Source organism: Lacerta agilis, chromosome 6 (assembly GCF_009819535.1).
Source record: "Lacerta agilis isolate rLacAgi1 chromosome 6, rLacAgi1.pri, whole genome shotgun sequence".
NCBI lineage: Eukaryota > Metazoa > Chordata > Lepidosauria > Squamata > Lacertidae > Lacerta > Lacerta agilis.
Window position 1 is genome coordinate 33,350,540 of NC_046317.1, and position 71,444 is coordinate 33,421,983.

Genomic DNA, 71,444 nt, shown 5'->3' on the forward strand with positions numbered 1-71,444 from the left:
GAAGTGTGCATGCACACGAAAGCTCATACCAAGAACAAACTTAGTTGGTCTCTAAAGTGCTACTGGAAGGAATTTTTTTATTTTTTATTTTCCTAAGGGTTTAGGAAAAGAATACAGTATTTATTTAAAATGACTATTTTTCTTGAGGTATCAGTTATCATTTTATTTATGTATTTCATTTCATTTACGAATCCCATCCCCTGAAACATCTGGAAGCAATTAACAATTAAAAAAATTTATAAAAATAATTTCAAACCCAGTATATACAGGGGATGGAAAAATAATGACAAAAACAACATAAGCAACACAAACAGTAAACATACAGTGAAAATTGGAGTATCAAGTACATCAATATCCTTTGACTTCTTGGATAGGTATAAAAGGTGTCAATGCAGAATAGAATCCTTCAAATGAACCAGAAAAAGTCACTAAAAATGTTAGGTGTGTATAGCTTAGTTTCCAAAGTGTTCTGCTAGCGCAATCCTATTAAAAATCTGAGATCTATGAAGAGGCGAGCTTTAGCCAGTAACTTAATAGCACAGGGTTTATCAGTCAAGAGATACTGGTTTTTTACTGTGTTAGTGCTATATGTGTGCAAACTGTTCTCATGGTTGATGTTGCATCACTTAGGCCTTTGGGCAATATTGAAGTCAAGTTAACTGCATTGTTCTTATTATCTCCTGTATTGCCATAAGTACTTCTAAACTCCTGATTTTATCTAATGTTCAGTGGCTAATGGTTTTATGGATTGTTGTGGGCATCTGTCTGTCTTGAGAGACAATGGAGTGTGCCTCCGAGGTGAAGTCAAACTGTTGCATTAGCAGCACTGAAGTGACCTCCCTGAAGCAAGCAAGGACAGTGTGTACTGAGGTCCTGGGCTGCCCAGACAACAAGACCTCCTCTTAGTCTTGCTGATGTGGGACCAAAGAAAAGCAGAGTACCGGTAAATCCGCTCCACCTCCTCGTGGGGAGGAGTTGCGGTGGACCGCAGAGCCGCTCTCCACACTTCCTGTGGGCGGGGGACTTCGTCCCTCGCTGCTCGGAGGAGTCCCCGGCCGCGTCAGCAGGCAACCGGCCAATCAGCCGGCTGGGGGCGTGGCCGGGGGCTCCCTTTCAAAAGGAGAGGCGCGAGCCGAGAGACCTCCTTTCGGCTCGCTTCCTCGGATCTCCCACCCTCCCTCCCTTCCCTGTAGGCAGGTTTCACCCTATGGCCTTGCTTTGGACTTCGGTTGGTCGCCTGCCCTTGTCGGGGGCCTGGTAGGAATTTTTCCACTTGGCAGATTGGCTGGGCCATTTGGTTTTCGCCTACCACTTAGCAATCGTCACAACTTTGTAAGGTGGCGGTTAGGCATTGAGTGACCTAATGTTGGGGGAGGGGAGGCCGGGCCATCGCCTGCCCCTCCAAGCTTAAGGGTAGTCCGTTAAAGGAATCCGGGGGTGTGGGATCTTGTCCGAAGCCCGGGGCGGGGCTAGGGCCATGCCACGACCCCATTGGAACCCAAGGGGAACTCGAGTTGGTCTGAATCGACGGGGCTCCCCTTATCAGTGGTTTACCCTTACTGGACTTCCTGCTCTGCGGGCAGGAGTCAGATATAGTCAGGTCCACTCAATGCCTAAGCCAATACCGCTCACATGCTGTAACCAATAAAGTCGTGGCCAAATTTTTACCCAATCACATTAACCTTATATTCTGTGTCCTGGTGTTTTTATTTCATTCCCGGGAGGGCGGCTTTGGGGTCTCGACACGCAATACATTTGGCACCAGCTTGGCTGCAGAAGTTGCCAGAAGGAGGCGTACAAGATGCCCTCCAACTCTCTTAAGAGACTTCACTCTGGATATGTGATGGGGTTTTTCTTAGCCCTTTCTTCTCCTGATGATATCTCACAAGGCAGTGGAGGTCATTACTAGTAGGTCACTGGACGTCTGTGGTAGATCACTAGTAGATCACTGCCTCCCCTTCAAAGAAGCTCAAGAATCTTGGCTCCCCTAAAAAAAATTAAACTTTTTTGCCCTGCACCCCTTAAAAAAGGCTCAACAACTTTGACAAACAACTTTGACTTGAACCTATAAAAATGGGGTTTTCCTCCCCAAAAAAAGCTCAACAACTTTGACCTGAACTTCCAAAAAGGGTGTAGATCACTGCCAGTCTTTGTGAGTAGATCGCAGTCTGTTGGGAGTTGGCCTCCCCTGCTCTACAGCATGGGCAGAAATCGCCTTCTTGACCCTTGGACCCACTATTGGTTTCATCTGCTCAATCTGCCAGAGCCTGTCTTCACATGCAGGGGAAGTCCTGAGGGTTTGAGACCCATCAGCTACCCTCATGTAGCAGGCCAATGGAAACTGCTCCTGGGGTGTTGCTGCTGATGCATGCTGACAGCTTCTTGGAGCCATAGATGAGTGTGGAGTGCTGGGTGGGGACCAAAGGTAGACAAACTACTCCAGAAGGAGCACAACATGTCTCCCACCCCTCCCCTTAACACCCCATATTTTTATTGTTTTCCTGTTGTATTGTGAACCATGCTGTGATCCCAATTAGAGTTGGTTTACAAATGAATCATATAAATGCATGACCAAATAAAATTGTCTGACCAACATTGCCCCACACTTTTGCCCTTTTTAAAATAATTGGGAAATGTGTAAAATGGAAATATTGATTAATTTTTGCCTTCATTTTGAGCAGCTTTCGGAAAGGTCTACAAGAGTGGAAATTTTCTTCTTCTGTTTGGAAATCTTTTACAAATTTTAAGCTGCAATCCTATCCACACATACTTGGGGACCACTCTTAATGAAAAAAGATAGACGTACACCTAAAAAAAACAAGGAAAGTGTAAGGCTACAGTCTTGTGTACATTTCCCTGGGAGTAAGTGCCACTGAATTTAGAAGGAAATGAACCAATTTGAGTGGAAAAGAATAGGGCATATAGAAAGGTAGGAGTGGAAGACTTGCTGCTGATTTAATCCACCTTTTTTATTTAGTGATGTTTTGACAGAGGGTTGTGTCTCAGATATCCTTCCTCCTGAAGTGACTACTTTTCTCCATTGCTGCCCAAATGGAAACTCCACAGCAGGAAAAAGAAGAAATCCTCTTTAATATTTGTCTAGGACCAAAACTTCTGTGAAAGATGTAATATTATTCTCGAGTGCTTGCTGTTCTCCCTGTATTCAGTAATCCCTTTTAACAGCATTGTTTTCTAACAATATTTTTTTTAACGTACAATCCTATGCATGTATACTCAAAAGTAAGCTCTACTGTGCTCAATCCTAGATAATTGTGCATGGCATTGAGCTAGCTAGAACAGTAAGATTATTTTGCATTGCCCGTCCTCTGCCGACTGCCTTAAAAACATTCTATGGAACAAGAAACCAAAAAATAATGGCATCTCCTTAGCATAAATAATGGCATCTCCTTAGCATAAAGTCTGGTGTAGCAGATGGAATCTTAGACTAGGGATACCAGCTCTGAAGTCTAGTGGGGGAGCTTTGGCGAATCATTTGCTGCCTCAGTTTCTTAGCTGTAAGAATTTTGATTCTTCTAATCTACTACACACAGCAGTGATTGTGACTAAGATAGTGTGTTTGACATTTTAAAAACATATACACCACCCTACATCCATACATGGATCACAGGGTGGTGTACAAAAAAGTAAAATTATAGAACATAATCAACAATAAATTTAAGAGAAATAATACCATTCAACCCTCTAAAACCACAAGTATCTAGAATAAAAGCAGGTCTTCTTCTTCGTCAATCACTTGTAGCCGAGTAAGATTGTCTTCCATAAACACGGTTTTAACAATGAGTCCGTAAGTGACTGTGGAGGCCAATTCTGGATCCACACATCCTTCCACAGTGGAGACATTGGTTTCCAGGCGGGAGTTGATCACAGTGTGGATCTGCCAGGCATGCCCTCCTCTTAGCATTTTTCTCGCTTGCATCCTGAGTTCAAGTGTCTTCAAAGCCCATGACACCTTTGGTAAAGGCTGTTCTCCAACTGGAGCGCTCGCAAGCTAGTGTTTCCCAGCTGTCAGTGTTTATACTACATTTTTTTAGATTTGCCTTGAGACAGTCTTTAAACCTCTTTTGTTGACCACCAGCATTACACTTTCCATTTTTAAGTTCGAAATAGAGTAGTTGCTTTGGAAGACGATAATCAGGCATCCACACAAAATGACCAGTCCTATGAAGTTGATGTTGAAGAATTATTGCTTCAACACTGATGATCTTTGCTACTTCCAGTACATTGATATTAGTTTGCCTGTCTTCCCAAGTGATGTGTAAAATTTTTCGGAGACACCGTTGATGGAATCTTTTGAGGAGTTGGAGATGGCGTTTATAAGTGGTCCATGTTTCACAAGCATATAGTAAGGTTGGTAGTACAAAGCTGTGTAAACAAGCATTTTGGTTTCCCTGTGAGTGTCCCGGTACTCAAACAGTCTGCACTTCAATCGGGAGAAAGCTAACTGCCTAGGTAGGAGAAGTGATCAACATTTTCCAACATTACACCATTGAGTTGGATCTGTGGCACTACAGAGGGGTTATTTTGTTCTTGTTGGTGCAGCACTTTGGTTTTTTGGATGCTGAGTTATTGGCCAAGCTTTTCGTAAGCTTCTGCAAATATTTAGGATGGTTTGGAGGTCATCCTTTGAGCGTGCGCACACTACGTTGTTGTCAGCATACTGAAGTTCTATGACGGAAGTTATGGTAACCTTACTCTTTGCTTTCAGCCTGCTGAGGAGGAGGAGCTTTCCATTTGTTTGATATATGCTTTCTACTCTGGTGGGGAGTTTCCCTTCGACAATGGCAGGTAAAATGGTTTTAACCTAGTAAAATGGTTTTAACATATCAGCATCAGATGTACCTCCTTCTAGAGGCCACCACAGAGGGGGCCCTTTATTAAGTTTGTATATAATGCAATTCTAAAGATAAAATAAGGAACTTTTTGCAATTAGTGAACTTGTTACAGGTGGTGGTGGTGAACATTTGGAAATGTAACCACAGCATTTGAAATTTGATGATGTCACTTATTAAACCAAGTTCATGACAGATTATTTTTGGATATTATTGTGATGTCTAGAGTGGATATCCTTTTCCACCACTACCATTTCCTGTGCTGTCACCTGTAGTGACTATTGTTGCTGGATTGTACCTCACTGTGGTTATGTGGCAAAAGAATATGACAATGTTGTGGTTTTTCTGCCTTTCAACCAGCTTCGGAGGTAAGACAGCAGTCACCAAACCACACAAAACGGAGGGGTAGCTAATTCTGAAACAGAAAGAGCAAAGTTTTCTCCCCGCCCCCGCTGAACCTGTAATAAAATCGTTTTAAAGGACACACATCTTAATAGCATCTTCGTGTTATCCTTCCTTAACATCCATCCCCAAGTCTGGTGAACTTTCTGGGGGCTTTTTGTTCTCGCCGGGCTAGGCCCCGGGAGAGACCCAGAGAACCCTTTCTGGATTTGGGGGGAGGAATCCGCCTGGTCCTTTCTCCACTTGTTAATTCAAAGCCCCCTTCCTCCGCCTTGCCCCCCACTGCTCTGCGAGACTTGACACCAATTGCTGCTGAATAGCACAGGAAGGCGGGAGGAGGAGGCGGCGACGGAGGGAGGTGGGTATCATGTGATCCGCTTTCCTGCTCCTTTAAAGCAGCCACATGCAGCCGAGCGCCGGGCACAATCACAGCTCGCGGCAGAGCGGGATTCGGATCCGGACTTGCCCGGGCAATCAGTGCCGAGGCGGCCGCCGCTCTTCCTCCCCATCCCTGACAGCCTTAACTTTTGCCGCAGTAGCTTGTGCAAAGGGAGCAAGCTGCAAAAAATGGCAGGGGCAATTATCGAGAACATGAGCACTAAGAAGCTGTGCATTGTTGGCGTGATCTTGCTGATTTTCCAAATCATCGCCTTTCTGGTGGGAGGTCTGATCGGTAAGTTCGTTGCAGGGGCAAACTTTATCCTTTTTTGCCTTCGCCTTTCTCTCTCTCTCCCTCTCCCTCTCTTTCTCTTTCTGGCTTCTCTCTTCCCTGTTTTCGAGACTTCGCTTCTGTGATCTAATTAGCCCGGCTATTGTAGTTAAGAAAACACCGCGCCACGGGCCTCTTTGTGCCCCCTGCACTCGAGTGGCTGCAAAGGAAGGAGAAAGAAGGGAGGGAAGGAAGGAGGGAGGGGCGCGCGCACAGGCTCGGGGCAGAAAAAAGTTTGTTCGGTGTGTGTGTGTTTCGGCCTCGCTTCCAGGATCTGCTTCAAGGAAGCGAGTGGAAGGGCGAAACCTCTTAAGCATGGCGACTTGGTTTCTTCAAGAAAGCCGGCGCGCGGGGGAGGGGGGGGATTGTGTGAAACGCGAAGTTGATATTCCTTATTACAGTACTTCAGCCTCGTCCCGACTATCTGCCTCCCTCCCTCCCTTCCCCTTCCTCTCCGACTGGGCTGCAGGGAGAGAGCTAATCTCTTTCAATTGCAATGAGAAGAGGAGCTGCTCGAGCCCACGAAAGGAATGTTTGCGCATTGTGCCTCCTTGACGGGGATCTGCCTTTCTCTTGTGTGTCTTTCGAGCGAGGCTTACATTTGCTTAGGCAGTCTCTATAAGTCTGGATTTAAGGCTGTAAGGGGGTAAGGACGCTCCCTCGGGGGAAGAAGGAAGTGACACCCCCCCACACTCAAACACGGAGGGTGAAGGGTTATAATTATTATTTGATCCCTTCGATTCTTTGCTCCTGTCTCGATGGAGGCAAGTTACCACTTACCTGAGATCTTTTTTTGCGGGGGGGGGCGCACCTTTCTTTAAACATAATGGGTGGACAAAAGGTATTTTTGTTCCCCCCTCCTCGCGCCCTCCTTCCGGGCGAAGTAAAAGTTGTGCTGCACGGATGCACAGTTCGGCTGTCTCCCTCGTAACCCTCCCATTCCTGGGATATAGGAAGATTGGCTTCAGCCAGGGATTCCCCAAAAAAGCGTCCCTCTGTTGTCTTTGACTGTCTGAAACTTGTGGGGTTGCTGCTCTCCCAAGTCGAAATTCCTACGTTTACAGATAACTAAATGGTAGGAACTGAGGAAATGCTTAATTCAACAAGCTGTGTTAACAACTTGGGGGCATGAAATGGCAAACAAAAGTGGAAAGCATGTTCTATTCTACGTATTTGAGGGCTTTTTCTTTTCAGACCCCCAACTTGGGTGCTAATCCTTGTTTCTAGCTCAGACAGGTACTCACTATTTTTTATTACGCATCTATGCCCCAAAACTGGCACCTTTTTTCTGACATCTGTCGCACGGTACAGGGAAATGATATGGCGAATAGTCTAGTAACCCAGTGCCCTTGCTTTGCTTCACAAATAAATAGTTCTGTTTAGGGCTTGCTTGCTTTTCTTTTCTTTTTTGTTTTAAATTAAGAAGCACAATCCAAATTGCTAGTTACCTGCACACACCGTATCTGTCTTAAGATGTAGAAGAAGAAAACCCCTTTCTGGGCAAATCTGCTTATGTCTAAGAAAACTGAATATGGAGCGACCTTTATAGGAAATGTTAGTGGAGCAAAGAGGGAGAGAGACTACTTAAAATCTTGCTCTCCTTAGAGTGTGCTCAGCACTCTGAAAACTCTTGCTCCAGGCAGTTTCTTAAGCAGTGACGTTACCTTTAATTGTTCTGGCTCCGGAGCAAGCATACCCCAAATCCTTTGTTTTATTTCTCAATTTCAAGGTTCATCTCATAGCACGAAGGCTTTCCCCAGTGTGAGTCTGCAAGACACCATTAATGGGTTGTTACAGGCAACTCTGAGGCATGTTGCAACAAACTTAACAAAGGTTTTTATTTTGAGAATCGTGCCAGTTGGCTATCCCACCTCATCTTAACCACGTCATGTGCTGGGCTTTTCACCTAATGTATTTTTATTTTTGCAAGTTGATTTAGTGTGTTCTAATGCACAGTGCTTGCTTAAAATGCCTTCCACCTTCATGTTCTGAAAGCCTGGAAATAGATGAGGGTAAGAAACCTGCAGTCCTCCAGAAGTTGCTGGACTCCAGATGTTGAACGCCCATCAGTCCCAACAACCATGGTCAATAGCCAGGGGTGATGGGAGCTGTAGTCAAGTAGCATCTGGCGGGCACAAATTCCTTTAGATCAGGCATAGCCAAACTTGGCCCTCCAGCTGTTTTGGGACTACAATTCCCATCATCCCTGACACTGGTCCTGTTAGCTAGGGGTGATGGGAGTTGTAGTCTCAAAACAGCTGGAGGGACAAGTTTGGCCATGCCTGCCTTAGATCAAATTGTAGAATAGTGGCTACATGATTTTGCTGTTGTATGCTATTACGTAACTCAGGTTTTCTGAACAACAACAACAAAAAATTCCTTCCAGTAGCACCTTAGAGACCAACTAAGTTTGTTCTTGGTATGAGCTTTCGTGTGCATGTACACTTCTTCAGATACACAGGTTTTCTGGTTCGGTATGTTTCAGCCATGAATACAGCTTTCAGAAGCATAGCTTCCAATTCAAATACAAGACTATGGAATGCTTTTGAATACTAAATTTCCAGATAAATTTCTGCACGCTGTTACGTTGGAGGTTTGGGGTTGTTGTTGTTGTTTTACTACTGAGTCATGCTTGTGTTCAGGGAGGTTTCAAACCACAAGTTACTGGTTTGGACATCATGGCAAACAGTGGTTTTGCAAACTTGGAAGTTTTGTATTACAGAGGGTATATAATGCACATTCTGATCCCAGTCTATGTGAGGATACTTAAGATTGTGATTTAATGAATTCATAGTGGTAGCCTTGCACTTACATTCAGTCCCCTAATAGTAATTTCCATTCATCAACTCCAAGGGTCATTTTTTCAATCAACTGGTAGTGGTTTATAGTGTGTTAGTAATCTCCCATGGAAGATCCATGTTCGTAAGAAAGACCTAGATAGCTCAATTGGTTACAGCATCATGTTGAGAATGCCAAGGTTGCAGGTTCGATCCCCATATGGAACAGCTGCATATTCCTGTATTTTGGGGTTGGACTGGATGATCCTCAGGATCCCTTTCCATTCTACAATTCTATGATTCTCATGGCCAAGGGTGAACTCTTGGCTGAGGTGGGACTGGCTTGTTCTTTGATCCTTAAAAGAAAGTCCCTAGAAGTTAACACGGTGGTGTTTACCTTGGTCAACACTTAAGTTCTGTGCTTCACGGATGACCCTATATCAGATTGCCTATCTTTATTAGTTTTGCTTATTTTATTCCGTCATACAGTTTTAAACACTGGGATCCCTTGCCGCATCTGTGGCTAGGGCTGCTCTGCTGAATAGGTACATGCTGTACTCAGGGTATGAATGCTGCATGGGGGCTCTTCTGTTTGGAAATATTCTGCCTGCAGTCTTAGCATAGATTCTTGAGATAGGAAATAGACAAGAAAGGTCATGTCTATTCCCTTCTTCAGTGAATATCTGTTCATTGCAGCTGAATGGGAAAATGCACTGGAAAATGAAACTACCCGGTACTTGGCAGAAATCTATTTGTTTGTTTTTAAGAGCGGTGAAGAATAGATAATAAGGACTTGTGGTGGAATACTTTAGATCCTACCAAAACTGCATTGCCTTGCCTTTTATCTCTTGTAATGGCATAACTTAAAGTAAACTGCTTTATAGCTATAATAGTGTCTGCTTAGTTTTATGCGGTACAACACTCCGCTGTAGTCCTCTCCAGATACTAATAAGGATTGTCAGAGCTATTACTAGACACCAAAGTAAAATGTTGCTGCTGGTTTCTTTCTCAATAATCCCCTTCACCTTCTGAAGCTGTTAATGAATCTGTCTTGGAAGTCTGATGGGTTTGGTATACTGTATAGAAGATCCCTTCACATAGTCGCTCTTTTGTAGCCTAACCTCTATCATGGGAGTGGTTGAGAAGATAAAACAAGACTAAAAGTGCTATGATAGTGTCAGAAACCCTAATCTCATTTTAAAAAAGAAGATTTCCCCCTGCTTTAAGGATCTTGGCGTGTTTGGGAAGGGAAATGGTTTCTCCTCCAGCGAAGAAGGCTTCTGTTTTGCCTGAAGCTAAAATTCAAACTCTTTCTGTAAGCTAGGAATGCTTCCCTTGAGATGAAAAGGCTCTGTGCACATACCAAGGATACTTTAGTATTCCTTCAGGCATGTATGTGGTAGATGCAGACTTATGTCTAGGGGGGACAGGCTAGTCTAAATAAACTGTTTTATGAGGTACCAGTAGTTAGTTACCTGCGGATTAGACACTGTAGAATTGAAATGTTTCGGCTTGAAAGACACTGTTTTTCCTCTCACAGCTGTGCTGTCGCCTCTTCTGTGAATAATGTTGGGTCATCACTGCTATTTAGACTTGTGTTGTGAGAGATTTAATAGTCTGGCTGAAGGAGCAGGAAATGTGTTTTTATCCAGAGTAAAAATCAACAAAAGGAGGGCTTGGACAAGGCCCAAGTATGTGATGCTGCAATTAGCAAATGTTGTGTGTGTTTGTGTGTGTGTGTGTGTGTGTGTGTGTGTTGAATTGGCTTGGAGGGTCACAGTGAAAATATGCATGCTACAGAATTCAAACTGCTGTAAGAAGTAGGCCTATATACTGTAGTAGTAAACTTGCTATCTAATCCGACTTAATGCTCTCCTCATAGAGATTTGTTTGGCACCTTCATTATACACCTTTAGGTGCCAGGCAAAAACTGTTCCTTTTCAACCAGGCCTTTGGCTGATTGACATCTAATGCCCTTTTAAATGTATTGTGGGAGGGGGGATTATTGGTTTGTTGTTGTTTTTATTCTTGTTATGTATTTTGTGGTTTTTATATTGTAACTTTATGTTGTGAACGGCCCTGAGATCTAAGGATGAAGGGCAGTATACAAATGTAATTCTTAGCAGCAACAGCAGCAGCAACAACAATTAATGGCATCATTCATGGTCAACAGTGCTTCTTTGGAAAATTTTCAAAATCAACTTGGTCATAATGATTTCTCTGGAGAAACAACCTTGCCTTGTGCTTCTGGTTGGGGGCAGCATGTTCCAGGAGAAAAGGGTGTAGAAAATTGCTGCCTTTTGATACTTTTATAGGAAAGGCACAAACATGGGGAAATAACTGAACTATGGCAGCACTGGTTGAGAATTGGGTGAGAGAGGCAGCAGAAAAAATCCTATTGCTGAATCCAGTAAAATGTACCGTAAGTAGGCTGCTCTCCCTTAAGTTCAGTGTTCCTTATACTGTACTGATAAGTCGCACTCATAAAAAAACACAACATACATAAGCACAATCCTAAACCTCTTTACTGGGAAGTAAGATCTTCCGATTTCAATGGGACAGTCTCACATGTAAGGATGTGTAGAAGTGTAGCCAAACTATGCAAAAAAAGGGAAGAGCTTCTGCTAAAAGTCTGACATGGTTGTAAAGTGGTATGAGCTGAGCGAGTTGCAAGTTAGTTTTTTTAAAAAAAAATTATTATTCTTTCCACAGAAACAGATTTGCGATGTAGGCTAGTGATGTGAGAGTTGAGGATGATAAATTAGCTTGTTTATTCCTGCCCTCCTGTTGGTTAGTGTAATGAAGCAGAAGCCCATTGTATGCACTCATTTGGTAGCGATAGCTCTGCACAGAAGGGGGTAATTGAACAGAAAAGCAGAGAGCTCTTGGAGCATGGGAGTAGTTAACATCACACGAGGTCACTAGGCTTCAAGTTTTAATCAGTGTGGACACCCTGCGATTCAGATTGGGGTGTGAAACAAAGATCGGTAAATAATCTGAAACGCAGAAAGGAGCTGTAAAAAAATAAAAGAAGGGCAAAATTCCAGCTGCAGATAATTTTAAATGTTGATCTGGGAGCCTGTGGTGTATTTAGATTAAACAGTACAATACTTATACAGGCCATAGCGGTTTGTGTTTCACTATTATAGCAAACATCCCCCCCCCATGGCTGAAAGTTTCCAAAAATGTGTCTTGAGGTAAAACGGCATCAAGAAATTGGCTGTAGACATGTGGTGGGACTCTAGCAAAGGTTCAAGAGGCCTAGTCAGAAGAATCTTCCTGAGCTTCCATCTTGGGAGGCTATGGACTTCTGGTTGCAAGAACTGTCCCCTCCTCTTGCTATCACAACCCACATTTAAAGATGAAACTAGGGTGGAGTAGGGCCTGAATCACATATAGTTCATTGTAAACTGTCTGCATAATGCTGTTGGGAGTAGGTGTGGAATGCTAAACACTTCACTCCCAGTCAGACCTCATAAAAACATAGATTTGGAAAGGAGTTGAGAAGCCGCTGTTCTTAGCACAGCTTTCTCAAGGAAAGCTTCCTTCAAGAGCTGTGGACTGCGGACCAGGAATCACTGCAGCAAAGACTTGTTGGGGGGGCTAAAGCAGGGGCCTCCAAACTAAGGCCTGGGGGCCAGATGCAACCCAATCGCCTTCTAAATCCGGCCCGCGGACGGTCTGGGAATCAGCGTGTTTTTACATGAGTAGAATATGTCCTTTTATTTAAAATGCATCTCTGGGTTATTTGTGGGGCCTGCCTGGTGTTTTTACATGAGTAGAATGTGTGTTTTTATTTAAAATGCATCTCTGGGTTAATTGTGGGGCCTGCCTGGTGTTTTTACATGAGTAGAATGTGTGTTTTTATTTAAAATGCATCTCTGGGTTATTTGTGTGGCATAGGAATTCATTCATTTTTTCCCCCAAAATATAGTCCGGCCCCCCACAAGCTCTGAGGGACAGTGGACCGGCCCCCTGCTGAAATAGTTTGCTGACCCCTGGGCTAAAGTGTTAAGAGTTAGTGCTGTGGAACAACTGTCTGCAGTACCCTAAATGCATTTTTGCATGCCAGGGCATGTGTGTGTTTAATTTGGAGCCCTTCTAACTTCCATTTCAGGAAAGCACATGATAAATGCCATTATTAGGGGGGGAAAGAATTTTGTTGCACATGTCTACAAACATTCAGACTGTGTCTCTGGTGAGCTGCTAGCAAACACTTGTTAGGACTTTGTGGGTACCATCATCACCAGAGTGTTACTGACCAAAAAAGGTCAGTAACACAGAAGTACTTCAAGGACCAAAGCCCTGGGTTCCTTCTCCAGAAAGTGTACAACGTGGGCAGCCTATTGTGTAGAATAGCCAAACCCTGAAATAAAACCACATTTGTTCTGACCCATCAAATACACTCACAACTTGACACTGGGCATATCTGATAGTACAATACCCATCTAACGAAGACTAACAAGGGTGAATTGATGTCTAGGAATAGCCTCCTATAGGACAGACCCAGAAGATAAGGTGGCAGGATGCCACTTGTTGCCAGCTACTGCTCTCAACTAAAACTACCCCCAATGTATCATAGATCTAAAACCAGTTTTGTAGAATTATACTTTCCTCTCTCAGGCCTTGGGTTGTAGGCTTGTACTTGCTTAACAAACAGCTCCGTAACCTAAACCAGTGGTTTTCAACTGGTGTGTCGTGGCACCCTGGGGTGCCTTGCATGATGGTCAGGGGTGCCAAGGGCAACACTGGCCTCTGTTCCTCTTCCCCCCCTCCTCTGATGCCCTCTCGCGTCTCTGCCTCCCAAAAGCTTGTGTGCAGCCCTGGCTACAAGCTCTGCAGGCGAGTGGTGCCTGTGGGGCTGGCCAGGGAGTGCTGGTTGCCACGAGCTGAGATGGCCTCGGAGTAAATACTGTAAGCAAGCAAGCAGGCGAGGAAGCCCAGCCAGTCAGTCTGCCAGCCCTTGCTGTTGGGAATGGACAGACGAGTCCCAGGCCCCTGTGGGGCTGTGTGAGGAGACACCTCTCTTTGGGGTGGGTGGGGGGCAGCTCCGAGACCTGGGGTGGCAGCAACGGCTGCACAGAGGACTCCCAAGGAGAACGGAGAGGAGAAGCAGCTGAGGGAACACTCCACAATGGAAGGTGTTCGAAAAAGGGTGAGAGGTTGCCAGCTCTGCAGGAAAGGGGTGACATGACTGGGCTCCTGAGCCCCACAGGGGTGCCGCAAAAAGAATGCAGTTGGTCAAGGGAGCCGTGGACTCAAAAAGGTTGAAAACCTTTGACCTAAACCATCCTTCCAGCTGCACATCAGCACAATAATAAGGCCCTGCAAAATCCATGCGGCAAATTTGTCCCCACATTTTCTCAGCCTTGACATCAGTGTTTTATTCCCCCTTGCTCATCTTCCATGTATGCCATCATCTGCATACAATGCCCTTCTGCATTCTGCTTAGATCCATCAGGCCAATCCCTAAGCAATTGTGTCGGTGGACACAAATCCCATATGAGAAATGGCAGTATTCATAAACCAGTGAATACTCTCTCAGGTCTCAGTAGGGACAATGGCTTCCCTTTCCTCTACAGGTGCATTGTAAGTTAATGGGTAATAAAGCAATCACTGGGGTTACTTTGCATACATTCTGCTTCTGATTGAGTTGTCACTATCTGTACTTTCCCTCTGACCTCAGGCTTCCAACTTCCTCTTCCCCACCACCTTATCTGAAGAGGATGTCTGGAAAAACTTGTGCCATAGTAACATTTCTTAGTCTTTAAGAGGCCACACAAGAGTATTGCTAACACTAACACTGCTATCCCTCTAGAAATTATAACACTTTGTGTTCTGGAAACGCAAACTATTCAATTCAGATTGATAATTCCAGCGAGGAAAGGCAGACCCCAGGTCAGAGGATCTGCTTGAGGAAAAGGGGTAGCTATGCTTCTCATTCCTTCCCAAGTGGAGGGGGTGGGGTGGGGAGCAGCACATGTGATGAATACTTGTTTGCTAACTGCTGAACAGAATGGATGGGAATATTATTGAACTGGAGAGGCTGTATTGTTTAGTGCTTTCTGACATTGTAGCTTCTCACTTGTAAGTTTTCGTTCTTAAGTATTTATTTACAAAAGTACCCAAGTTAATAATTTTGTAAACAAATTAAGTACTTCAGTAAATGTTACGTTTTGTTCAACCAATAGTGCCAGACATATAAAATGCCAGAAACTAGGTTGAACTAAACAGAGCATCTCTCCGAGTTGGATGCTCAAGTTGACTGTCACCCAGATTTTATCTGTCATCTTGCTGTGTTTTAAAGGACATCTGGTCCAAACTTCAACAGGCACTTTTTTTTCGCCCCGAGGTCTTTTGTTCCACCCACTTTGCTTTTGCTTTTTGATTTTTTTTGTATTGCCCAACAAATCCCCCAACATCTAAAGGGGAACATTACAGCCACCATTCTGCATGAATGGCTTGAATTCAAGCAATACTCTTTGAGAAGAGCCAGACATTCCAGACACAGCTCTTCAGATAAAAAAAAAACTCTGTGAGGTCTTTGTATTTGAAGTAGACAGTTCTCAATTAAACAAATGCTGTTCTGCAAAAAAAAAAAAAAAAACACCTCCTCCTGCCTCCCCTCTTTCTTACCCATGAACTCAGCAGGACTTTAGATGCCTTGCCGTAACTTTAACACTGTTTTTAAACTTGTGGCCCATAGCAGTGGTTTTCAACCAGTAGGCTGTGACACCATGGGGTGCCTTGAATGATAGGGGTGCCATGGGCAACACTGGCCTCTGTCGCTCTTTCCTTCCCTCCCTCCTCTGATCCCCTCTTCCGTCTCTGCCTCCCAAAGGCTTCCACTGCTGTTGGTTGCAGCAGTCCTGGCTACTCCCCAAGTGAATGGTGCCTCTGGGGCTGGCCAGGGGCGCTTCCCAGGCCACTGTGGGGCTGTGTGAGGAGGCACCTCTCTTTGGGGTAGGGGGCAGCTAAGCTGCGGCTGCTGCCCAGAGGACTCCCAAGGAGAGGGAAGAGGAGAGGAGGCTGAGGGAACACTCCACAAAGTGTTTGAAAAAGGGTGAAACACTGCCAGCTTTGCAGGAAAGGGGTGACATAACTGGGCTCCTGAGCCTCAGGGGTGCTGCAGAAAGAATGTAGTTGGTCAAGGGAGCCGTGGACTCAAAAAGGTTGAAAACCTCTGGCCCATAGTGCCTTTCCAAATAAAGTCAAACAACTGTGAAGAGGTAACTTGCATATTTTCTTGACTTGTTGGGGGTGGTACAGTAGACAAGCATCATCACCATTTGGCATGCATGACGGAGCTGGCTTCAGCGCCGTTCAATAGGAAAGAAGTGTTGAGCCAAAAGGTGGTGGTGGATGTCTTTGGAATGGCAGCAGAGTCAGTGAGCGGGATTGCAAAGCATGATGTGGAACAAAGCTCGGGAGAAGAGAGTGTGCTGTGCTTAGATTTTGTGCCAGGCAGGACACAAACATTTCTTTACACAACATTTTTTTGCATTGTAGTTGCATGCTAGGTATTTGCTGCAGTTGGCCATATAGCAAGGAAAGCAGGAACGTAAGGAAACCCATTGCAACTAATCAGACCGGTGCTTTAATGGACTGATTTCATTGCAGGGGATGGACGGGTGAGGACTGGAATCTGGTTTTGTTTCACTTTTCTAGTCCTTTGTTCTTTAAAAAGCAATTACTGGGCATTCTCTCCCCCGCCCCCAGCCTGAGAGGATGCTTTTGGGGGAAAGTGCGGGGGGGGGGGGAGAGAATGTGCTTTTAATCCCCCATCCCTGCATATTAAAAATTAAGCCTGGAGATTCATACACACAGTAATAGGAACCTTACCGGAATACTCTTGTGCTATGGTTTAATTTGCTTGTGACATTTAGCATAGTCTGCAATGCCATGTGTGTGGCTTTAGGAATGGTCGGCTAGCAGCCTGCAGACTTCCTTTGCTTCTGAAGTAGTTGCATGACCTATAGGCTTGTGGCTTAAATACTGGGAGACTTTGCTATCCTTTTCCTTTCTGCCATTTATCTTTATGAACAAAATAAAATGTATTTTAAAGAAAAGGCAGCAACCTTGTACAGGTGTCCACAAATCTGTTTCCAGCATGCTCAGTGGCAGATTCCCTCCCCGGAGTCTTCTCCCGATTGCAGATGACTCTGGGGAGGTCTCACACATTGCGCTGCCCTCTGGGGTTTTGGCCTCATCCCTCTACTGTCTGCTGAGCAGCTCTGCACGACACAGGATCCTGGCTTATTCCCTGAGTCCCCTGCATGCCAGAGGCTTGGTAGACAGTAAGGATCGGTGGGAGCCACTAATAAGGGCTGACTACAGAGCCAAGCCAAAATCGATGGACCCTTGACCATGGAAACGTGTCTGTATTACAGCATATCTGATCCAATGAAGCATCAGCTGCTCAGTGGTTTGCACATCCTGCTTTGGAAAGAATTATATGTGATCCAGCATCAAAAGGGAATAGCCCTCTCTCTGGTGGGCCAGAAGCACAAGAATATGCTCTGGTCTGGTTCATTGGAGCAAGTCATTGCTTGATGCGCAGGATTAGGAAGCTCATATGACCAGCTAATTGACCAGAGTTACTGATACAAGTATGTGCTCCGTGGGGCCAAACAAAAGGCAGGATGTGTGGAGCCATTCACTGCCGCCGACTTTTTGAGAGCTATGCAGCTATCTTCTGTACACAACTATAGCAGAATCCCTCTAATCCCATCCTGAAAGGTCTATTACTGGCATAGATTCAGCAGTATTTTGAGTTTCTTTTTATGGCCATTCTTTCACCATGGCCTATTGGGAGCATGGCATGGCCTAGAGACTGCGATCTACTCCCACTATACTGTAAATAAACTGGCAGTGATCTACCCATTGGATTGACCAGAGTTGTTTGTTGAGCTTTTGGGGGGGGAGCACACTGGTTGAAAACCACTGGTTTAGGAAAAGGAGCTGTTTGTTAAGCAAGAGTTGTTGATCTTTTTTTTGAGGAGACTGACCAAAAGCATTGACGCTGGCTACTCCGTGCATGGGTTCCAAGATACAACATATTTAACATATACAGTCGTAAGACAGTTTCAACTTTTCTCTTATTTTTGTTGATTTCCCGCTGCTTTTCCCATTTTGCATGCGTTCCGAGAATGTGTGCCCTTTCACGTGCGTATTACCATAACCCAGATGTGGCTGGAAAAGGGAGTAGGATTATGCATGCTCCACCAATGTGCACGGGGGTCAGGAACACAACCCCTGCACAAAACGGTCATTGCCTGTATAAAACTACAATAAAACGCCAATATTCTTTTCTTGGTCAAGGTGACTGAAAGAGTACTGTGCCAGCACAACTACAGATATTGTTGGAAGATGCAGGTTATGTTGACTAACTTGGTTCTGGCTTCAGAACTGGTTTTGGGATGGAATTGGCCTTGGTTGATCTGATGGATGGTCTTCATTGGGGCAGGAGGAGTTGCAACCCTGCTACTTTTTCTCTTAGTAGCTTTTGATACCATCAACCACCGTATCCTCCTAGACCAGCTCTGTCAGGTGGAATTTGCTGGCATTGTCCTTCAGTGGTTCTGTTCCTACCTGCAGGACCATTTGCAGAGTGGCCTCAAGGTCCCATATTGTCCCAAATTCTTTTAAAAACTCACTTAAAGCTGTTACATGTGACTGAATGGATCTTGCGTGTGTGTCAGACACTCCTTAACACCATTGGGAGTGGCATTAGGCAATTTGGAGCAAGGTGTCACCAGTTCACTGATGGTGTTCACTTCTCTATAACATCTGAACCAGGTGAGGCCATGCAATTCCCGGACTGATTTGTGGAGTAGATGAAGGGCTGGGCGAGGACTAGTAAACTGAAGCTGAATCCTGGCAAGGCAACAGAAGCTTTGTGAGTGAGCGATTGCTAAGTTTGGTAAATTGACCAGTTGACTGTTCTTGATGGGGTTGCATTCTCCCAGAAGGAGTACTGTTAGTGCCATCACCCAGTAGCTAGGAGTACTGCTTTCCAGCTTCAGTCTATACCACATAGCTGGGACACAAGCTACAGCCATGGAAGGGCACATGCTTTGCATGCAGAAGGTTCCAGGCTAGTCTTTGGAATCTCAAAGTAGGGCTAGGAAATATTCTCTTGAGAGGTGTTATCAGTGTAGACAGTACAGATCTAGATGAACCAACGGTCTGATTTGCTATAAGGCAGTTTCCTGCATTCCCGTGTTCCATATCAGTCTAGGTCAGGGTTTCCCAAGCTTGGGTCTCCAGCTGTTTTTGGACTACAACCCCCATCATCCCTAGCTAGTAGGACAAGTGGTCAGGGGTGATGGGAATTGTAATCCAAAAACAGCTGGAGACCCAAGTTTGGAAAGACCCTGCTCTAGACCATTGTTCTCCTTGAAACTGGCACCATCCAAATGAAACAACCCAAATGGCAGTGTCGAAGTGACACAGTATTGCTATTTGTGTATGTGTGTTTTTTGCTTTGCTATCTTGATTTAAGGCAGGGGTGGGAACCCTCTTTGAGCCCAAGGGCCACACTCATCTGAGAAGGGGCCAGAGGCAAAAATGGGCAAAGTAATGGGTGTAAACCTTTCCTTTGTATAGCAGGCTGGTTTCAACACGCCCCGCTCTGGATTTTCCATTCAGGCAAGACACATCACAGTTCAAGAAGGCATTCCAGCCAAGCAAAACACTTGAGGGGCAAAGCAGAGCCAGTAAGAAGTGTGGGCTGGGGAAAGTTTTGGGGGCCAGATAGAGGCCTGGAGGGCCACATGCGCCATAATTTAATGAGAGGGAAAACAAGAATGGGGTTCAATATTGTCTTCATTCCTCTGGCACATAATTGCATCCTCACCTTTCATGCCTCTAGATCTGCTGCAGGTGTTCACATGAGATTGAGTAACTAAATTTTCAGCTTCAGATGCTGATAGCCACTATTTAGTAACACAGTTTATGAACTGTTCTTTTGTGTTTCTTTTTCTTCTCCTCCTCCTCAGCTCCAGGTCCCACTGCAGCTGTGCCCTATGTGGCAATAAAGTGCATAGATGTCCGGAAGAACCACCACAGGAGCAAATGGCTTATGCCCTGGGGACCTGACCAGTGTGAAAAAATCAGAGACTTTGATGAAGCGATGAGCAGGCAAATCGAAGCCAATGATATTGTGTTTTCAATTCACATGCCGCTCCCCAACAGGGAGATGAGCCCCTGGTTCCAGTTTATGGTCTACATTTTGCACATGGACATTGCTTTCAAGATTGACAACCAAATTAGTAAGTACCTGGAAGAATTGTTGTTTACATAATTAATGTAGTAACTTGAAAAAGAGTACTGTATTGATGTAAGTAGGACTGAGCCCTGTCCTCTTCTCCTTGTATTAAGGCAAGACAGAAGGTTATCTAGGACAACTTCATTTCCACATGGGCTTCCTTCTGACTTGTGGATTGCAGTGAACCAGGGCTTATTTTAATGGGCAGCCAGACTCAAAATGGGTTAGTTCCAGTGAGAAGAAGAGTTTGGATTTGATATCCCGCTTTATCACTACCCAAAGAAGTCTCAAAGCGGCTAACATTCTCCTTTCCCTTCCTCCCCCACAACAAACACTCTGTGAGGTGAGTGGGGCTGAGAGACTTCAAAGAAGTGTGACTAGCCCAAGGTCACCCAGCAGCTTCATGTGGAGGAGCGGAGATGCGAACCAGGTTCACCAGATTACGAGTCTACCACTCTTAACCACTACACCACACTGGCTCTCAGTGAGGGGGAAAGACAGTTCTGAAAAGATAAAGTTGCCATACAACCAGAATTTCCCGGACATACCTGGAATATTGTAGTCAGAAGCAGTGTCTGTGTGGAAATTGGTGAAATGTCTGGGAAAATCTGGATGTATGGCAACCCATGTCGGCCGAGTCGTTTTTGCCTATTTTCCTTTAAAATAGCTCAGAAAACAACATTTGTTTGTGATTTTCCCCCCCTCCCCACCGAAAAGATTTAAGCAGTTCAGTAATTCAAGTGATGCAAAAGTTGTATTATGTTGGGTGATGTGAAAAGTGACTGAGAACAACATGAAAATAAATGAGTTTCTCCTTCCCTTGCCAAGAACACTTTTCACAGACTGTGCTGCTGCTCTTGGGAGTTCACGACATGTCTTGCGTGAAGCTTGATGATAGCACACTTCTGTGGTAGTGGTGTTAGAGTAGGAGAAAATCCTCAGAACTGGAAAATCTGTGTTGTCTTCTAAATGTCATGGAATGTGACTCCAAGCAAGAAAGCATTGTATTCACACACAAACGAGGCACGCAGATTACAATCATGTACCACTGGGCAGTTCTCAATTTCTCTCTTTAAAAGTCCTGCAGTGGACAAGGAGTGAGCTCATCTCCTCTCCAGAATATGCTCATGCCAATGGGAAGGTTTATGGGTAGCAGTAAGAGGGATGGGGAGCCTGTGGCCCTCCAGTTGTTGCTGAGCTACAACTCTCTTAATTCCTCATCATTAGCCATGCTATCTGGGGCTGATGAGAGCTGGGGTTGAGTGACATCTAGAGAGGCATGGGTTCTCCACCACGACAGTGATTGCTGCAAGGGCAAAATCAAGCAGAAGAGACTACTCCCTTCAGATGTTGTGCCACTTACCATCGTATGATGGGATTGTTTAAAAACACGATTTAATCCAGCAACATGGTTGGGTTCAGGCTGCTTCCTATGAAATTAGGAATGTGCCATGGCACACATTTTTAATATGATTGCATTATAATACGCTGTTGTAAAAATTACTGTGAAGTCTGTGCTTGTGGAAGCTGTCATGATAGATGTGTTAATTTTGTGGTTTTGAACTGTTGTCCTGGCGTATGTGACAACACCATATAGTAGATTGCCATGCTGCTTTTGTGACTTGCCGCAATCAGTTTACATTTTCCTTAATATATAAGTGGTGGTGTCGCAGATCTTAAGGCTGGCCTATTTTAGTTATAAGCATTGTCCATAACATGTGGAAAGTTGCTAGAACCACACATTCCAGTCAAGTTATAATTCCACAAGCAGCGTTTCCACTCAGTTTGCAAAGACTTCATTCAGTTTGACAAGCACAATGATCCTGAGAGATTTCCTTTCTGCATTGGCAAGAAATGTGTGGAAGCAAAGGAGATAGAGTCTTAGGATGATTGATGTCTTTCCTCTCTTTTTTTTTTAAAAAAAATTGCTGGATTGGAGTTGGCTGCTAATGTTGGGGGGCGGCGGGAATAGCTTATTCACATTGATCTGACCTCACTGGTCCCAAATAGCCTTTTCTTTTCTGTCTTGGTGACCAAGAAAAAAAAATACAAGTGTAGTTTTCTCCCGTAATCAAGGAGAAGCGTGAAGGTGAAAGTCATTGTGAGATCATTCTTGGCTTGGTTTTCCTGCTCTAATTTGAGTGACTGTAGCTCTGCCCTGGCTTTGCCATTTCTAGACAGAGGAGGAGTATACAGACTGGCTTGATTCCAGATCAGAATTCATTCCAGCAGATTTCCTGATTTCTATAGAATTCACCATTCTTCCAAATGCTCCCCTTTTCCCATCCCCTACTTTAACTACTGTATTGGCATTGGGTGATACCTGGTTATGCCTTTAACTGCATAAAATCATCCCCAGCTGTTTCACCTCGAGCCACTGAAACCTGCAACCATTTGCCTCTGTTGTTCCTCATCAGTGGGCAGGTGGCACTTTATTTTGTATCCTGCTCTTCCTCCAAGAGGCAGCACACATGAGGCTATCAGGTTGTTGTCTCAGAAGCCCCATGATATAGAATGAGGCTGTGAGAGGTTGACCTGCCTAAAGCCTTGCCCAGTGAGCTGCTTTGGGCAGTGCATCAATTTGTCAAAGTGTCCCTTTGAGTGTAATACAAGTGAATGTGTTGACAGCAGTTGGTTCCTTCCCTTTCTTCCCCCACTTCAAACACTGATCCATGTAAGAGCAGAGACCTTTCTGAGATCATTGGAACTGGCGTAGCATGACATTTTTTAAAAGCTTTGGAGCCCCCCTTCATACATTTGCACCACTCCAGGAATGTATGGAGGGGAGAATGGGATCCTCTCTGACGCTGGTTCCTCCCCAACGTCATTGTCCACCTTAATTTCCCTGACCTCCACATATTGTGCAGGAGAAGAGGGTCTATGCACACACAGCTATACACATGTTGGCTTCTCTTTCAGAGCTGCCCAACGCAGAAAGGTTGAGAGAGTAAAGCTACTGGAGACACAGAGGATTGTAAGCTCAGTGCGTAGACAGAAGAGGTCTCAGCTGTGATCTGATCTGGAATTGTTCCCGTTCTTTCTGTGCGCACGCACATACCCACCTCTGTCGTTCACATCTCAACTCCATAATGAGCTTTGCCGATTGGCCTTGGGTATGGCATTGTGTCTCAGCCTCAGCTCTGCCATCTGTAACTGGGGAGCGAGACTGACTGGCTTTGTGGGCTGCGATTAGAAAATGAGTGCTATGTAAAATATTGGCTCCTTACAAGAGCAGAGTAAGAGCAGAGACCTTTCTGAGATCATTGGAACTGGCGTAGCATGACATTTTTTAAAAGCTTTGGAGCCCCCCTTCATACATTTGCACCACTCCAGGAATGTATGGAGGGGAGAATGGGATCCTCTCTGACGCTGGTTCCTCCCCAACGTCATTGTCCACCTTAATTTCCCTGACCTCCACATATTGTGCAGGAGAAGAGGGTCTATGCACACACAGCTATACACATGTTGGCTTCTCTTTCAGAGCTGCCCAACGCAGAAAGGTTGAGAGAGTAAAGCTACTGGAGACACAGAGGATTGTAAGCTCAGTGCGTAGACAGAAGAGGTCTCAGCTGTGATCTGATCTGGAATTGTTCCCGTTCTTTCTGTGCGCACGCACATACCCACCTCTGTCGTTCACATCTCAACTCCATAATGAGCTTTGCCGATTGGCCTTGGGTATGGCATTGTGTCTCAGCCTCAGCTCTGCCATCTGTAACTGGGGAGCGAGACTGACTGGCTTTGTGGGCTGCGATTAGAAAATGAGTGCTATGTAAAATATTGGCTCCTTACAGTTCCTGGATGTGTTCAGTGCGGGGCAGCTGTGTTGGTTAAGCCGTTTTAACTTAGCTGTGCAGACATGTGCTCCATCACACACAACAACAACAATTGTATTATTTATACCCCAACCATCTGGCTGCATTTCCCCAGCCACTTATGCTGTGCATATATGGTCTGAAGTCCTGGCTCCTTCAAATTCTTTGAACACTTTTGCTTCTCTGCACCAAAAATTGTGCTCACGAATTTTGTAATTAATTCAGTGGCCCCTTGTTTTTACATGCCACAAGAAGGGCTACGGCATCCACAGGATGCCTTCTTTGAACTCACTGGGATACCTGTAACGCCCCAATAGTAATTTACTGACTTGGCTTTTCACTTCTTTTTAACACCAATCCTTTTCTCCCTCTCAGGAGAGGCAGGGCAATCCCAATATGCAGTCCAGAAAGCTAGACCCAAGATGTCTGCAGCAATTCTTTGCTTCCAATTGTTTCCTGGTGGGCAGAGTTATTTTGGAGTTTGACATTCGGATTCAGAGAGGGTGTGTACAGGCATATATAGAATGCTTGGATTGGGGGGACACCGGAGGAATAAAAATGGCTGCAGTGACTCATTGTGTGACTCAGTCCAGTCACTTCTTTCAACCAGTATCCCTTGGCTGCTTGAGCCACCAAATGAAGATGATTGGTGCCTTAAAAGTCACCGTTTTACCACAATTTAATTACTGTTTCTTTGTTTACTGTGCACAGAAACCCGGGAACCAGGCACTAGCATTGTTGAGTCCTTACAAATTCCTCGTTTAACGAGCAAAAGATTTTCTGGCAGTGGAATAAAACCCCAGTCTTGGCAGGATGCCTTGAATAGATCTTTGTAGTGGTTTCATTTTAACTTCAAGATAATGCAGATTGATTATGATGCTGTAACTGAAACATCTTGGAGGCTGACATTGGTGCCCTTGAAGGATGCTGTGCTTTTCTTTCTGAGGGATATCAATGTTTGCTTTGCATGCTTATGAAAATTAGGTCCTTCCGCTGACTAAATATTTATGCTGTTTATTGCAACAATTGCTGTGAACAAATTAATGGCTAGTATTTAAATGTGGGAATAAGCTGCTCTTGTGGAAGTGACAGATTGTGACAAGACAATCTATTGTTTGGGGGCTATTGTGTATTTGTGATGGTTTGAGGTGTATGGGAGTGAGCAGCTTCTGGTCTTAATCCTCGTTCAAAAGTGAGAAAACATTTCCCCCCAACCACATTCCCTCAGGAGAAATACTTTGGCGCTTACATGGACAGGCAGTAGGCAGAGCCACTCGCATTTCCCTAAAGAATATTAATCAAGAGAGGGGAGGGTTGATGGTGAACTTAGTGCAGCGCTGGGGAATCTATAACCCTCCCAATGTTGTTGGACTGCAACTCCTATTGTTCCTGGCCACTGAATCATAGGATTGGAAAGGACTACAAGTGCAAACCTCTGCAGTGCAGGAAACCTTTGCCTAGTGGGGGGCTCGAACCCACAATGCTGAGATTAAGAGTCTCATGCTCTACCAACAGGGCTGGTTACTGATGGGACTTACTGATGTGGAATCGAACAGCATCTGTAGGGTCACACATTCCCACACCTGCCTTAACTTGAGGTCATGTCTTTCTCACATAAAGCCCCATACAGACATGCACACTAGTGGCAGACTTTAGAGCTTTCAAATTTCAGCGGCGCCCTGTGCAGCGCCAAAATTCATTGCCTCTTGCCTTCCGTTCGAAGTCATTGTCACGACACCCTATCGGCTCGGTGCATAGTACGGGTGAACAGGTTGCGGTCCCCTAGATCCGCCATGCCGCTCTTTTGTATTTTCCTTCGGCCACATTTACCTCTGAATCTTTTCTTCCTCACTCTCTCCTCTACCTTGAGCATAGAATTGTAGAGTTGGAAGAGGGACCCCAAGGTCCATTTAGTCCAACCCCCTGCTCTTGAAAGGTCATGAGTTGCTTACATTGCTTACCCCTGTTCTGGGATTAAACGGCAAGAGTCCCAGCGGCAGTTGCATATACTACATTGAGGATGGGGAACCTATAGGCCTGCAGATAATGCTAGACTGCAGCTCTGAAATCCCTTCCTATTGACCGTTTTGCTGAGCTTGATGGGAGTTGGAGGTCAATAACTTCTGAAGGGCCACAAGTTCCCCAGGTCTGCACAGAATATGCATTTCATATATGGCACCTCAACTGCTAAAGCAGCATCAATATCCAATTGGTTAATCCTAAATGATTATAATTGATTGCTACTTTAATAGCAACCTCTAAATTTCCATTGATTTTGAAGTGTTTATTGTTCGCCTTGCCTGCCAGAAAGTGTACAGAAATGGGCAACAATCAATTCCTATGTCATTATAATAACTCAGATTCCTTTCCAGGCAGAACATGAAAAGATACCTTTTTGTTTTAGAGTTGACTAATGCTCTTTGCCAAACAGGTGGAAGAAATTGCTTGGTATCCTCTTGGAAGTGGCTACCAGCTCTCTCAAATGCTTTTAACTAGTGAAATATGTCAAACGATTTGGGCATTTTAAAAGAGAGAGAGAGAGAGAGAGATCAATAAAAAAAAATCTCCAAACTGATCTCCAGTCCTGTTCTGTTGCAGCAGCAAAGCCTCCTTTCTCACAAGGCGTATGAAACAAGTGCTCTGTGTGAATAACATTCACCATCTTCCAGTAATAACACAGCTGTTGAAAGGGCTTAGTCACCCAGGCAATGGAGGCATTTCTGAAAGGGGAATGTTTGTATGCAGTAACCTGACATTTGACTAGACGGGACCTTGAATCGGAAGGGGTGGAGCACAGGCGAGAGAAAGAGAGGCTCTCTCGTTCTCCAGCCAGAAGAGATCCCTGTTTGGGGCCTGGCACAAAAGGCTCATTCTGAAACAAGGAAGGCCACTCCAGTGTTTTGTAAGCAATCTTATTCCTCTCAACGAGTCAGAACTCCAGCTCTCTCCACCTCCCCATTAGCACTTCATCCCTCTGTCCCTCACTGTTTCCCAGGTTATTTCCAAACAGCTTCTGCTGTAATTCTCTCATGGACTTTGGCACAACCCAGGTGCCACCTTGCCACTTCCATTAGCCAGGAATCAGCCTGGGGAACTGGCAGTGCTCCTGCGCAAATTGCAGGTGTCACATGCCTGGGGCAGGTAAACCCTTCCTTCAGCTTTTCCATCGGGATGAGCCTTCACAGGTGTGACCAAAACAGAAATTGCCTTTTAAGCAGCAGTGGTATTTTCCTTTTCGTTGTGGCCTTGTATCCTGCACCTGGGAATGGACATTGGGTAGGATGATATATCGAAGGAAACTTGAGGAGTAGGGTTGCATTGATTTAGAATTGGTTTTTAGGTGGCTACGTGTCTGTGTATATATGTGCATTTGAAACTTTGCAAATAAACAGCAGAGGGCAGAAGGGTGGACCTGAATAATCTTTAATCCTAAGTGTGAGGTGCATTAGCAGCCTTCTCTGCTGATTGATGGTGGGGGTTTTTTCATGGGTGAGCAACACCAGAACCAGGGTGGATAAAAATCAATGATTTTTTTATTTAAAAAAATCAAAAAATCAGATTTTTTAAAATTTAAATCGGATTTTTTAAAATTTAAATTGGATTTTTTTATATTAAAAATGCTTTTTGAGGAAAATATATCACCATCCAAAGGTTATTCAATCATGAAATAAAGATTAGGTTATTAATTATGTAGAATAAGTCTGTATATGTTTAATTTTTTTGGTAAATAAATTCCATTAATCCATTCACAATGTCATTTATGCTCTTCCAGAGGTTTTTGTAAAATTATTGGGCAGTTTCTCTGCCTACAAGATATTATCACAGATGCTTAGTTTACTTTTGCAGTTCTCAAAACAGAATTTGACTCTGCAGAGATCACATGCCTCTTCACAGCAAAAATGTTATAACATGAACAGAGTTGAGAAAAAGACCTTAATCCTATTGTTCTACAAACCTATGAATACAGAATCAACCCCATCAGTGTTAAGTTTCAAGAAGTTCAGTGAATAGAATAGATCTAATAAATCTATTTAAATTGCTATTATTAAGGTAATGATTATTTTTCTCCTTCCTAAGTACAACAGAAAAGTTGTCCAAATATGAATGATTAACCTATTAAATTGGGGATAAAAAAACTAATATGAAAAGTTGTTATTCTAAAAATCTTCATCTACTTGCATATTAAAGTTATACCAGCAAGAATTAGTCTTTATGTAGAAAACTGTGATTTAAATCAAGCCTTACTGACTAGTGATTTAAATCGTGATTTAAATCAAATCCACCCTGACCAGAACCATTGAAAAAGGCCTTCTGCTTCATTTTTCTCCTCGCCTTGTACCTTCTGTGAAATAACATGAGCCACGCTTTGGGTGCTGTTGCTTTTAAACCAGTTTGGTTAGATCAACTATAAGGTAAACTAGTACTGTACTGAAGAAGTGTGCATGCACACAAAAGCTCATAACAAGAACAAACTTAGTTGGTCTCTAAGGTGCCACTGGAAGGATTTTATTTATTTTTTATTTTGTTTCAACTACGGCAGACCAACACGACTACCTACCTGTAACTAGTACTGTACTGTTAATGTCATGCTGATGTGTTCCTGTTATGGGCTGTTCCCCAAGTTTGACAATGAGAGGTGATGCACACGTTTTGGGAGGGAGAACACACAGTCCCAAACAGACTTTCTACTATGCTGCCTGGGAATAGTTATCCCCATCTGGCTGTGTTTACTCTGCTCTTCAGGCCAAGAAGACCTCCCAGAGTGGCTTGCAAAAAATAATAATCCTTGATTAGCAAGACTGGTGCTGTTTACAGTCTTACAATCTACAGAGGACACGACACAAAAGGAAAAAGTGAGGCAGTGAGATAGGAACAAGGAAACTGGCAACCTCGAGCACCGGTTATTAAAGTTACAAAGTTCTTACTGTACCCAGCTTGAATGAGGTCAACCCATCTCTCTCACCTGACAAAATAGTTGAGGGGGTGCTTCTACAATGCAGTAGCCACAACAAACTAAGAAGAGGTCACTAAAAGTTTGACCAAGGAAAAGGAAGGACCCTTAGCAAGACAAACGGATAAAGCTTTGTTGTATTGTGTTAGACCATTAACACATGGTCTAGCATAGTACTGACTATTCTGTCAATGGCTTTCCCAATATCTCATGCATTTTTTTCTCTCATCACCTGCTCTTGAACCTTTAACTGGAGTTGTCAGGAATCAAACTAGGGACTTTCAGCTTGCAAAACATTTGCTCTGTTACTGGGCTGTACCACCCCCACCCTATGGTGCACAGCATTGCACCATACATCTAGCACTCAATAAGTTGGGCTGTATCTGATTCCCCACCACTTCCTTGTTCAATGAGAACTGGAGAGTATTCTTGGTTCTCCATCCTATTGAATGTGCCCCTGTTCCTCTACCATCTTCAGCAAGCAAAACACATACAAGCATTTGCTTACGTCCAGTTACACAATATCATCATGGATTATATATCTTTGCAAACAAGGGTACTTTCATCTCCGCTTCTGTAATTGGGCCACCCCAAAGCTGCTAGTGGAAGGTGGAAATGGCCTCATGTTCCTCCATCTCCCCCTGTGGAGGACTTAAGTTTGTGTATAGGTATCCTAAACCATTTACTAGCTTTAGTTATCATCCATGTAATCATCCATGTAGTTACCGGTAAATGTTGGTGCTGCCAGTCTAAAACTGTTCTAAAACGGGGGCTATGTGAGTAATTTGGCTGCTGCATTTTAAACCAGTTGAAGTTTGAGTCCCCCGGGGGCTGTCCCGGGTAGGGCATGTTGCAGTAATCTAGTTACCTGAGCAAAGACTAGGGTGGACAAATCATCTCTGCCCACAGGGAGGAGGTCTTGTTTTGTGTTGAGGATCTTTTTGCCCAAACAACAGCAAAACTTGCAGATCTACTGCCAGTACTCTCCTCTATTAAGATTTACAAAAAATAATAAATAATATATGCTGTACTGTGGCCTGCATTTAGAGTTGTCCCTTATATCTTGCCATGCTAAGAGATCGGAGTAAACTTAATGTATTCAGCTATTACTCATGTAGTGATCTTTGACATTAAGATTCTCATTTTAAATCTGGAATGTGCAGCTTGTAGATAATCTAGAAGGTGTGTGGGTTTTTTGTGTTTTTTTGGTGGAGGGAGTGAACCAAAAAGCCCTGAAAAAAATGTCATTGCTCCCATGCAGAAGAGAACCACCTCCAAGCACTGTATAAATAGAAGCTCTGAACCACAAAGCCCTTCCACACCCGTTCCCAGCACGCTAGATGAGCGTCCCTCCACGTAATCCCAAAAAATTATAACTTTGAAACCGGTAACAGATGTCTAGGCCGGCAGAGCTTCAAAGACGTTTCTTTCTCAACTGCAGGCTGGAAAGATGCATTTGTGAAGCGTGAGGAACAATTGTCTTCTTCTTGGGACTAGAAGTCTTAATCGGCTGCAGCTTCTTGCATGTCAAGTGTCTCTTGATGATATGTAACAAGGTTGAGCTTGCAGATGGATTACATTTATGCCAAATCCAAGTGGTATTTGTGGTCTTGTATAAGAACGACAGCGAAGGTTGTAGTCGGCGAGCTGTAATTTAAGCCAGGCGCAGGTGTTTGTAAACATGTGCCATCTAGGATTCCTGTAGAAATCTGAAGAATGGGGGTAGCTAGGATTGAATCTGCATTAAAGAGCTCAGAAGGAATTCCCAAGGATGTATGTTCCCTCCTGCTTTGGGGTAGCAAGGAGGAAGGAATTTTGTCCCTGCTGACAGCTGATAATGATGGAGTGCCAAAGTCGCTTGATTGGGTTTCTAATTCTGTCACAATCAGTAGAACATTTTGACCACACCCGCACCATCCATTTAAAACAAACTCATTCCCCTTCTAAGAGTCATGGCTCTCTTCCCCCCCCCCCCCCGAAATACAGAGATGGACAGTGTTCTCAAAGCTACCAACATGAGTTTGACCAAACTGTGGGAGGCAGTGGAAGACGAGTGCCTGGCGTGCTCTGGTCCATGGGGTCACAAAGAGTCAGACACGAGTAAACGACAACAACATGCTTGGTTTGCATGACTTGGGAAGCCAAACTATGGCTTTACAGGACCCAGACAAGCTTGTAGACCACTTTGCAGCTGAAGGAGCGTCTCCACCCCCATCATTCAGCCCGGACACTGAGATCCAGCGCCGAGGGCCTTCTGGCGGTTCCCTCACTGCGAGAAGCAAAACTACAGGGAACCAGGCAGAGGGCCTTCTCGGTAGTGGCACCCGCCCTGTGGAACGCCCTCCCGTCAGAAGTCAAGGGAATAAACAACTACCTGACATTCAGAAAATTCCTGAAGGCAGCCCTGTTTAGGGAAGTTTTTAAACTGTGATATTTTAAATGTATTTTAATGTTTGGTGGAAGCCGCCCAGAGTGGCTGGGGAACAAATAATAAATTATTATTATTATTATTATTATTATTATTATTATTTATTTGCAGCTCAACAGCAAGCCCAGGTTGAGACAGCACGCCAAGTGAAACCTTGGCTTTGCTGAGTGTGGCAGTGACCACAGGACCAGGGAAGGAGCACAGAGGCTGCAGACTCCTCTGGGAGTCCCACATGGTCCCAGGAAGCTTACATTGTTGTAAGAATCTAGGCCAATATGTAGACCTGTGAAAAAGGGCTCCATTCTAAATCATGTACATAGCAAGGATTAGACTTTATCCCAGAGCATCATGGATCTAACAGCCTGGGTTCTTTTCTTTCAACTGTGCAACAAGTAAGCTTTATGTTTAATCTAATCGCCCCAATGAGCGATTTTGTATGTCGCTTTGGGTTGCCTTGGGCAAGATAAAGTGACGAACACATTTTAATAATAATTTTATCCTGCTTTTCATGCTCTAGCTGCTTCTTTATGTAACAAGTTTTGATTGCTTTGTTCTTACAGAAGAAAATGCAGAAATTATGCTTGATGTGTCCTTAGCGTACCGTGACGACATGGGCGAGGAGTGGGTAGAAATGGCACACGAAGTTGAGACCCGAAAGCTAAAATGTAAATTTGGAGCTCCAAAAGTAGGTTCCTTCCGGTTCTTGTTGAATATCGCTAGGATTTTCGGTTGTTGTTTTTTTTTTTTTTAAGTATTGTTCCCAAAAAAAATTATGTAGCTTTTGCTTTCAAAAACATACAACACATAGGTTCTTTACCCCCATTTTTGCACAAGTTCTATATAACACTTGGTTGTAATAAAACCTCAAATTGGTTTACAAAGAAAGAATAAAACAATAAAAATATCAGTTAAAAACAGTTCAAAATAGCTATTTAAAATGTTCAAAAAACAATTTAAAGTCAGTGATAAGCTGTTCCAAGAGCCTACCTGCACAGTATCTGTTAGAGAAAATCTTATTGAAACTGCTAGTGTAAGAGCCTTGATGTCAAGATGTGTGTTCATCAGGCTGTAAAATAGGATCCCCCCCCCCCCGCTAAAGATAACTGCTGTCCCCATGAGATTGTGCTTTGGCTTTTCAGCACAATCTTTAGGTCTCCCATCTCAGACAAAATGGGGTTTGGAGAACGTCTCTTGTGAGCACACAAAGTGTATCCCCATTGCCTGGGAGACTTTACTCTGTCCATAAGTTATGAACAAGTTCTCCTGCTACGTCATAGTTTATTAAGTAAATAGCAGAACAGTTTGAAGCAAAATCAACAAAGGACTATTTTTTAAAAAAACTGTTTGCATGATGCTTTTTTCAACCACAGCTTTCAACATCCTACACTCCTTTTGGATGTGGCTTTGGACTTCCCATATATTATTTTCACAGATGTTCATGATTCAACACCCCCACCCCAAGTGGGAACGGCAAGGATATTTTACCCATCAATAGTTGTACCAGCTGATTTTTGAACCTTTAGTTACCATTTGTGGAAGGCAAAATTAATGAGGGGAAAGTACTACTTAAAATGCATGTTATATTATTTCTATTACGTTTCATGCATCCTAATCCTAAACTTAATGATGTGGGAAGAGCAGGGGGGGTTGTGTGTGTTTTTTAAAGAAACATCTCTATCTTTTAGTACCCTCCTGAGCTAAAATAATCTGCCATTTTACAAAATGTAGGCATTTTAAGAGCACTTGAAAAACCAATGCTGATGGTTGTCTCTTTCCCTCTCCTGGTATTCCAATAGACTATAGAGAATGAAGGCAAGTTTTATGACTGTGAGGTGCTTCCATTCATGGAGATTGGAACTGTTGCTCACAAGTTCTACCTTATCAATATCCGTCTACCTGTGAATGAAAGGGAACGCATCAATGTGGGAATTGGAGAAATCAAAGATATCAGTCTAGTGGTAAGTGTTCCCTTTAAACTTAAAAGCAACTGTAATTGCTAGGGTGTCAAAACATATTTTGTATGGGATAGCCTTTGTAAGGTGGAGACTCTTAACTTCTGATTTGTTGAATGGAATAAGATAGGAACATTAGAAAGATGGGTGCTGGTGGCATACCACGCCCATCATGATGGGCAAACCTGCCAAGATACCTCCTAAGTATTTTTGTGCCAGCTTTCTATTTATTTAAAAAAGAACGCTGCTCTGTTCTAGGGAATTTTGGGTAAGTTAACAGCAAAGTGAGCATGTAATAATCCTGTTTATGCACCTCTGAAATCCATGTGTAATAATTCTGCTCATGCAAGTAAAGCAGTTCCCCCCACCTTGCTTTTAACCTCCTGTTAGCTAATTTGACTGTAAACGGATCAAGAAGCCAGAGTTGTCAACCAACAGACTAATAGTTAATTAGTCAACAGGCTAATGAATGAACTCTCTGGGATGTTTTGATTCTGCTTAAAGATTCTTTTTCATGTTAAAATGGGCAGTCAGGAGAACTAAGCCACAGTTTTATAGTATGAATGAAATAAGCACAGATGTGGCTTCCTGAATTTTGCTTTAAGAAAGAACCAGATTACCAAAAATATGAATCCTTTGCTCTCTACAAAGAGTGCATGAAGTTACAGCTTCTTCAGAACGAAGTGACAGTGTATAATTAGGCAGCTTGTGTGGAATGCTGTCCCTGCTCAGAGCCTCCTTGCTCCCTTGGGATTTCTCCCTCTCATTGCTCCAGCTATTATCCTCCCCTTCCCCCACTGCATTAACTAGCTTGTCACTTGCTGTGCTAGGAATGGCTCTCTTGATTACCAGAAATTCCGCCTGGCCACCAGCCTTTGCCTGTCACATGCCATCTGCCTTTGGGTGAAAGTGTGCGAATTCCACCAGAGAAACAACACCTCCTTTCTCGAGGTCTCTGGAGGAGCTAAAGCCGCGGGGGGGGGGGGATATTGAGAAAAATAGGTATACCAGGACTGGATTACAACTGCGGGATTTACCGGTAAGTATTGGTCTCATTTTGATCCTCTTGTTGGGACTATCTAATATGGAAGTTAATATTCCACCACCACCCCATAAAAAAATTGACATTTTTCATAATACAATACAATAAAAAGCTAATCTAAATTGAAAGAAAGAAAGAAAGAAAGAAAGAAAGAAAGAAAGACAAAATGCAAAGTATTCTCTCAAAGGTAAATCTTGAACTCTTGTCTCACACAGAAAGGGGTGGACTCTCCAAGCTCCACCTGGGAGCTTTCTTTTCTTCTCCCAGCCCCCCTCTCTCTCTCCCCCCCCCACCCCCAAATATCTTCCCTTTCCTGCCTCTCACACACAGGGTCTTTCACCAGCCAGCCATTATCCTTCTTGTGTGTACAATTTCCTCAGTGACCAGAGTATATATATATATATATATATATATACACACACACACACACACACACACACGGAAAAGAGAAGATAAAAACAATGTAAGAATGAAAGAAGAAAACAAAGAGAGAAATTAAAACTACTTCCAATTCTTTGTCGGTTACATATAAAAAGATTATTCAAAGTATTCACTCCAGGATGAAGTTAATCTGTTTGTTACAATATTTTCATGATTAAATGGCTAATTGAAGAACTTGCTTCATGCGCCCGGCTTCTTCACAGAGAGCCAGTTTGGTGTAGTGGTTAAGAGCGGCAGACTCGTAATCTGGGGAACCGGGTTCGCATCTCCGCTCCTCCACATGCAACTGCTGGGTGACCTTGGGCTAGTCACACTTCTCTGAAGTCTCTCAGCCCCACTCACCTCACAGAGTGTTTGTTGTGGGGGAGGAAGGGAAAGGAGAATGTTAGCCGCTTTGAGACTCCTTCGGGTAGTGAAAAGCGGGATATCAAATCCAAACTCTTCTTCTTCTTCTTCTTCTTTCTTCCCTCCCCAAATATAGTTGTTACTTGAGCTTCACGATGTTTGTTGCAAGGTTAATGTCAAATGGATCTTAATGTCGGGAAAGTGAAGAAAGGCAGCGTTTTCAATTTGTTCTCGCTTCTCCAGGGTATCCATCAGAACGGAGGCTTTACAAAGGTTTGGTTTGCAATGAAAACCTTCCTTACTCCGAGCATCTTCATCATCATGATTTGGTACTGGAGGAGGATCATGCTGATGACGCGACCACCTGTACTCCTGGAAAAGTGAGTAAAGATAGATAACACAGGTGTAGCCTCCTGCTTTAAGAAGGAATCCTATTACCAAAGCTATGAATCCTTTGCTCTCTACAAAGAGTGCATTAAGTTATAGCTTCTTTGAAAAGAAGTCAGGTGGCCAGTGTATAATTAGAGTGTGTGTGTGTGTGTGTGTGTGTGTGTGGAATGTTGTCTCTGCTCAGAGCTCTCCTCCTTCCTTTTGGATTCCCCCCTCTGGCTTTTCTCCTTCCCCATCCCCAACATTACATTATTAAATTCCTCACAAATTTTTCATTGGGGTGAATGCAGCAGCAGTTTCCCTGAAAGGGAGCACTGAAAGCACTGTTGTTGTTGTTGTTTTTTCCAGAGTTATCTTTGCTCTTGGGATCTCTATGACCTTCATAAATATTCCAGTAGAGTGGTTTTCTATTGGATTTGACTGGACGTGGATGTTGCTATTTGGAGATATTCGCCAAGGAATCTTCTACGCCATGCTTTTGTCCTTTTGGATCATCTTTTGTGGAGAGCATATGATGGTGGGTATGATCGTTTCTCGGCATAATACTGTTTGTTTGTTTGTTTGTTTGTTTGTTTGTTTGTTTGTTTGTGTATTTTATTGGCCTTGGAGTAAATATTTTAGAAGCCCCCCACCCCCTTTCTGTAGAATAAAGGCAGGCAATCAGAAACGTAGGATGAATGTATGAGGTTTTTTTAGTCCATGGATTTGAAGCAGATGAGAAGGTAATTCTGTAAGTCGTATCAGGTGGGCAGAGCAATCCTAACCCTGGCCTGGCAGCAGCAGGACATGATGGAGCCACATGGCATGGCTTCCACCACATCCCAAGCCCCACTGCTAATGATGTCCGGGATAAGGGACTGGTAGAAACCCTGCATGCTGCACCATCCTGGAACTAGCATGGCATTCGGGGCCCAAATTGCGCCAGATGACATCACAAATGGATCCCTGGTCATCTCAGTCCCACTTCATCCTCAGAGATGGTGTTAAGGAACTAACACTGTTTCAAAGCTTGCTTCAGTAATACTTTCTCTTCACCTGCTTGAGTGGCACATTGGATACACAGGTTAAATCATTATTTTTGTTTCTTTCCTAATGGTTATCTCCCACTTGGACTACTGCAATGTGCTCTATGTGGGGCTACCTTTGAAGGTGACCCAGAAACTACAACTAATCCAGAATGTGGCAGCCTGACTGGTGACTGGGAGTGGCCGCCGAGACCACATAATACCAGTCCTGAAAGACCTACATTGGCTCCCAAAACGTTTCTGAGCACAATTCAAAGTGTTGGTGCTGACCTTTAAAGCCCTAAACGGTTTTGGCTCAGTATACCTGAACGAGTGTCTCCTCCCCCATCGTTCAGCCCGGACACTGAGGGCCAGTGCCGAAGGCTTTCTCGGTAGTGGCACCCTGTGGAGCGCCCTCCCACCAGATGTCAAGGAAATAAACAACTATCTGACTTTTAGAAGACATCTGAAGGCAGCCCTGTTTAGGGAAGTTTTTAATGTTTGATGTTTTATCTCTTCTTCTTCTTCTTCTCCTTCTCCTGTATTATTATTATTATTATTATTAATATTCTGTTGGTAGCTGCCCAGAGTGGCTGGGGAAACCCAGCCAGATGGGCAGGGTATAAATAATAAATTACTATTATTCCTACTACCCATCTGCAAATCATTCTGTTGTCTCCTAATTATATTTTTAGGATCAGAGTGAACGAAATCATTTCTCCGCTTACTGGAAACAAGTTGGACCAATAGCTGTGGGCGCCTTCTGCCTCTTTGTCTTTGACATGTGTGAGAGGTAACTGTGGATACTTTTTATTTTTAAGAGGGTTCATATAATGTGTTTGGTTTTAGTTTTTTTAGTTATAAAAAGTGGCTTATGATAATAAGAAAATTATTAATGCCAGAACACTGTTCCAGCTGTAAATGTTCTTCGAAATTTTCCAATATATAGAGTCAAGCTTTGCTTGCATGAAACCAACAGAGCTCTCCTTGAGCATTGCTCTGCCTCTGGTCCTTCCAGATCTCAAGGAGGATTGCTGCCTTATTGTATACTTTGCCGTGTATAATTTAATCTGCTTGTTCCTTTCCATTTCCAGAGGGGTACAATTAAAAAATCCATTCTACAGTATCTGGACCACAGATGTTGGCACTGAACTGGCTGTATCCTTTCGCTGTTCGCATCAACAAAGGCTGTGCATTTTGCATGTCATAGGGTATTGGGAAAGGGGCTGCATTTTCTTCAGGGACTTTCTGAACATACTGAAAAACCTGTTGACTCCGTTGACATGGACAAACTGATAGGAACTTTTCACATAAATATTATGGACCACCTCTGGTATCCTTTGAATGTATTTCATGAATTTGGCAGTTGATTTGATGATGATTCTCCTGTAGAGGCTGCTTTCTATGGGGATGTTACTGGAACAAGAAACAAGAATGTTGTTGGTTGTTTACCCAGGTAGCTAGTTGGAGGTCACAAAAGTGACTAGAATTATCAAGCTACAAGGGCGGTGATAAAATTTGAATGGCTTTGCTGTGCTTTTAAGTTTGCAGACTGAATCAGGAACAGGTAAACTTCAGGCTTGTGGAATCCACTTGCTTTTGGGGTGAGGGTATTTTTGTTTGGGTTATTTTTGCCGGAACCTTAAGGTTCGCCAACCATATCTGCTCAAGAGAGCAGACATACACTGAGAGTTAAGGGCCAGGTCACATACTCAGCTCAGCAATCTTGTTTCTAGCACAACAAGGTGGTTCTGGGGTTTAAACTGCTGAGCCTCTTGGGCTTGTTGACCAGAAGGTCAGCGGTTCCAATCTGCGGGACAGGGTCAGCTCCCATTGCTCTGTCCCGGCTTCTGCCAACCTAGCAGTTCAAAAGCATACTAGTGCAAGTAGATAAATAGGTACCACTACTGCAGGAAGTGCGCTGTTCTGGTTCGCCAGAAGCGGCTTAGTCAAGCTGGCCACATGACCCGGAAGCTGTACGCCGGTTCCCTCGGCCAGTAAAGCGAGATGAGTGCCACAACCCCAGAGTCGGACACAACTGGACCTAATGGTCAGGGGTGCCTTTACCTTTACCTTAACTGCAGGATGGTAAAGGGTGTTTCCATGCGCTCTGGCTTCTGTCACAGTGCCCCGTTGTGCCAGAAGCGGTTTAGTCATGCTGGCCACATGAACCGGAAAGCTGAGCACCACAACCCATAGTCACCTTTGACTGGACCTAACTGTCTAGGGGTCATTTACCTTTACTTGTTGAAGCACAACAGCAGAAATCCACTCCTGGTTTTCCTTACCATGCCTTTTTCTGGCATGCCTGTGAACCTAAAAACATTTCTGCTGAGCTTGCTCATTTTTGGAAACCACATGCCTGGGCCAGAAGCACTTTCAAATGGTCGCTAAATTCTTACTAGGCTAATGTTCTGCTCTGGCTACATCACACCCCTCCATGCAGCAGGCCTTTCCTTGAGATTTCAAGGTGGCTGCTGCTTCTGAGCATCTTCTCTGTGATCCAGCAGAATAGAACTGACAATTCCAGCTGAGGTTGTTTTAGCCTTCTGACGTTTTCAATATTTTATCCCACATCAATGCCATGTCAAGAGCCATGGGGAACAATAACAGCACATCAGGTCTGGGACTTCCTGTATGCTCTGCCTCATTTTTACACGCATAGTAAATGAAATACACACACACACACACACACACACACACACACACCAAGCTTATCTTTAAGAACAGAGCCATGTTGTGTTAACTTCGCCAAGCCAACTGAATTGCCCGTTGTTGCTGTCTCCACCTCGTGTTTTACTGTGTGTATGTCAAGTAACTTAACATTACTGCTCAGATGGCATTTATTATCGTTGCTGGAATATGCCTCTGCCTCTACTTCTTGTTCCTGTGTTTCATGGTGTTTCAAGTGTTCAGAAATATCAGTGGCAAGCAATCCAGCCTCCCAGCAATGAGCAAAGTGCGCAGGCTTCATTATGAGGTAAGGAGCCTGGACAGTAATGTCTTCTTTTTAAAAGGCCACTTTGCATTGATATTCTGATCAGGTTACTAGTGAATCGTAACCGAAGAGCGGAGCTTGTTTTGCCACTAACAAGGGCTTCACGGGGAGAAGATACAGGATGGTTTTAACAGTGCCAAGTCTGGACCTCCTAGACCAGAGGTTTTTAACCTTGCCCATGGTTTCCTTGAGCAACTACATTCTTTCCACAGCACCCCCGTGGGGCTCAGGAGCCCAGTTTTGTCACCCCTTGCCTGCAGAGGCAGCCTCTCACCCTTTTTTGAACACCCTCCCTTGTGGAGTGTTCCCTCAGCCTCCTCTCCTTGGGAGTCCTCCAGACAGCAGTTGCAGCCACCCCTGGTCTCTGAGCTGCCCCACACCCCAAAAAGAGGTGCCTCCTCATGCCACCCCACAGGGGCATGGGAAAAGGATGCCCCCAGCATTAGTGGCCCAACAGAGATTGGCCGAAGGTGGATGTGAGGCCACCATCTTACCTTCAGAGGCTTCAGCGGGTGCTGCAGGTCTGCATGGTGGAAAGGCCAGAGCACTGGCTGGCTGGCTGGCTGGCTGGCTGGCTGGCTGGCTGGCTTGCTGGCTGGGCTCCCTCACCCACTTGCTTGCTTACTCGGAGGCTACCTCACCTCCTGTCAACCAGCACCCCTTGGCCAGCCCCAGAGGCACCATTCACCTGCGGAGCTTGTAGCCAGGACTGCTGCAACTAACAGCTACACCAGCGTTTGGGATGGAAGCTAGTGCTGTCCATGGCACCCCTGACTGTCCTTCAAGGCACCTCAGGGTGCCACGGCACACTGGTTGAAAAATCACTGTCCTGGACATTACTGAAGGCATTATTCTCTCCCCCCCCCAAAAAAAAACCCAACCCAACACCTGATTACACCGAAACAACAATCCTGGGATTCCACAAAGCAGCCCGAGGGGTTTCACAAAAATAAGAGTTGCAGTGGCGAATAAGCATTCCCAGTGAGTGATTTCCATTGCACTGCAGCCACTGCTCAAGCAATTGTCCCGGGAGCCCCTTCCCCTTCCTTCATTCCTTGGCCATGCTTTTCAAGCTTTGCATTGGTAGCGGCTGGTAGGGCAGTGTGGGAGCTCAGTGTGATGCCTTCCCAATGTGTGTGTCGCTGCCCGTTGTGGAGCAGGGAGGCAGCAGGTAGCTCGGTGCAGACACAGCAGAACCATTCAGCTGCTCCCCGCTAGCTCACCTGCCCTCCTTTATTGGTAACAGGCGGCAGCAGTGCGCGGCATTGGGAAGCCAGGGAAGGCACACCGCCCTGCCCTGTGCTGGGTGAAAGGTCCAGCACTTGCCGTGGTCATCTTATATCCCTCTCTTCTTACCTTCCATCGAGATGCTGCCAGGCAGCAAGGGTTAAACATGCTGTATGTTGAATGCTCACCAAGCCAAAGCTTTAAGGGTGGCAAGCAAAACAAAGGCTTATCCCATCAGAAGAGACAAGGATATTGACAGCAAAGTTCTTTGAGACTAAAGGTGCTGACCTGTCTCCCTCTTGCTTGCTTTCCCAGTAATCTTTGAAATATTTGAAGCTAAGTTCCCCCCAAACACACACTTGTTACATTTCTGTGTCTCCCTAGGGGCTGATTTTCAGATTCAAGTTCTTGATGCTAATCACATTAGCATGTGCAGCCATGACCATTATATTTTTCATCGTCAGTCAGGTGAGTATCCTAAAAATGACTTTCCACAGAGTTCCTCCCCTCCCCCATTGTTTCTACGTGGTGGTTGGGCTGTGGCCTTTTAAAACCTGGTGGAGAAAATTTATGGTGCTTTTGGGTAAGGGCTTTCATCTGGTTCTTCACTAATGACCTGTTGGAATCCACAAATAACCTTTGCGTTCAGAATTTGGGTTGCTTATTCTTCCGAGACAAGACTGTGTGCATTTGGGGGGGGGGGGTTATTGGAGCTTTAATCATGTAGCAGAGATGTTGGAGAGCATGGGCGAATTGGGCCTGGAAGTGTTCCCCACGAAACATTTACCCACACTGCATTGCTTCCAGGGGCAGGACAATGCATTGTGCCACCTGAGACGGGCCCCCTCCATCTCCTCCTGCCCCCAGCTGACAAAACGGGGGGGGGGGGGTACTCCACTCTTCTCCACCTGCTTGCTTGCTGCTGACAAAGCACAGATGCTCCCTTATTAAGAAACAGCTCCTTCTTCCAAGTGACACACTGCAGCCAGTCACCCAGAAAGTGCCAGCGCCTCTGCTGCTTTGCTGCAGTGGCGATAAATTACAGTTTGAAATGCCGTTAAGGGAATTAAAAACTGTAACATGCCATTGGCAGTGCTGCAGATGACGTCACCTGCCATTTGTTAAGGGCGCTGAAAGTTGTTTGAAGACCTTTTCCCTTTGCACAGCTTTGCACAGAATTCCCTTGGAAGAAGGATTGACTGTTAAGACTAGGCATCAGGAAACTTTTTCAGCGGGCCGCATTTAGAAGGCAATTGGGCCGGATTCGGCCCCCGGGCCTTAGTTTGCCTACCCATGATTAAGACACTCTTAAGAAGTGTAGCTCTGTGAGGGAAATAGAAGTCTCCTAACAACTAACTATCATGTGAGTGTGGCTGTAGTGCGTGGCCAGCTCTGTGAGTGTCAAATGGTGCATACAATTCCACCGCCTGAGCCACGTGGCCCATCATGGTTCAAGATAGGATTGGCCCTGTTTCCTTTTCTTCTAGTCATTGTATGTAGAGAAAGCAAACCAGTAAGGTCACGCCTAGGAATGAAGACTCTGGAAAAGGAATGGGAGTCGCGATTTCCAGCACAGAAAGGGCCGTTTCTCTAAGGGCGTGGTTGGGATCCGGTTGTTTTTCCTGCTTGCTCTGTTCCTCACTTGGTTTTACCTTCTCTTTCTCCTGGGTAGGTCAGTGAAGGCAGCTGGAAATGGGGCGACTACACTGTCCAAGTGAACAGTGCCTTTTTCACAGGGATCTACGGGATGTGGAATCTTTACGTCTTTGCTCTGATGTTCTTGTATGCTCCCTCACACAAAAACTACGTCGAAGAGCAATCGAATGGTGGGTTGATGCAGCAGTGGCTTGGGTTGAAGTCACCTCACTATTTTATTGTATTTTTATTTTTTTAGAATGCAGGGGCTTCTGTGTGTTTTAAATCTGGGTAGCCTCTCATTGGTAGCCTAGTTGTATTGGTAGCATGGACTTGTGACTGCTAATGGATGTTCCTATGTTGAGGGTAGCTGAGGAAAACCTATGTTGCGGTTTTGGGGATCATTCTGCCTCCTGTTCTAATCATGAAGGGTTTCCCATAGGCATTTGGTGAGAACAGGATGCTAGACTTAGATGAGCCATTGACCTGATAAAACAGGTTCTTTCCTATGTTTCTTTGAGTGTAAGGTGTGTGGAAGTTGTTTTGTAATTGCTGGTCGGTCTCCGGCTGATAGGCAGTGTCACCATCAAGGCAGTGGCAAAAAGGCTTTCTCTCCCTTGTCCCACCCCTTCTAAAGGAGGCTGCTGAAATGGTGGTGGGAAACCACTCAGGGCTGATTTCTTTAAGAATGGATAGGTTTGATCTTCTTGCAGTCCATGGGACTCTCAAGAGTCTCCTCCAGCACCATAATTCAAAAGCATCAATTCTTCGGCGATCAGCCTTCTTTATGGTCCAGCTCTCACTTCCGTACATTACTACTGGGAAAACCATAGCTTTAACTATACGGACCTTTGTTGGCAAGGTGATGTCTTTGCTTTTTAAGATGCTGTCTAGGTTTGTCATTGCTTTTCTCCCAAGAAGCAAGCGTCTTCTAATTTCGTGACTGCTGTCACCATCTGCAGTGATCGTGGAACCCAAGAAAGTGAAATCTCTCACTGCCTCCATTTCTTCCCCTTCTATTTGCCAGGAGGTGATGGGACCAGTGGCCATGATCTTAGTTTTTTTGATGTTGAGCTTCAGACCATATTTTGCGCTCTCCTCTTTCACCCTCATTAAAAGGTTCTTTAATTCCTCCTCACTTTCTGCCATCAAGGTTGTATCATCAGCATATCTGAGGTTGTTGATATTTTTTCCGGCAATCTTAATTCCGGTTTGGGATTCATCCAGTCCAGCCTTTCGCATGATGAATTCTGCATATAAGTTAAATAAGCAGGGAGACAATATACAGCCTTGTCATACTCCTTTCCCAATTTTGCACCAATCAGTTGTTCCATATCCAGTTCTAACTGTAGCTTCTTGTCCCACATAGAGATTTCGCAGGAGACAAATGAGATGATCCGGCACTCCCATTTCTTTAAGAACTTGCCATAGTTTGCTGTGGTCGACACAGTCAAATGCCTTCGCGTAGTCAATGAAGCAGAAGTAGATGTTTTTCTGGAACTCTCTAGCTTTCTCCATAATTCAGCGCATGTTTGCAATTTGGTCTCTGGTTCCTCTGCCCCTTCGAAATCCAGCTTGCACTTCTGGGAGTTCTCGGTCCACATATTGCTTAAGCCTGCCTTGTAGAATTTTAAGCATAACCTTGCTAGCGTGTGAAATGAGTGCAATTGTGCGGTAGTTGGAGCATTCTTTGGCACTGCCCTTCTTTGGGATTGGGATGTAGACTGATCTTCTCCAATCCTCTGGCCACTGCTGAGTTTTCCAAACTTGCTGGCATATTGAGTGTAGCACCTTAACAGCATCATCTTTTAAAATTTTAAATAGTTCAGCTGGAATATCATCACTTCCACTGGCCTTGTTGTTAGCAAGGCTTTCTAAGGCCCATTTGACTTCACTCTCCAGGATGTCTGGCTCAAGGTCAGTAACCACATTACCTGGGGTGTACGAGACCTCCATATCTTTCTGGTATAATTCCTCTGTGTATTCTTGACACCTCTTCTTGATGTCTTCTGCTTCTGTTAGGTCCTTTCCACTTTTGTCTTTAATTGTGGTAATCTTTGTACGAAGTGTTCCTTTCATATCTCCAATTTTCTTGAACAGATCTCTGGTTTTTCCCATTCTGTTATTTTCCTCTATTAACCCCTTCAACAGATTAGCTAATTAACCCCTTCAACAGGATTGTTAAGTCCCTGTACAGAAAACAAAATCCTGAGCTGAGCATGTATTCAGACAGAAACCCACTTTTCCTTTAGTGACGCGTAGGCCTGTTCATAAAAGTTGGTTGCCAAAAGCATTCAAGGCTACAAGCTGTGATTAAGTCCATGCTGGTTTGGTATTTGAGGTACACTGTTTCACAACTGGCTCCATTTCACCTCAAAAATTTTAGTTAAAATAGTAGACCCCTATAACCTAAAGTCTCCCTGTGCCCAGTTGTGGCTAGATCATTGTCACCCAGAAATGGCATGTGGAATCACCTCCTTTGGCTTGTACTGATCAATTTAAGGAAGTGTTCTTACATACCAAATCCTGCCTCTAAACAGAACTCTCAAAGACAATTCCTGATTTAAATCTCTGCTTTAAAGTTGGATGCAGACTTTTAAAAAGGTGTTCCCTTACTGCCAGCTTTTCAAAAAGAATCTACTCTTCCAAAGGCCTCATGGAGGCCTGTTCCATGACTGCCCTCATGCCAAGACTGAGCTTTTGTCTGAAACATGGCTTTATTTTATTTTTTCCAGGAGACCTGGGAGTAAACAGTGGAGAAGAGCTTCAGCTCACTACCACCATAACCCACGTGGATGGACCGACAGAGGTTTACAAACTGGCTCGCAAGGAAGCCCAGGAGTAACCACTAAAGCAGAACTCATCAGGCACAACTGTGGTTGACACATGGAAAGGGTGAAGATCTGTGTCTAAAATCATCCCCAAAGTGCCTGGCACTGATGGGGCATTTTCACGGAATGGTGGCAACCTGGTGGAGATGCTGCTTTGATAGTAGTGTATCTTTCTTTTGACCCCCCCCCCCCAATGACACTCTTTAGTTTGTCTTGGGTGTTAACTGCAGAAGAAGCGGGGTGGGGTGGGGGATGATTGAGAGTGAGAGTTGATGTATGTAAAGGAGAGGTGCCCGTTTTCCATGTAGGACCTTTGGTTTAATACCTTATTCATTACCCACACACCTGCTGCCCCTTCTGATATAGGGACATGATTGGGAAACAGAATTGGAATACTTTGTGCTTCCCCAAGTCAAGGTTTTTTTTATTCCGCACTCCAAAACCTACATTTAGAACCATTTTTTTGTTCTTTATTTATATCACTCGTAATGGTTAATATTTACATGATTTAATAAGCACATTCATGACTTCTTTTATAGTCTAGTATAAAACTACTTTTTGTAAAGTTTTGGTACAAATAAGGTCATTTCAGCTTTAAGTCGGGCTGTGTGTGTGGTGTGTGTGCGTGTGTGTCTGTGTGCGTGTGTGCATGCTGTGAATACTAACAAGTCTATCTGGTGTAGATATCTTTTTATATGAACTAAGAATCCCTGTTTACTTGTATGATACATAACCCACGGAGGTGAAAGGGCTGTGCGTGTGCACTGTTTAATTCTTTTGTTCTGTTTCTATTTCTTTTCTTTTAAATAAATGCTCCACGTAACTTGGGGAATACTGTAGATCTTTTTTTTTCCTTTTATACAATGAATAAAATATACAAATAATTCTGGCTTTTGCTTATTTATTTATTTTTTGGTAGGGAAACATATAATCAAATGTACCCGCTCTGTTTTAAGCTGTCTCCTTAAATCTATCTGCAGAAAGGGTGGCAGTGGAAAAGAGAATGCTGACATCTGCTGGAAATTGGGTGCATTCCACTGGACCATTGCCCCCGCATAGGTTCAGAACTGTAAACTTAAGTCAGGTAAATGGATGGTGGGGTGTGTGTGTGTGTGTGTGTGTGTGTGTGATCTTTCATTGGGCCAAGCACCACCACCCCTTTTTTTGTCTATCGCACAGAGCTGGACTGAGTTTTCTGGAGAAGAAAGAAGGGGGTCCCTTTATCATTGGGGGGGGGGAGCGGTAGGTTGTGCAAACTCTGCAGGAGACCTGTGCAAAGAAACCAAGTCTCAACTTTCCCTCCAGCTCTTAGTGATGCAATTCAGTTTAAAGGGGCATGTCTTAACCAACACCGTGCCGAAGACAAAGAAAGGCTAAAACCAAAGCCCTCTGCAGGCATTATCTTCCGCACAATTGTAGGTCTGTAGAGGAAACTCAAATAATAAACAGGGGACAGCCACTGCCTACACACCCACACCCCGCCCAAGATGAGCGCTCTCCCAGAGGGGAACAGCACATGTGGCCTTGCTCTCCATGTGTTTATGATGTTGTGGAGGCTTTATTAAATTTATATCCTGCCTTGCCTTCAAGGAGCTCAGGGTTTCATGGTTCTCCCTCTCTGTGTTTTCATCCTTGCAGCAACCCTGTGAAGTTGGCTAGTTAGAGACTGGCTGGCCCAAGCTCTATATCTTATCTATCTCTAGCGTACACACACACACAATATCTTTATGTCTGAGTGGGGATCTGAATTCTGGCAAGCATGCCTGCTGAAACCGCTTTTGCACAGCTCTCCAAGGTGCAGGGGCCGCCCTGTCACGTGGAATCGGAAGTCAGCAACTTTGTGCCAAGATCACACCTTACCAGGAAGGCTGTTCTGCTATATCCATGGAGAAACATAACTGCATTTTGTGGTTGCTAGGCAATAACCAAAAGGTACGGGTAAGGATAAGAAGCAGGATGGGGGGAAGTGGCAAGGAACGATAAAGGGCTCACACTGCAGCAGTCTGATGGCTTGGATTTTGCTGCACCAAAGGCAGAGCCTAGCAGGGGGCCCTATCCTGAGCACGTAAACGTCCAGGGTTTGCTAGCAGTCTTTGAAAAGCTGAACATGTCCAGATTTTGAATAGTAGGCTGATTATAGTTCTTGCACCTTATCCTTGTGCATTTAAAGCTGGGCCATGCTGCTTCGGAGCAGTATCATTACCTTTAAGCAACCACGACACACACACACCCCTAAAAAAAATACATCCTGGGAAGTATTGTTCTGCGTATTGTTATTCCTGCCCCCTCCTCCCCACAAACAACAATTCCCAGACTGGTGTAATCACCATTCCCTCTTCCCACTAGGTTTTAGTGCCAGAGCCCAGCCCTGGCATACATACAGAACATAAGAGCACTTTCAAGCATGTGCAGAGTGCCATTCTCTGGGCACAGCACAGCAGCATTTATCTCCAACATTTCCCTTTAACAGAGGGAAGCTCTACATCTTCCTTCTTCAATAGTCACTGGAAATGTGGGGAGGCAATGAAGCAAGAGTTTGAGGACTGCTGCTGCTGCTTTTCACTATTCTGCCGTATTTCCAAGAGGCATCATCTACACTCTCCAAGTTTGCAGACTCCAAAAGATGCAGTTATATTTGGGGTATTCTGAAGCACCTGCCTACTTGATCCAGAGTTTACAACCCATCCTCCAGCTAAATCCCTGCGTCTAAATGAGTTCTCTCCCCACCCCCCCAAGGAAAAGAGACTCCTGAATATCAAACCAAATAGATGTGTCTCTGTTCCAAAGAACTTAATGTCTTCTAGCTGCCTATCTTGGTTTTAGAAATCTGATTTAAAAATTAAGTGACTCATTCTGCATGTCGAAGCTGTTTGCTGCCATCTGCCGGCAGCAGGGTAGTGTAACCTGGGATTTAAAATGAAACCCAACACAAAAGGGAGTTTTATGCTGTCGAGAAAAATACCTTATTGCATACTGTTCAACATTTCCCTGATGATGATAGGGACGCCCCATTCCATAATGATAATTTTACTATTTATACCCCACACATCTTGCTGGGTAGTCCCAGCCACTCTGGGCGGCTTCCAGCATATATAAAAGCAAAATAAAGCGTTAAGACATTTTTAAAAAGAAGAACCACAGGATTGCCTTCAGACGGCTTGGGGGTCAGATAACTCCATACCCTCCAACATTTCTGCAATGAAAGTAGGGTCATCCTAAGGAAAAGTAGGACATTCTGGGATCAAATCAGAAATCAGAGCCAGTGTGGTGTAGTGGTTAAGAGCAGTAGACTTGTAATCTGGGGAACCGGGTTTGCGTCTCCGCTCCTCCACATGCAGCTGCTGGGTGACCTTGGGCTAGTCACACTTCTTTGAAGTCTCTCAGCCCCACTCACTTCACAGAGTGTTTGTTGTGCGGGAGGAAGGGAAAGGAGAATATTAGCCGCTTTGAGACTCCTTCGGGTGGTGATAAAGCGGGATATCAAATCCAAACTCTTCTGTTCTCGTGTTGCCACCCTCCAGACCTCTCGAGGAGGAGGCACATGAAGAAGGGCCCCAGAAGATGATCTCAGGGTCTGGGTAAGTTCATATGGAAAGAGGCAGTCCTTGAGGTATCGCTATCCTCAGCCGCATACTTCATTATGTGTATCAGCGCAACAGCTCTAAAGTAGCTTGAGCTTGAGCTAAAGGTTACGGAGTTCCCAACACTGAGCAGAGATTCAAACTAGTTAACGTCCCCTGCTCAAAAACCACCACTATCCACTGCATCACCTTGGATTCCCAGCTATGCTGCATGTCATTTCTCTTCCCGAAATAATTCTTTTTAAAACTGTTTGTTCATTAGAAAGGCCTCTTGCCTGACAGAAGTGCTTTGGGCTTTTTGTTGTTGCTGCTGCTGCAGCTGCAAAACCTCTGAGTACTCACCACATTTTCCATCGATGGGACTTAATGTGCCTGTATTAGTGTCAAGGGGCGGTATTATTGCTACTGAGCCCATGGGATAGGAAGTGTTATGAAGCCAAATGAATATTTTAAAACCCATTTTACACAAAAAACCCACCAATTATAAAACAGGCCACCTCTAGCCAAGCACCATCAGCCCCTGCAAGGCTTTTGGGCACAGAAGCCAGTCTTCTGAGTAATTATTTGATGCCGTGATTCAGAAACCTTTGTTGGAATCAGAAATATTTTAATCAGAGTAGACCATCTAGTGGTGAGATGGGAGAATGATGAGTACAGCTGCATGATATGTGCTTGTTTTCTTCTCAGCATCTTATGGCAGAGTTGCCAGGTTACATTGAGTCTACAAGTTTGAATTCTTTAGTTAAGTCTCTGCATGTCTAGTCACAGTTATTCAGTGGAACTGACTCCTGGGAAGTGGGCAGAGGACTGCAGCCTCATAAAATGGCCTGTCCTTTTGAACGCACTTAAAAAAAACACCACAAAAACCCCTGCTTTCTCCAAGGAGTTGTTTGCATCAATCGGAGAAGGGCAGGGAATGGATGAAGGAAGTCGGTGAAATTTCAGCTGCTGCAGGTCCAGCTTCTCTGGGAAATGTGCATATGCAGTGTCAGTCTCCAGGGTGCAACCTAGCAACCTGATCTAAAAAGGAAGGAAGAGATAGGTGCGCAAAGTATATTGTGAAACACAATGCACTTTGAGTTAAAAATACACTCTCCGGCAGATAATATTTCATTCAAAGAAAGCTTCCATCTGAAAATGTGGCTGCAGAACTCCTGCAATGAATTTCGAATTGATTTTGAGGCTGCCTTCCAATCCTACATCTCTCTCTCCTGTGGTTCGATGCTCTGCGTTGCTAAGGGTTTAATAAATAAATAAATACAAGGGTATCCTATGAAGGATGGCACTGCAACTTGACTAAGAATCAGAGTTGGAAGGGAACCCAAGAGTCATCTAGTCCAACCTCCAGCAATGCAGGACTCCTGCCCACAGAAGTCACTGGATGGGCTTGAACCACCAGCCTTCCAGTTAACAGCCAGGCAAACGGGCCCATTGTGCTGCAAAATTGAAGTGGATTAGTTCTCTCAGAGGGAGGCAAGTTGTGGCTACCCAGCCTTCACTTACAAAATGGTCACAGTGAATCAGTGGTGTCACTTGAGTTTATATGCTTTGGATGGATAAGGGGGAGAAAGCTGTTGGTGATCTTCCTCTAATTACTGTACATATACAGCAAGGCAGAATTGTGTGGAGAGAGAAAACAGCGAGCCAGTGGCTCCGTGTTTGAGGCACATGTGTGCTCACCAAAAACAGGTAGAATTAGCCTGCAGCAGCCTTCTGCCAATAAGTGGAAACAATCTCTGTTCAAAGGGCAGGAGAGAGAGGCTTTCAGTCACCATGGTTATGTACTCCCGCTCTCTGGGGAGAAAGCCAGCGGGAGCATTAATCAGCATTGATCGTGACCAGACTCACAGAGCCCACACGCTCCTTGAGCCGTCAAATCGCAGGTGCTTTTGATCATGGTCCAGAGAAGAGCAGGAAGAGCAGAAAAGGAGCTGGGAATATAGGCCCCTTCAACCCACAGGCAGGCGCTGGCATTTGTCTAACCCCAATAGATCAGTGGGGGAACCTGTGGCTCTCCAGTTATTGTGGGACTACAACTTCCATCATCCCTATTAGCCATGCTGGCTGGGGCTGATGGGAGTCAGGAGTCCAGCAACTTATCCATTGCTGTGCCCTAACATATTCATGATGCATGGATTCTTAATTCCAGTAGTTGTTGTTGGCATCCGTCTGTCTCGGGAGACAATGGATTAATGTGCCTTTGGGGTTGAAGTCAAAACGCTGGAGAGTTACAGCACCTGGTGTGGCTTTAGAGACCGATATGGGAGAGACATGTTTTGTTGCAGCTGGGGCAGATGAAAGGCGTCAGGTTGTGCTGCTGCAGATACACCATGGTATTTCTTCTCACCGCGCTCCTCCCAGTGGTCATTCCTCCTCTGGTCACTGCTATAGATGCACAGTGTGACTGTCTCCAAACACTGCGATCATCTTCCAGGGATTCTCACATGACAAGTTTAAAATGGCCAGGCTTCGTGTCACATTTGCAGACATCTTTGAGTGGCGGAGTTTGTCTGGTTCCTGAAGCCTGTTCCCTGTAGAGCACATCCTTGGGGATCCTACCATCTTCCATTCTGTCGACAACGACCAAGCCAGCTGAGACAGAAGTGCAAACATGCTGGGCATCTGAGATTCCTGAACTGCAAGAACTAGATGAGTCTCAGAGTGCTTTTGCAACTCTGCAATTTTATGATTCTATGATTATTTTTAAAGTAAAGCAAACCAAGCCACCATCATGCTCAAGCTCATCTGGTCTGCATATGATCAAGGCTTGGGGAAACACATGCAGGCCCCTTTGGGATCCATGACACAAGAAAGGTAAATAGATAAGAAAATGCATGTGCACATACTGCAATCTACCACAATTAACTTTGACCCTAAGAAGAAAATCTAAGCTTACAGTCTAATGCACACTTACTTCTGAACAAAAAAGGCATAGGATCCAGCTGTAAAAGTATGCTTGCAACCTGAGCCTATGTTTTTTGTTTTTTTTTACTCAGAAGTAAGAGCCTCTGAGTTCAATGGGTTTTAGATCTCGTAAGGATTGCAGTCAAAATATGTGCTAGATATAAATGATTGGTAACAGCTGTGTTTATCCTGGAGGGAGGCATTAGAAGGATGTGTTTTCAAAGATTACTGGTACATTTTTTGTTAGGCTTTATCTGAACTCTGTCCAGATAACTATGCTAAACTGTTTTGCTTTGCACAGGTAATTCCTGACCCTGATCCTCCTTGGACCTGCTGGGGATGTATGTGGCTCAGGCTCAGACACACCCTGCCAAAGATTATGCCCTGTGGCTGACCCATTCCCACATCTACATTGACTAAATTATAGCTCACAGAAGAGGACAAGCCTTCCTATTAATATAGGTGTAATAAAAATTAGGTTCGGCCCCAGAAGGGAGTCCACAAACCCGAGGGAGAGCCTCAGCAGGGCTCCCCTCCTGTCAAGAGCACCTAAGAACAAATAGAGACGATACAGAATCTCCCAAAGCAAGGCAATAGCCCTTTATTAGAAACTGCTGCAGCAGGGTGTCTTGCAAGCAAAAGACCCCCCAACTAGGCGCGCAAGCTCCTATATAGACTCTTGAAATTGCCCCCCTCCAGCTCAAGACCACCCCTCAATACATCAGAATTACATCACAAATTGGGAGGGTCTGGTAGCAGTGATCTGAGCACACTGGACCCTGCCCCCTGCCTCCTCTTGCCCTCCACCAAAAACCCATCAAGTGAAACAAAAGATATTTACATTTCCCTATATCCCAGCCAAGTTAATCACACCCTTTTGTCTGGCACTCAGGTATCAGGATGCCAGAGATTATCACTCAGGCAGAGGGCTGCTGAGTAGCTGGAGGGGCAACCCCCCCCCCTTTGTTCCTGAGACAAAGAAATACTTGGTCAGTTGGGAGTCAAAATGGAGTGAGGCCTGTCTTCCTGTGCTGTTTTTCAGACATGTGGCCTTATTTGTTTTGGTACATTAATAACAATTATTATATATATATATATAATTCTTACAACATAGGTAAAGGTAAAGGGACCCCCGACCATTAGGTCCAGTCGCAGACAACTCTGGGGTTGCAGCGCTCATCTCGCATTACTGGCCGAAGGAGCCGGCATACAGCTTCTGGGTCATGTGGCCAGCATGACTAAGTCACTTTCTGGCAAACCAGAGCAGCGCACGGAAACGCCGTTTACCTTCCTGCCGGAGCGGTACCTATTTATCTACTTGCACTTTGACATGCTTTCGAACTTGGCAGGAGCAGGGACTGAGCAATGGGAGCTCACCCCGTCGTGGGGATTTGAGCTGCCGACCTTCTGATCGGCAAGCCCTAGGCTCTGTGGTTTAACCCACTGCGCCACCTGCGTCCCTTTTCCTCTTAATATATCCCTTTTCAATTAAAAAGAAGGGAGGCCAAGAAACAGGGTCAGGTCAGGCTCCCTAAATTTATTCCCCCTGCATAAGGACACAGACCACCATATACCTGCTGCAAAATCCTCCTTTCAGATTTTGCTGTGTTGGGATAAGTTGCAAATAGGAACAGGCTGAGCTGCTACTGTGCAGACGTAGACAAGGAGGTAAACTCAGCAATTCACACCATTAGGCAGAGGTGTCTGTGGCTGATGTCGCTGGCAAGATAACTGGCTTCACTCTACAGCCCACTGGAGTTGGCAGGAAATCCCATTGGCTTTAATAGCTCCGAATGTAACACCTCTGGCACAAGCCGCCTACTAAAATCAGTCCCTGATGACAGCTTCCTTTCCTTGCTCCAACATTAGTAGGGGATTGCCTCTCTCTGACGATCACATTGCCTTTGATGAATTAGCTCTGTGCTGCTGGGCTTCTGCGACATTTGGAGAGGGACCAGGAAATATATTCCAAAGCAGCATGTGGGAGCCTCTTTGCCCATGCTGTTACGTGGTTTGGTTTCTTTTTCCTAAAAGTTGAAGTTCTATTAAATATAGAACAGTGCCTATGCCTTCGGTCCCATATGCAAATCAGTTCTTCCGGGACGTTATATAAAAGAGAAAATTAATGAGGATATTTTCTCTCCTGCCTACCTACAACTGCATCACACAGACCCTGGGGGGTGGGGAGGAACTCATGGTAACCAGTCACAGGTTCCAGGGGGTTGGCAATTCATGGTGTCTGTTCAAGAACGCTGTGGTAACGCAGAGGCAAGCTTTTTCCCTGGAGGCCTCAGTGTTGTGGAAGGCCCTCCCTGCTGAAATGGAGAGGCCCATCCACATTCACATTCCCTGTCTAGTTTGTTTTTTGAGACAGATGATGGATACTGAACGATTTAAACCAAAGCCTTTCAGAAAATCATCTCAACTGTCCTGTTCCCCCATCACAAAAATAATAAAAAGTAAAAAGTACTGCTTCCTCTCTGTAATTAAGGATACTCACCCTGTGCTCTGGGAGTACTTATTGAGCATATATTAGATGCTGCAGTGACGTATTTTGCCAGCCTGGAGCCTGGTTTTATGGCTTGCATATCAAAGGTGTCCATGCTTGAGAATCAGTCTTTCGCCTGCGTTCTGACTAGACCTAGCATACAGTTTCCCCTGAACAGGCCTTTCCAGGAAAGGGTTTCATATTGGCTGTTTGTTCTCCTCCTATTTCCTCCTTTTTTAAATGTTAAACCAGGCAGAGATGAAGCTGTCTAGCTTGGTTTCATGATACCATTCATAACCAGCTCTGATGGGCTTTTCAGAATCAGAGAGGTGATTTGGATTTTTCCCAATATACACATTTTTAGGTGCAGTTTTGACTAATTTACACATTTTGCAAGCAATTTCCTCTAATTGAATGCAATTTTTTTGTATGTTCATTTAACTAAGGCATGTATTTTGTGCACACTTCCCCCTAATATATATGCAATTTTGCGCATGGTGTTTGGTTGGACAACTGCACCACAAAATTTGAGGAAATGTAAGTTTCAAAGAATAATTTTGTTTCAGTTTGCGGACTGGTTTGAGAAGTGCAAATTAAGTAGTTTCTCTTTAAAATGCAAACAAAACCCAAATTTATCCTCCATCCCTGAGGACATATCCGTTGCTCTATAAGATTCCCCCCTAATATTCTTCAGTTTTGGCCACTCTCTGTTTTTGCAAAAGGAGTTACAACTTTCTTCATCTCATCCACCCATCCAGCAGCAGCTGGTCTTGGACTCCTTAATTTTAGCTCATCATGTGGAGAGTGGATTCTTAAACCCGTGTTTTTTCCATTCATCATGCTGAGAAATCTCTCTCAAAAGATTAATCTTTGGATGAAGTTGGACTTTAAATTAATCTGCTTGATGGCTTTGGGTGAATGGAGAGGGGGGCAGGCATGGCAAACAAGGCAATATTCAGGAAGCTCTGCCAGCTCTTGAATGCTTTTAAAACTGCATTATAAAAATGAAAACTCTTTTAGGGCCATTTTCCTGTGGTTGTTGTCTATTCCTTTTATATGTCGTGGAAATTTAACTGGGCCAGGCTGGCTCATACTTCAAAATAAAATGCCAGTGAAATTCCAGTTACATAATTTCTCTTGTATCCCATCTGTTAAAGGGGACTCTTCTCTAGTTTCCAGTTTCAATTTTCTACCCATCACTCGGGTTGTCTTTTCAATAATATTTCCAGGAACTTTTCCCTCTCTCTGCATAAAACTGGTTGCTACCCAACCAGAGTTGCACTGAATGTTTTTCCCTATAGAAATTAAGTTTTGTCCCAAGAGACAACTCTTAGAGACTATCACCACCAACAGAGCTGGTGAAATTCAGAAGAAGAGGTAGGCAGATCCAAGAACACACCTGGTAAAGAGCAGGAACCTTCCTGTGTCAATAAGGGGCGGCGGGAGAAAGACAAATACCTGCAGTGTTGCATGTGCTTGAAAGGTATGAGCCAGTCAACCATAGAATAGAATAGAATAGAATAGAATAGAATAGAATAGAATAGAATAGAATAGAATAGAATAGAATAGAATAGAATAGAATCATAGAGTTGGAAGAGACCACAAGGGCCATCCAGTCCAACCCCCTGCCAAGCAGGAAACACCATCAAAGCATTTCTGACAGATGGCTGTCAAGCCTCTGCTTAAAGACCTCCAAAGAAGGAGACTCCACAGAGCATGTTTCAGACACAGCAATATCTATGTTCTTGAAGCCTCTGCAATATACCACAAGGATCATAGACAAAGCAACAATTGAGAGCCCCGTGTTTACAAGCTGAATGGGAAGAAACCAGGGGAGAGGGGTCATTTTCTATCTCAAGGGCCGCATTCTCTAATGGGCAATACTCTGAGGGCTGCATGCCAGTGAGGGGGGAGACCAGAAGCGAAAGCAAACAGAGTAACAGTTCTTACCTTTGTACAGTAGGTTATATTTGAGTCATGCAAAAGTCAGAGGTTTCTTCCCTGTTACACTGGCAACCAATGAAAACCATTTGTTTTGTTTTGTTTTGTTTTGTTTTGTTTTGTTTTGTTTTGTTTTGTTTTGTTTTGTTTTGTTTTGTTTGACCTGGTCCTGCTTCTTCTCTGTATCTAAGATGATGGCGATGATGATGATTCCAAATTATTACAAATCAAACCAAATTACTTTAATTTAATACAATTTCTTAAAATCAGGTTTCCCGCTCCCGTTACAATCATATGTCCAGTATATTTCCCCATAGCTGCTTCCTTTCTTATTTAGTCTCCAGTTGACATCCTTCACTTGCCATTAAGCCATTCTTCCAGCTGTCTGCTTTTTCACCTTACAAACACCTACCACGGTTTCATCTTATATGTATATAATCCATTCCTGTGTGTAGTTCTTCATCTAGTGTTAAAGGCAGGGGTCAGCAAACTTTTTCAGCAGGGGGCCGGTCCACTGGCCCTCAGACTTTGTGGGGGGCCGGACTATATTTTAAAAAAATAAAAATGAATGATTTCCTATGCCCCACAAATAACCCAGCAATGCATTTTAAATAAAAGCACACAGTCTACTCATGTAAAAACACGCTGATTCCTGGACCGTCCGCGGGCCGGAACTTAGAAGGCGATTGGGCCGGATCCAGCCCCCGGGCCTTAGTTTGCCTACCCGTGGTTAAAGGCATAGGAGAAGGGCTGGTAAGAAGCAATCCCTACACCCAACGTGGGGTGGTACAAAGTTTGAAAATATGGACTTCAACCACAAAGGCAGCTGTGCTTCTTTAAAGCCTAACCAGACATGTAAATTTATTGCTATTTTTAATGATATATTTGGAACCATTTAATGTATACCACTTAGAGATTTTTAAAATGAAATGCTATAGAAGTCTTGTTATAATGATGATGGTGGTGGTGATGATGATGTAGTGCCTAAATCTCAGCATTCCACAAGTAGCTTCATATGAAAGTAGAACTAGAAAGAATTCATCTTTCTATCTTTGTGGGGCGGGAGAGAGGTTTATGTATGCAGCATCTCCACTCTCTGGGGGAAACAGCAACTTCAAAACTGCAGCTGCCCCAAAGAATAAATGCTGGGAAACAGCATAAAAGCCAAGATACAGACTGTAATTAATTGGTCTGCTTTTTAGATGCAAATAAATAACCATGAGTATGAGTCAAGGGGAAATAAACTACTTGACAGCAGCACTGGACTCCCACAAGCTCAGGCGGGGGAGAAAAATCTTGCTTTTATTTGTAGTAGTATCTAGGATTGTCTGTAACAGCTGAGTGGCAAGGAGAAATGCCAGGGGGCAGTTCACTTCATCAAGGCGTCCTCATACTGGGGAAAGCTGCACCCTGGTTGTTGTTTTTTTTTGGGGGGGGTGGCGGGTTGGCCATCATGCAGCTTTAATAGGCATAGATAATCTAAATACTGAAGTGTCAAAAGCCTCCTTCCTTGCCTTTTTATTAGGAGGCATATTGCTGCTAATGAAAGAGAGGAGCCTCCATTTCATCATGATAGGATTCAAATTCCTAAATCAGTGGAAGGTCCTAATTAATTTTGCCAGGTCTCCCCATGTGGCCCACAAAGCCATTTTGGCCAAGCCATGCCCACAGCTTACAGATGACATCACATATCATGTTGGGGGGAGGGGGAGTAGAGACACCGCTGGGACCAATCACCAGCCCCTCCAATACCCTATGCCATGCACAACACTTTGCAAGCACCAACCTTTTTGTGTCTGGCCTTGGGCTTTTCCACTAAAACCTCATTTACACCTGTTCCCAAGCTGTACATACTCAAAGACACATTTTCCCACTCCTCTCGCCTCCCTGCCCGCCCCTCCTGTTTTCTCTCTCTCCTTACTTTCCGTCATAAGTAGTGCTGGGATACCTCCATTGGTAGAGATGAACCCACTTCATCATTATCTCAGGGTTGTGGGTTCAAGCCAAATTGGGCATTGCAGGGGGTTGGACTAGATGACCCTCATGGCCCCTTCTAACTTTACAATTCTATGATCTATGCAGGAGTGGGAAGAAGGTAGATCTGTACCTAATGGTAGAGACATGGGCAATTTGCAGAAGATTGGCATAGACTTCTGACACCCAATTGTTTGACAACAGCAGCAATAAAATGACTCCTAAATTTCACTGCTGAAAGGAAGAACTTTGGAATAAATCCAGGAGTGTGTGTGTGTGTGTGTGTGTGTGTGTGTAGAAGAACTCCATTCAGTTCTGGTACTCAAACCAGATTCCTGGGCTCAACATTCTTTAATTCTAAGTGTATGTCTTTGGCTCCGAGCTTTTGTCTGAGGATTTTGGGGTTCTGCTGGATCCTACAAAAAGTCCCAAAAAGTAAGGGGAAATGACTGTGTGTCTTATGGAGTGAATGTGCAGATCATGCTTTTTTTTTTTTTTTTTTTTTACAAAGAGAGAAGGGCATGTTGAAAGGAAGCTGCTTAGCAGCTGTTCAGCAAGTGATGGGGAGAGAGATAAGGGTCACTGGCTCCCTTTCAGGCCTTGCCTCCTTTCCCAGGTCTCCATTTCTGCAGACAGAGGCTGTTTGTTTCCCCAGCATGTGACTGGCTGATTAGATTATCTGTCTGGAAACTGTAGAAACAGCTCCCTTTCCTTTCCTATAGAAGCTGCAGAACTGTGAGTTGAACCCCATAAAAATGGGGCTTTTCCTCTTTCCAAAAGAAGCTGCACAACTTTGATCTGATCCTCAAAAAAGGGCCCTTTGCAAAAGAAGCTGCACAACTTTGATCTGATCCTTAAAAAATCAGGGCTTTCCCCTTTGCAAAAGAAGCTGCACAACTTTGATCTGATCCTCAAAAAGGGGGCTTTCCCCCTTTCCTCCTCTAAAAACTAGGTGCATCTTATGTTCAGGTGCATCTTATGGAGCAAAAAATACCATAGGTACTGCAAGCCTCAAGTTTATCCACACATGATCTCTGGGGTAATGAGACTGTAAATTCCTTGAGGGCAGAGTCCCATCTTGTTTTTGCCCATGCAATTTTGTAAAATCCAGAGAGTGTGCCCTGAGAGTGCAGTGCTGTATAACTCAAAGGAGAAGAAGGAAGGCAGGGAAAATCAAGTTCATAGTCAATGTGGGACAGAAGGGAGATTGGGATTTACCACTAGTGGTATATCATTGGTGGAGATGTGGCAAGGGAAATGGAGCTGTCTCACTAGTGGCATGTCATTGACAAAATAAAATGAACGAATGAATGAATGGCAGTCAGCTACCCAAATGGGATTTATCAATATTTTAAACACAAACATTCTCCATGCGCCACTAAGAGTCCACCACAGAAGTCTGTTGTTATTTATCGCGTGTGGGCACTGGGCACGTTTGTGTTTAAAGCTTTGCTAATGCTAATAACGTGCCCGATTTCTTCCTCCACCGTCCACCATTGGCGGATGTGCAGCTGCCCTTAAAAGGACTCAGGGTAGGGTGTCTTTAGCTAAAAGTTGCAGATGGTGGGCGATCTCTGAAACAAAGAGGTTGCCCCCCCCCTTCCCTATCTTTCCGGCCGTGACTCTAAATATATTTAACGACAAAGCGGAAATTCAACAGGTGCAGCACAAGAGATGCCGAGATGCTGCACGCAGACGGAGCAGGGTAAAACAGTGGAGGGGAGGAGAGGGGCTGTCACTTGTGTGGGAGATGCTAGATTAATTATTTTCACTGGGAGCAGCCCTGGAGATCTTAAGAGCAATTCCTTTCCATTGCAAAGAGCGTGGTGGTGCTTGTTTATTAACCTGAAAAACAGCCAGCCCCCGAAAACTCCTCGGCCAAAAAAGAGACAGAAGGAGAAAAACAACAAGCCCCCACCCGCCCAATAAAATGGGGCTCACTCTTTCTCTTTCGATGGAGAGGGAAAGCCTCCTCCTCCCCCGCGTTCCGTGCCTTTCAGCCATTGTCCTCAACGTTCCACGGTGACGCTTGCCTGGGGATGCTCCACGCAGCTGGAACGTGAGAGTGGCCGGGCAGGGGAAAGTGGGCTGCTGTTTCTGGAGAAGGGTTAATTAGGCTGAGCAAGCTCCACCGGGGCGACGCTTTTTTGCCTCCGCCGTCATCGCGGACTCACTCGGTCGGGGAGCTCCAGGGCAGCAGCCGGCAGGCCGCCTTGTTCCTTGGGCGTGATGGCGCCGCCCTGCCTGGGCTACCCCGCAGGGGCGCAGGGGAGCGCATTTCCCGGGAGTGCCTCCCGTGGTGACGCCCGGCACACAGCGACAGAGGCTGGCCGCCCAGGCTTCTGGAAGAGCCAGCGACCGAGGTAAAGAGAGCACCGAGAGGGTTGCTGGTGGAGAGGGGTGGTCTTCACTTTGGGGAGGGGGAGGTGTGTTTGTGTGGTGTCGGTGTATGACAAAATCTGCGTCTCTTGACAGTCCTGGGGAGCTTTGCTCCTCTATGTGTTTGCGTGTTGCTGGGCTTCCTGCTCGGATGCTGCCTCGCCCCTGTGGGCTACTGAGCTGCAGGCAGGCCTGGCCTGCTCGTTGGCTCCTGGAGGCTGGGAGAGATCCCTTTGAGGGTATTCTTCACTCCTGGCTGGTGGAGAGGGAGTGCTTTCTGGAATCCGCGCCTGTTTGGTTTCCCCAAATCTGAGTCCCACCGTGACGTTTCTATCTTGGCTGATCCTGCCGAGACTTGCCTGCCTTCGCCAGCGTAGTGCGGTCATCATCCACCCTCCCCTCCCACCCCCTTGGAATAGGTCTCGGGCTGCCGCGTGGCAACGTCCCCGCTTTTGGGGATTCTCACCGCTGCATATAAAGTGTGCGGGAATATGTGTGTGCTTAGGCGGAGCAGCGCCTTTGCACCTCGGCCCTGCGCAACAGTTGCTTGGAAGAAAAGCCTCCATTCCAATGAAACTTGAGAGGTTTAAAGAGTGGGGGCGTTCCTTGCAGATGCTTTGATTTGAACCTGTTTGCAACAGGACAACGTAGTGAGGTAGGTTGCTGTTACTCCTGTTCCTTCCAGTGGAGGAACAGAGAGAGAGAGAGATTGATTGATTGTGGGGAGGGGTCATAGCTAAGGACTAGAGTGTACATGAATTGCGTTATCAGGATCAGATAGCAAGTGATGGAGAAGACCTCTGCCTTAGATTCTGGACAAATATACAAGCTAATATTAGGCAACTTCCTGGGTTTCTAGAGAGTGCTGTCCAACAACATGCTACTTTTGGGACTATTAGGGCTGTGCTCCTACAGTACTCTTGTTTATGGTGTGCATTCACTGTGTTTGCAGTGCTGATTTTTTAATCTGTTTTCAGGCAACATTCTCCAAAATGCACATATCTCTTGTACTTTGTTGCAAGATGCTACTGTTTGATGCTTGTTGTTCTTCAAACTCCTTAAGCCACCAGTTCCTTATTCTCTCTAGCCAAGGTGTGAACACCATTACATAGGGGAAAGACATCCACACCCACTTCCACACTTCCTGGGTGTCTACACAAACAGAAATGAATTTAAGCCCTGCTGATGTGAGCAGATGGAGGGTGGGGAATTGCGAAGCACACCAAAACAGCAACAACTTGACTGCACCCTAGGATTTGAATTCTGGTCTTACAGATCCAAGTCTGAAATCTTCTGACTCTGTTGGGCTTGCTTAATGGCAGACATGGATCTTCCCAATGGGCAGCTGTTAGAGCTTGGGGAGGAAGTTGGGGGGGGGACACACATGGGGGCAGAGCAGCACTGGGAATTGTCTTTTTATGATCAGCACATGGGTTCCAAACTAACTCCAAGCTCCAGGAGATACTTGAGTAGGTTGGACTCCTCCTACCCCTTTGAAGGTTGTGTGGTCAACAGATGAAATGCTTTAAGAATGTGGATGTTGCGATGGCAAACATCACCTGCTGACTTTCCTTCTGTCCTAAGCTGCTGTTAAAGGCACAGGGGCTGTCCTCCATGCTGTTTGAGGAAACAACACAGAGGAGGAGGAGACGAAAATGATGAGGGGCTTTGGCAGATTTAAACTTGTACTATGTGGAGTTTGGTTGTTCAGTAACCCCTAGCCTTGTTAATAGTGAAATTTTTATTTATTTTACTATTATTTATTAGATTTATATAGTACGCTTCATTTGAAGATCACAGTACTGTACACACCAATAATACATGCTTTAGTACAATTTTTTAAAAAGAGATGTTATATCTGCCGCTAAAACAATGGCACAAGTAATAAACGAATTAATTGAAAAACATTCTGATAACTTTACCTTCAGAATTTTCTCACTGGAAAGGAACCATAAGATGATTCACCCTGAAGGCTTGAAAATCTGTGACTTCTTTGCTTGGATTTTTGGCTGGTAAAGGGAAAACCCCAGATGCCTAAACTTCCTGAAGTAGAAATATTTTCCCCAACCCGAGCAACAGCAAACAGCGTAGCCAATATTTCCTGTGCAAAAAGTATTTTGATCAATCTCTTTTTGTTGTTGTTGTTGTTTTAAAAATGAGGTGTTGGTGTTATTCACATATTGATAAAAGTGCTGTGGGTGCCAGCACAACACAAAATGGCTGTCATGGGGAACAAGAGAGAGAGAGAGAGAGAGAGAGAGAGAGAGAGGAGAGAGAGAGAGAGAGAGAGAGGTGCTGCTCCACTGTACTGTACTGTACTGTACTGTACTAGTGAGAACTGTCATAAAAAGACCTGGTTCTGATACTCTTGAGACAACCCAATCCTGTTTGTCCTTATTCAAAAGTAAGCCCCACTGAATTCGGCAGTGTTTACCCACAAATTATGCTTAACATCATGGTTTATGGCAGGTCTGCAGGATGCTGAGAATATTGGCTGGGCTTAGTGGAATGTTTCCATGAACGTCTTGTTTAGACCTTGAGGAAACTTGATAGCCCAGGTGTGGGGAACCTGTAGCCCTTCAGATACATTAGACTCCAACTCCCACCAGCTCTGGCCAGTGTGGCCAATGGTCAGAGATGATGTGAGTTGTAGTCCAGCAACACCTGGAGAGACCCAGTCCCCTGACCCCTGTGACAATGGATTAGTCTGCAATCCTAACCCCGACTTGTCTGGGAACAACCTCACTGAATTCAACAGGACTTGCTTCTGAATGGACTGGTTAGGATTGCACTGTTATTGAAGTAGTCCCAAAATTCCTTGTAATTAGTTAAAATGAATGTCAACAAGATGAGGTGCGACTGCTTGCAATTCCTTTTTTTTTTTAAGTGATTTTACATCCCATGCTGCTGAGAATCCGGGGGCATATTCCCAATTTAAGAACTTACAGCACAGGATATTTGTGATCCTTGGTACACTTGCATGGATGTACTGCAGAGGGAAGGTGAAATAATAGTTAAAATTCCACGGTCTTCCTGTCTGGCCATGCAGGTCGTAACTCTGCAGTACAGCAGGCTTGTGCTGGTGTTGCCTTTCTTTGACAGGTTTGGTGGGTCAAACCTACAAGGGGGCTGTCCTGCCTGGCTGTTGGCAGCTGTGATTACGCCAGGAGGCAACATGCTGGGGTTGTCTGTATTCATTTGCATCTGTCCTTCTGAGTAATGCAGCTGGATTGCTGAGCCTGTTGCTTCTTGAGAGCCAGTGTGGGCGTGTGCAGAAAACAGGAGAAATGGAAGCAACAAACCCCTGGGATTCGCAGCCAACAATATCCCCCACCACAGCAGAAAATGAAAATAGCTTTGTGCTGAGGCTAGCTTAATGGGGAAGGGTGATCCTGAAGGTTTTGCGCCAGCTGCAGGGCATTCTTTTGCTTGGGGACCGAAGAGCATTAATGCAGAGGGCTGATTGATCTCCACTCGCATAGGCAATTATAACCTTATTTCTCCTTACAGCTGCAGGCGGATCAGATATTTCACGGCTAATAGGAGGTCTGCCTATGGAAAGTGTGAGGCTGGCTTGGCTCTGCTTCTTCCTTGAAATGTGGAGGGTTTGGGAGGGGGTGTTGTTGAATTTAGCAACCTTGTGGAACCTCTTGTTATGCCTAAATTTCTGCCTTCCTTCCTTCTCTCTCTCTCCAGACCTTCTCCCCAAGGGGATATGTAAACACACAGAACTCCTCCTTGGTTTCTAGCCGAGCGAGCAATATGCCTGAACAAAGTAATGATTACCGAGTGGTCGTGTTTGGAGCTGCAGGGGTTGGCAAGAGTTCTCTGGTTCTCCGCTTTGTGAGGGGAACCTTCCGGGAGACGTACATTCCCACCGTCGAGGACACGTACCGCCAGGTGATCAGCTGCGACAAGAGCATCTGCACCCTTCAGATCACAGATACCACCGGGAGCCACCAGTTCCCAGCCATGCAGAGACTGTCCATCTCCAAAGGCCACGCCTTCATGTTGGTTTACTCTGTGACCAGCCGGCAGTCCATCGAAGAGCTTCAGCCCATCTACGAGCAGATCTGCCAGATCAAAGGAGACATCCAGAAGGTCCCGATCATGTTGGTGGGGAACAAGAGCGACGACTCGCAGAGGGAAGTGCAGGCCAGCGAAGGGGAGGTCCTGGCCACCAAGTGGAAATGCTCCTTCATGGAGACGTCGGCCAAAATGAACTACAACGTGCAGGAGCTTTTCCAAGAGCTCTTGAATTTGGAGAAGAGGAGAAGCGTCAGCCTCCAGGTGGATGGTAAGAAATCCAAGCAGCAGCGCAAGAAGGATAAACTGAAAGGCAAATGCTCAGTCATGTGAGATGCCTGGGTTCTGTGCCGCCTTTGTGGTTGAAGCAGGACTTCTTCTTGCATTGAAAACTGTCTCGCCTGTCCTGGGGTGTGCCTGGAGTAGCGATTTCCTGAGGAGCTGACCCAGGATGTTTTTGCTTTATAGTCTAAATTCCGTTTAGGCTGTTTGAATATTCACTTGATGGAAGTTGGTTTGCATGTTTTGTTCTGCACTAGCAGGCTTTTCCAAAACAGCCACCGTTGCTCTCCATGCCCCACTGCCCCTGCAGCAACCAGTATTAGCCATTCATGTCACAGGACAAGCCGCTAGGGCCACGAGCGTTGAGGAAAAGCAACACAGGTTACTCTTGTCCTGCATTTTACCACTGCTTCTGAAACCATCTCCAAGTTATCATAGCCGCTTCCCTCCTGCCCTTATACAAATGCTCAAGGAACTAAGCAATTCTCACTAGGGGTCCGGTCAGTAAGCCAGAAACAAACAAAAATAGTACTGTGTCTGATGTTTTGTATATACTTCAAGGGGACCTTTTCAGATGGATGCATCACCAGGGTAAAATAAAATGCTGGTTGCAGTAAATGATGACTTTTGATCATTTACTGTAGTTCTTTGACTCTGTGCACTTGTAGAGAAGGAGAAGGTGCATTCCTCACCAAAGAAGTGCTTGTTGTTTCCTATTATGTGTTAAAACTTCATTTGTGGTGTTTGTATATTGGCGAGGATTTTATGTGAACGATTAAAGTGATTTGAGTACCTAGTGTGCATCTGTTGACTTCTTAACCATAAACAGATCCAAGGTTGTCTTCCCCTGAAAGATAGAATTTGTGGTCAAAAATACTCTGTGCTTTTCAAATTGAGGATGGCCAAGAGGTGAACTTCAGTGTGCCTTGGGCAGAGATGGGGAAAGTGTGTCCCTCTAGGCATGGATTCCAACTCTCATCAGCCTCGGCCTCCATGACTCACCAAGCAGTATCTGGAAGGCTACAGATCCACCATACCTGGTCTTGAGTCATGCTGCACATTAAACATTCTCCATTTTGCTACAACTGGCTGTAAACGTATTCCACTGTCTTCTTCTTCTTCTTCTTCTTCTTCTTCTTCTTCTTCTTCTTCTTCTTCTTCTTCTATCACTCATAGCCAAGTAAGATTAATAGAGCAATGGCTAAGTTGTAGAACGAAGATGTGGCTCAGAGAAGCTTCCAAACAAGACATTTAAGGTGGGATTGCTGTGCCTCCTTTGCTCACATTTTACAGAGCGCCTATTTTGTGCTTTCCATTTGTAATCCTCCTGTGTTTCGTTGGTGTTTAGCTTCGTTTGTGTTTAGCAGCTCAAGTCTGTCCAGCCACCTGATGAGATGAAGTGGACAGTTTATTTCTGGGATGGTTGAAGCTCCTTATTGTTACTAACGCTCTGCCCATACAGTTATAATAAATCCATCAGAACTGGTAAATGCATAATAACCGATAACAAACAAACGGAATGGAAAATCACAAGAAAACCTTTTATACGTCACAGTTGACGTTTCGGCTTCTAGTTATCATTTTAAATATTTCATTAATCGCAGTAGACCTGCTGCAGTTAGACCTTCAAATATATCTGAACGGCAGATATTCCATATTAAAAGGACATTTAGTTTGAACATATGTGAATAGTGCAGTGCGGGGGGGTCATGCAAGCCCGCAGCCAGCAATGATGTTCCCACTAGAGATGATGCATTTAACATGAAGGTCTGAAGGAGAATCTGAAGGGAAGCTTATCTGCAGTTAGGAACCTGTGCAAAGGTTGGCAGAGGCGGACGTAGGGCAATGCAACTGGCTCTGCTGTGCTGGGCGCTGAGCCTAGGGGGCGCTGCAGGGCTATGACGTAGTGAATTGAGCAGAACAGAAGACGAGAGGCAACAGGCACCGAATTTTGGGCTTGGACAGGGAGTCATTGACATTTGAAAGACCAACGTGCACCCCTGAAGGCTTGAAGTAGAGGGGATGGTCTGGCTCAATGCCTGACTGGGGCGATAAAGTATGTCAGATCTAGGAAGAGTACTCAATAGCTAGAACACGTTAATTTTCTATGACCAGCAAGAAGAAGAAGAAGAGTTTGGATTTGATATCCCGCTTTTCACTACCCAAAGGAGTCTCAAAGCGGCTAACATTCTCCTTTCCCTTCCTCCCCCACAACAAACACTCTGTGAGGTGAGTGGGGCTGAGAGACTTCAAAGAAGTGTGACTAGCCCAAGGTCACCCAGCAGCTGCATGTGGAGGAGCGGAGACGCGAACCCGGTTCCCCAGATTACGAGTCTACCGCTCTTAACCACTACACCACACTGGCATCTCCTAATCTCCTTCTGAGGTTGGTGACCTGCCATTTGGTTAAATAAATAAAATACATGCCTATAATTTTGAGGCGCCAAAAATAAAGGACCAATGCAGTGAAGCAAGTCCGTTCCATTTTGGGGTACAATGTACCATAATTTCATTTCTTACGAAATGTGTGGAGGAAGTGTAACCGCTGCTGGCTGTGACAGCTGGAATCATAGCTGCCAACTTTTCCCTTTTTTTAAGGGAAATTCCCTTATCCCGAATAGGATTCCTCGCAAGAAAAGGGAAAAGTTGACCGCTATGGCTGGAATCCTTTTGTAGCCAAGAAAGTAAAAACAAACAAACAAACAAAAAACCCACCAAAATTTCAGCAAATACCAGTACTAGGCAGTAATACATTATGGTAGAGGGAGATGTAAATTTTAAAAAAAAATTGCAGTGAAGAAAACATAATACATTGGCAGAATATAGTAAGCAGAAATTAGAACTCTGATGTGCAGTAAAATACTTCTGAAGTGTTATGACTTCATCTGCTGAAAGGCCTGATTCTGCAGTAATATAAATGCTAAATAAGAAATATGTCAGCATCCAAAAGTACAGCTCCCCACAGCCAAACTGGCTTTAAAGCAGTTTAATTTTCTTGGCTTTGTAAATGAAAAGTGCAGTGCATTAAAAAAAAAAAAAGTGGTGCAGATGAAGGAATTTTGGCAGGTGTGGCTTGTAAAGGAGAGCTGGAAAATCTTCCATTTTCCCCTCCACAACTGGTAAATGTACAGGAGCCCCTAACCCTTTGCACCAGCTCAACGTACAGTATTTTCGACAAGCTTTGCCTCAAATATTTTATCTCTCAAAGGCCCTGTACCAGGCATAGGCAAACTCGGCCCTCCAGATGTTTTGGGACTACAATGCCCATCATCCCTGACCACTGGTCCTGTTAGCTAGGGATCACGGGAGTTGCAGGCCAAAAACATCTGGAGGGCCGAGTTTCCCTATGCCTGCCCTGTACAGACAAAACAATGTCAGGGTGATTAAATAATGGTTTATTGGCCTGAGCACCAGCCATGTGCTCCCTCTTCTCCACTAATGTGTCTGGTTTCAGTTTCTTGTTTCTTAAAGCTACAGTTTCTGGGTTACATATGGGAAACTGTGGTTTAATCTTGGTTTAGGCCAAGAATCCAGCATCTGAGCCTGGCAGGGGCAATCTTGCAACACTCATACTAAGGAATGCTACCTTGTTCCCTTCCTCTGCAATACATTACTTTAAGGCTCCTCTCTCTCCTTGCTGTATGTTGTGCTTATTTGATCTGCAATAAAGTTGGCAGCCTGCACATGCATAAATATGCTCATGTTATCCAGTGCCAGGCTGCAGGCACACTGTATAAAGCACAAGCATTCTTACAGCGGTATTTTGAACTAATCCAATTTTTTGGACCCCTCATACAGTGTTCACAGCAGCCTGATGTCATGGACTGCTTGGATGCAGAGGAACCAGCTGGGAAACCACCAAGAGAAGAAGGCAGCTCAGAGCTCGGGAAGTGGTGGTGGGACAATGATGAGTGGTCAGAGGGAAAAGACTGGAAGGAGGAGGTGTCAGAAGCTGAAGAAGTAACAGGGCTTAGTGAGCTGGGAGAGTCAGTGGCAGAGAGCAGTCCAGAACCAGAGACAGAAGAGGAGCTTGGAGGAGGTCAGAGAAGATTGAGACCAAGAGGTAGAGTCAAGCTGGTGAAAGAGTCATGGGTGTCCTCCCCCTCCTTCTGTGACAAGTTCTCCTCCCCCACATCTCCAAGAACCAGAACTGGCATGAAAAGGACAGAGGAGAGATTGGTAACACGTAGACGCAGTCTCCGATTGTTTGGGGAAAACCCATAGAGAGGAGGGACTTAGGCAGCTGTGGGGAGGTGGGGACTGTCCATCTCACCAACTGCTTCATGGGGAGATGAGTTGCTGTGCTCATTAGGCCTGGCGCTCCTGTGCAGATTGTGTTCTTGCTAGTAAAGAGTTAACTCCAACTTGCACAGTGTGATTTACTGCTGGCTCATTCCTGACACCCACATTTCCTTCCTAATTCTGTTGCACACACTTAGCAGAGAGAAAGTCCCAGCCCTCTCTCGGTGGGATTAAGAAAGACTCCTCTTGGATACCTAGAGAGCAACTGACAGTCAGTGTATATCAGGGGTGGTGGGAAACTTCAGGCCGGGGTCAAATGCGGTCCACCAGGCCTCTCTAACCATCCCTTTGGGCAGCTTCTACAGGCCACAGCCCTTGCCAGTCCTGCTCCATGCCCTACTTAAGAACTTTGCTGAGTTGAGATGTGCCCTTGAATGGTGGTGCTGCTTCCTGTGGGATGGAAAGAGGGGGAAAACACCTTAAGAGTGACTGGAATGTAACCTACAGTACAAAAGGAAGAGAGTCTCTGTGGCTGGCCATCAGGCAACTGCTTTTTTCACCTGCCTTGCCACACCCTCCAATCCTAGGAGCCTTTCCCAATCCTTGACTTTAAGAACAGCAGAAGTAGCTGGGAAGAGAACAGAGGAGTTCAGGGATATTTTTAAATAAAAAAAAATATTTTATAAGTTGATTGTCTTTGTTTCTCACTTTGATCCTTTTACGTGGTTTTGTATGCATTGAGGTATTTTATGCATTGTGACTTGCTGCTATTTTTATTGGTTATAGTTTAGCAATTATTTTACTATACCGTGGTACCTCGGTTTTCAAATGTAATCCTTTCCGGAAGACCGTTCGAAATGTTCGAAAACCGAAACCTCAATATCCAACAGCTAGGCCTCAGGAACTGCAAAACATGTTCGACTTCTGAGGCGTGTTCGAAAACTGAAGCATTTACTTCTGGGTTTATGGCGTTTGAAAACTGAAACGTTCAACTTCTGAGACATTCAAAAACCGAGCTACCACTGTAATTGTTAAGAGTGAATTTCTGTTTAATTATTGTTTGCTGATATTTAATTTTATTGTGCACTGTTACATTCTAATGGGTTCTTGAATGTTACTTTATTCGATATAAGTGGTTTATCTTGAAGTTACGTTTTTTATTATGGCTTGTTTGGTATTGGACCAGATTGCTCTAAGGTGTGTGGTTGTTTCTTCAGCTTGTAGACCACCTTACGTATAGTAACGTAGAAAGGCAGTATACAAATTAAAAGCTAAATGAAATGAAAGTGAAGAGTCAACATCTTTGGCCCCATCCACCACTAATATTCAGTCCCTGGAAAGTTGCTCATGAGGGACTGCAGTCAATGGGCTGAAAAATGTTCCTCAGATACAGACCTAGACGGACCATTGGCCAGACCCAGTCAATAGCAGCCTCCTATTGAAATCTCCTTTTGATCTATGCCCCTTTCTGCTAACTAGATGCAGCCCAATTAAATGTTTACTTAACATGTAGCAGGCAACTACATACCTTGTTTTTCCTAAAATAATTGGAGGCGTGGGGGATTCTTGCTTAACTAGTTCTTACAGGGTCCTTACAAGGAAGGCAGTATGCAGAGCGGAGAGGCTAATATCTCTTCCTTCCCCTGCTGGGATTGGAATGGAGATTTTAAGGAAAAGTCAATTGGCATTGATGGGGATTTTTTCCACAATGCCTCCTGCTGCCTGGGGAGCTGCCTGCTGCATATTAAGCGAAAGTCTAGTTTGGCTCTCAGCAGTGAGAGAAACTCATTCTGTGCCTTATCCAAAGGAAACCTTTGTTAATATTTCACATTTTGCAGGACTGAGCCCTGGAAAGGACATTTGTTGCTAGTGACTCCTAGTGTGCCCTGGTATGAATTAAACTCTCTGGATAAGCCCTAGAAGTCATCTGATGGGCCGGGTGTGAGGGAATCTTTGACAATAACTCTTGGAGCTGTTATAAGAAAAGAAAAAAACCTGCTCCTTTTCCCTTATGGGGTATCCAAGAGCCTGTGTGGAGTCCTTAAGTGGGTTCCCTATCAGTAGGAGAAAATAACAGAGGCCAACCAGAGAGTATTGAGAAGCAAAGCAGCTGGTAAGCCTGATCTTTATTAGACTGTTGCAACAGGGTTGCGTGTCGAGACCCCAAAGCCGCCCTCCCAGGAATGAAATAAAAACACCAGGACACAGAATATAAGGTTAATGTGATTGGGTAAAAATTTGGCCACAACTTTATTGGTTACAGCATGTGAGCGGTATTGGCTTAGGCATTGAGTGGACCTGACTATATCTGACTCCTGCCCGCAGAGCAGGAAGTCCAGTAAGGGTAAACCACTGATAAGAGGAGCCCCGTCGATTCAGACCAATTCGAGTTTCCCTTGGGTTCCAATGGGGTCGTGGCATGGCCCTAGCCCCGCCCCGGGCTTTGAACAAGACCCCACACCCCCGGATTCCTTTAACGGACTACCCTTAAGCTTGGAGGGGCAGGCGATGGCCAGGCCTCCCCTCCCCCAACATTAGGTCACTCAATGCCTAACCGCCACCTT

General features: G+C 44.8%; 2 protein-coding genes across 2 annotated transcripts; both read left to right on the forward strand.

Annotated features, from left to right (window-relative positions):
- The first annotated feature begins 5,629 nt into the window (after window positions 1-5,629).
- Window positions 5,630-45,952, forward strand: WLS (Wnt ligand secretion mediator). The gene is made up of 12 exons (XM_033151845.1): window positions 5,630-5,925; window positions 19,739-20,011; window positions 31,759-31,883; window positions 32,995-33,156; window positions 35,222-35,358; window positions 35,717-35,885; window positions 37,068-37,165; window positions 37,467-37,530; window positions 39,209-39,352; window positions 40,982-41,065; window positions 42,270-42,423; window positions 44,968-45,952. The coding sequence occupies exons 1-12, from the start codon at window positions 5,820-5,822 to the stop codon at window positions 45,075-45,077; spliced, it is 1,626 nt and encodes a 541-aa protein (XP_033007736.1). The 5' UTR covers window positions 5,630-5,819; the 3' UTR covers window positions 45,078-45,952.
- A 14,031-nt stretch (window positions 45,953-59,983) lies between these two features.
- Window positions 59,984-65,430, forward strand: DIRAS3 (DIRAS family GTPase 3). The gene is made up of 2 exons (XM_033151846.1): window positions 59,984-60,314; window positions 64,027-65,430. Exon 2 carries the CDS (start codon window positions 64,093-64,095, stop codon window positions 64,687-64,689), a length of 597 nt encoding a protein of 198 aa, XP_033007737.1. The 5' UTR covers window positions 59,984-60,314; window positions 64,027-64,092; the 3' UTR covers window positions 64,690-65,430.
- Window positions 65,431-71,444: the final 6,014 nt, after the last annotated feature.

Excerpts from the sequence above, each read along its gene's own strand:
- WLS (XM_033151845.1), top strand. The coding sequence starts at position 5,820 with ATGGCAGGGGCAATTATCGAGAACATGAGCACTAAGAAGCTGTGCATT. Across the intron at positions 31,884-32,994 it reads GTAAATTTGGAGCTCCAAAA|ACTATAGAGAATGAAGGCAA; the intron begins GTAGGTTCCTTC and ends GTATTCCAATAG. Across the intron at positions 42,424-44,967 it reads CGTCGAAGAGCAATCGAATG|GAGACCTGGGAGTAAACAGT; the intron begins GTGGGTTGATGC and ends TATTTTTTCCAG.
- DIRAS3 (XM_033151846.1), top strand. The coding sequence starts at position 64,093 with ATGCCTGAACAAAGTAATGATTACCGAGTGGTCGTGTTTGGAGCTGCA.